This window comes from Physeter macrocephalus, chromosome 19, assembly GCF_002837175.3.
Source record: "Physeter macrocephalus isolate SW-GA chromosome 19, ASM283717v5, whole genome shotgun sequence".
Classification (NCBI taxonomy): Eukaryota; Metazoa; Chordata; class Mammalia; order Artiodactyla; family Physeteridae; genus Physeter; species Physeter macrocephalus.
In genome coordinates this window covers 65,440,041-65,496,209 of record NC_041232.1, presented here as the reverse complement: position 1 = coordinate 65,496,209, position 56,169 = coordinate 65,440,041, and the positions used below count along the sequence as shown (strand labels likewise).

The window sequence follows — 56,169 nt, the reverse complement described above, 5'->3', positions numbered from 1 at the left end:
AGAAGCACATGAAAAGCTGTTCAACATCACTAATTATTAGAGAAATGCAAATCAAAACTACAATGAGGTATCACCTCACACCAGTTAGAATGGGCATCATCAGAAAATCTACAAACAACAAATGCTGGGGAGTGTGTGGAGAAAAGGGAACCCTCTTGCACTGTTGGTGGGAATGTAAATTGATACAGCCACTATGGAGAACAGTATGCAGGTTCCTTAAAAAACTAAAAGTAGAAATACCATAGTTCCCAGCAATCTCAGTACTGGGCATATACCCTGAGAAAACCATAATTCAAAAAGAGTCATGTACCACAATGTTCATTGCAGCTGTATTTACAATAGCCAGGACATGGAAGCAACCTATGTGTCCATCGACAGATGAACGGATGTTCTGAAGAACCTAGGGGCAGGACAGGAATAAAGACTCAGATGTAGAGAATGGACTTGAGGACACAGGGAGGGGAACGGTAAGCTGGAATGAAGTGAGATAGTGGCATGGACATATACACACTACCAAATGTAAAATAGATAGCTAGTGGGAAGCAGCCACATAGAACAGGGAGATCAACTCAGTGCTTTGTGACCACCTAGAGGGGTGGGAAAGGTAGGATGGGAGTGAGACGCAAGAGGGAGGAGATATGGGGATATATGTATATGTATAGCTGATTGACTTTGTTATAAAGCAGAAACTAACACACCATTGTAAAACAATTTTACTCCAGTAAAGATGTTAAAAGAAAAAAAACTTATGAGTTGAACACTATTGGATAAATCTGGCTTTATCTTATTTAAATGGTTCTGAAGAACCTAGGGGCAGGACAAGAATAAAGACTGACACCAGGGAATCCCTACTTCCTTTTTTTTTTTGGTTTTGGATGGTTTGTTTTTTGTTATGGGGTGGGAGGGTTGCTTTTTGGGTTTTTTTGCATTTCTTTACTATACCTCTGCTCACCTCTTATTTTCAACTTTACTGAATTAATTCATTTTTGTATGTTTCCTATACACCATACAGTTTGTTTTTTTCTGATCCAGTTTAAAATTCTTTTGGTAAGTGATTTAAGCCCATTTACATTAATATGAGAACTATGTTTTACCTTAGATCTGCCATTTTATTTTGTGTTGTCTCTCTCTCTCTCTCTCTCTCTCTCTCTCTCTCTCTCTCTCTCTCTCTCTGTCTGTCTCTTTAACTATGTGATATATTTTCTTTGCTTGGATTTTTGGTCTTATTTATTCTGATATATAAAAATTTTATTTATAATTGTGTATAATCCCCATAGTCCTTGTTTCTTTACAGTACATGTTAATTCCTTATTCTGAGAAATGATAAAATTAGCACATTTCCTCTTCCCTGACCATGTAATTTTAGTTAATAATGTTATCTTTCTTACCTTTGTTTACCTTTGTACACTTAATTATGCCAATTTTCTAATAGGCAGCTTTAATAATAACTGTTGACTATTATTTAGTAAGACAATCAGCAAAACTATTCCACTGCCCACCTTCTTTCAAACTTCCTCTAAATATTGTTAGTTGTAACACTTCTATGTTGCCAGAACACGAGACTCACGTTATGATTCATTGGGCTAGTCTCCAAATGTGTACTAGTGTTAATTCTACAGTGAAATATATTCAATGTGTCCTGCCTTTTGTTGTAATTTTCCTAGTTATCTCTTAACTAAGGTAAGTTTATCTTATAGAAGTTTCTTCAAAAAGGGCTCATAATTATTATGCTCCCTTAGTTTTTGCATATTTATAATTTTGTACACAACCTTATACTTCAAGGACAGTTTGGCTGCATAGAAAATTCTTGACTTATACTTTCTTCCTTTGAGGTTTTTTTAAGTGTTGCATCATTATACTTTGACATGGCATTTTGCTATAGTCGAATTTGAGACCTGCCTAAATTTTATTCCCTTTTATTGCTTTGATCTTTTTGCCTGGATGCTCAGAGAATGTTTTGAAATCTTTACATCTAACAAATGTATTGACCCTGTCTCAATATTGACCATTCTAGGTCAATGGTTCTTACTGCATGCTGTAAACTTTTGACTTAGGTGTTTGTCTTTTTTTATTTAAATAAAATTTTATTAAATTACGCGCTTTAAATAATTTTTCCATTTTTTACCTTCATCTCAGAGACTGCAATTATGCAAATGTTGACTCCCTTTTGCCATTCCTCTCTATTTATAATGCTGTGCCTAAACCCGCATCTATTTTTTCGAGTTGCATTCATTTTTGTGATTTTTCTCCTTTCTTCCTCTGTGTCCATTATCACGTTCTCCATGGGGCATGTTCTTCATCATGCTTCTTACAATGTTGTCTTCATTTCTGTGATGGCTGTTTGTTTCCTACTTCTCTCCTGGGATCTGACCCCTCATGTTTTGTCTTCTCTTACTATGTGGTCATTTCTCTCCCAAGTTCTCACACTTCTGTTGAATTTTTGTTTGTAGAGGTGATTGCTTTGTGTGGCTTCCTTTTCGTTTTTTCAGTTGTAGTAAAATATTTGGTTACAATTTTCTTCTACTTTGTGGAAATATTTTTCTGGTAAATGTTTGTCATTTGTTAGTAAGTTTTGATGCTCTTTTGTTTTTTTTATTCTTACAGTACCTTTGTATTGATCTAGTATTTGCTCATCTTTTCCTTAGTCATCAGTGAATCCCTGGACCAGCTATTTGTAGGAAGTGCCTTTACTGGAGGGAAGAATGCCCTTTATGGTAATGGGGAGGGCTAGTGGGTATTCACAATGCAATCTATGACACCACAGAGAAGACACATCCTACAAATATGACTGTTGGTTCAGTCTTTTTGTTTTTGTTTTTTTATGGCCGTGCCATGTGGCATGCGGGATCCCAGGTCCCCTGCAGCGGAAGCACAGAGTCCTAAGCACTGGACCGCCAGGGAATTCCCGGTTCAGTTCTTTATGAAGCTCCCATCCTCTGATCCTCTCCACCAAATCCTTTTTGTGAGAGCCTCTGCTCACATCTCTGATTTACCCAGTTCCCACAGCCACTGTAGTAAACAAAGGATATAATTTCTGTGCTCAGGATGTATCCGTTCCCCCTGAGGTGTTGGCGTTTTCTGACATAGCTGTCATCTCACCCTTCCCCATGCCTTGTCTCTTCATTTCATGCATCATTTCTCTCTGTTCTCAGCTACTTTGGTGACCCTTAACACATATTTTGGGATCTGTAAATCATACATGCCTCCAAATTTTACCAAAAATAATCTCCAGGGCTTTGTTTCTTTAATTTTGCTTTTGTCATACTGATAATTTCCAGAATGATAAGAGTAAATGCCACCTTATGAAGTCATATTCCTTCCATAGCTGAGAAGCCTTTCATTTCTCTCCTCTCCCCTGGCTAGTTCATCTCATATGTTGGTGTCAGGTGCTAATCTTTTGAAACACAGGCCTTTTTAAAGATCAATTTATCCATCTTCTCAAAAATATACAGTAACTTCCTGCTGAGTTCATATTCTTTAACCTGCCATGCAAGGCTGGCTGGTGCAGGGCCCTATCCTCTATGTGTGTCTCCATTTAGTTCTTTCTTTCCAACCTCTTTATTTTGTGCATGTCACTTCCTTCATGAAAATTACCCTTCCCCTTCTCTCATCTTTACATGAACTTCTCCCACCACTGAACCCACAGCTGAAAATCATTTTGATTTTATTCTTAACTCCTACAACATTTTTCTATACTTACCTTTGAGACTTTGTCTTTCTGACATTATAGTTATTATATACACATTTCTTGTCTTACCTCCTAGCAGGAAGGCTCCAGAGAAAACAATCCTGCCTGTTATATCTTGGTTTCCCACAAAACATCCCGCACAATAAAAATACTCCACAAATACGTGTTGAATGAATGAGATCACCCTCAATACTTAATAAGAATAGGAATAAATGCTGCTTTAAAGACGAATAATTTTGCTAGTTTGGGGACGCCATCATTCCATGTGGTAAGGAATTGGGAATTTACTGTGTTTTGGTCTTTTCATAAAATAGAATTTTTAAAGGAACCATTTATCATTGAAGGTGCCAACTAATTGAGATCTAGCTCTCTGTGGCTTTACAGGTCTACATCTGAGCATCTCTGCAAGATTCTTCCTGTTTCCCAGGTAATGCCCTCTCCCGCCTCCTCTATCACCTTAACCCTATCAAGGCCCACCTAGGCTGATCCTTCCCTGAAACTTCCCCAACCTCCCAGGACTCAGGGATGGGCTTTATGAATTCTTACAGCAAATTTGTTGACACGAAGCTCTTAGCAGAGATTATCTTACTCCAATAATACTATTGAAATGGCTACATTTCTTATCTCCCTAGGTAGACTGGATCCTTTGAGGACAGGGACAATATCTTACATCTTTTGTCCTAAACTCTAATAACTGAATCTTGCCCAATAATATTAATAGAGGCTTCCAAGAAACTTAGCGCAGTCCTAGAGACTGCTTCACCAGAGAGAATGGCCGGATGAAATCCAGTCATATCATTCAGACACATACAATTCTAATGTCCTTTCTCAAAGACAAGTCTACCATCATCTTTTTCTCTCTGACCTTTGATCTTTAAGACTCAGGGGTGAGCATTTATTGGAGGCTTTGTATCCAAGCCTTAACCACCATGAAATGGACAAGAATATTGAAAAGGTAATCTTGTGCGGGGTTCTGTAAACCAAAGTGTGCAGCTGGTCACACCATTCTGACCGTGGTGAGGAATGGGGAGGGGCAGAGGGGCAGGAGATAAGGAAAACTGGAAAAGAAAAAAACATGGCAGGATTTATCCCTAGAGCAGTTGTGGGGTGTGTGTATGTGTATGTGTGTGTGTGTGTGTGTGTGTGTGTGTGCGTGTGTGTGTGTGTGTGTGTGATGATGAAATGACCCTTCCCACTCAGGTTATAATAGCTACCCCCTTACAGTGACCTTTGCCAAGGTCCCAGAGGGAATGAATAAATTATAATTGTACAGAAAACAAAACATGACAATACATGAAATCAGTACATGAATTGTGAAGCGTAAGTCATGTGCCCCTCCACATTAGGGCAACGTTTTCCAGGGATAGAAACAAAAATAAAGCTAAACACTGAGTGCCACCTGGTGGAGAGATCTGCCACCGCACTAGGATCCTCCAAGGTGAGAGGCCAGGTGGAATGCAGACTGGATGTGACCATCTGCTCCTGTCCCCACCCCCATCTCATGGAGATCTCATGCCACTTCCCTAGCACATGGGGAACTGGGGGAAGTTGCCCCAGGCCCCACTCTCTGAGGATTCTTGTTATGAGTAAGGCAGTGACACGAGGTAAAGGGTTCTTGAGAGGGATGGGGTGATGCCTTTAGCTGGCACAGTATAAACATCCGTACATACGCACATACGATCCTAAATGACACCTTTCACCATCGCCTGCAAAAGGGAAGACTTTACACTCTCCCTTCTTATGACTTCATTGCCTTCAGGATTTCCCCTTGTCCTTGCAGTTCATTGTAAATGAAGTTTGTAAATACTGGGGTGGGTGCCTGTACCACTAAGGCAGGGGGAATCCAGTGTGTTCAGTCCTGGCAACTTTCTAAGGATCTCCCTGGAAAAGGTGTATGAGTCATGCATTTTACTTTCTATCCTAGCCTGTGACAGGGACTTAAATTTGCCGTGCGAGTTTGCCTTGCTCGGCAAGACTGCCAGAAAGGCTGGCACTGGACTCCTGGGTTCAATCTTCAAAGTGTTTCCATCTAGCAGCTGCCGTTTTGGACAAGCTCCTTGCTGAGGGAATCAGGAAGGCAGCATTGCTTTTCCTGACAGAACGGCCCCCTAAGAGGTTGTTTGTTTTTGAGCTGAGCAAGATAGGACTTAGAGCCTGGCCCTGCCTCAGTGACTTTGCAAAGGGACAGTTTCCTCACCATACTGACCAAACTGAGGCCACTGATGGGTCAGGAGCATTGGGGTTTCCAGGTCCCAGGGCCAGACAGAGGTCTCAGCAGAGGCCAGACTTGACAAAGCTGCTCCTGTGAGCTGCTGCCCTCAGCTGCCCTCCATCTGTACAGCTAGACGAGCAGGTGTTTATGTCAAGTGCAGCATCCAAGTCAGACAGACCCGGGTGGGATCCTGGCTCAGCCACTAACCAGCCCTATTTTCTTTGTTCACTTAACCTCTCTGGGTCTCATCGTTTTCATCTATCACATGGGGATAATACTGCTTTCCTCATGGGATTATTATAAGAACTCACGAATGTCAGTGCCTAGTACAGGTAAATATATTTTTGCCATTGGTATATTCCTCATTTTCTACAAAGCAGGCTTTTGTCCCCCCTTAGTAATAGAAACATTTATTAAGCAGTTAAATGTGTTTTAGTGGTCTGTTTTTCATGTATTTTCTAAATTTAGTTTCCACATATGAACAGAATTCACTGCTTACGGATCCACCATCACAGTCAATACGGAACAGATCCATCAACCCCCAAAATTCCTTCCTGCTGTCCCTTTGTTGTAATGCCTTCCTCACTCTCACTCTTTGGCAACCACTGGTCTATTCTCCACCCCTTTAATTGTGCCTTTTCCAGAATATTGTATTAATAGAATCATATATTACGAATCCTTTGGGGGGTGGCTTCTTTCACTTAACTGCTGCGCTCCATCCATGCTATTACATGCATTAATACTTCACTCCTCTTCACTGCCAAGTAGTCATAAGAACTATTTTAAGGGACATACCTGTCAGTTCTCCTGCACCTTCTCTCCTAGCTTCAGAGAGTAATGCAAACTGTCTAACAGAATCCTAAAGACATTTATTTACAGGCACGCCATGCTGAGGATCTTCAGGAGATAGAAACAAAAGAAAACGGTCCTCAGGGAAGTTATTATCCCATTCAGTGACTAGCATCAAACCAGCTATGTCACACTCAAATAAGAATGCCAGGCTGTTTGTCATGAGTGAAGCAATGGACGCAATAGTCAAAAAGTAACATCGGGGTTTGGAAGAAAAGGAAGATCACTGGAGTGTCAAGGGCTTGTTCATGGAGGAAGTGAGCTTGGAGTGAGCTTTGACGTAAGGAAGAGTTGGGCAAGTGAAAAGGACTCAGGAGTGAACAGGGCAGGAACTCATGCTTGGGGCAATATGGGATTTGGAATCTAAGGAAAGAAGGTAGTTAGCGTGGCTAGAACACAATTAGTAAGGGGGGACTGGTACTAAATGAAAGGAGGAAAGTGACCAGAGACCAGATTAAGAGGGACACCAGGCCACTGCAAGGACATTAGATTTACTGTGAGCGTGGTGGAAACTGCAGGAGAGGATCAGAAGACTGACTCAGTCACACTTAGATATTAATAGGATTATCGTGGCTCCTCGGCAGTGAACATTCTGTCGAGTCAGGCGTGGAAGCAGAGGACCAAGCAGGAGGCTTTTATTAACAATCCAGGTGATAAATGATAATGACTTCTGCCAAAATGGTAGGGTAGAGGTGGTGACAGGTAGTCAGGAGCTGGACATAGTTTGAAGGTAGAGCTAACAGATTTGTCGAAATAAGCCACCAGAAGGATGGCATTGTCATTCCTTGAGATGGGAAGTTTGCAGGAAGAGCAAGTTTGGGGTACAAAGAGCAGTAGTTTGGTTTTGGATGTGTTAGGGTGATGATGCCTCTTAGATGGCCCTTGTGGTGATGTTGATCTAACGCCAGAGCACTAAACGTATGAGTCAATGGGGAGGTTGAAGGCTGGGAAGGTTAGGGTGTCTTTCATGCATAGGTGAGCAAACAGGGGTACACATAAGATGGGTCTAAGTGGACAGGGAGTGATGGGGGCAAGGCCTCGAGGAAGCCCCACCGTGATCCAGGCAAACAATGATGGAGATCTGGGAGTGGAATTGAAGGAAGAGAGACCCTTAGAGACTGTTTAAAGGATGACTGTCTGGCTTTGGGCATGAAGACAAGACTGGTATTACCTTACTAGAAATAATGCTTAATGGACCTTGTTTACGTTTTATTGAAGAAAATGATACGCTTTATATCATCAAAAAGGAATGAGTTCAGTTTTTCTGGCCTCAGTAGAAAGAACTCCAAACTTTTGTTTTGTGACATTTTATCAGCAAATGGTGGTGTCCACTCAACTCCAGTGCTTAAAAAGCTCCAATTCCTCCTGCTTTCCTTGGAAACATCTTATCTTGAACAGTGCAAATCTGTAAACAGTCTCAAAGTCGGCAGCATGCAGAGTTGGAATAGATTCCAATACCTGAGTTCACTCTCCTGCTTTAAGGAAAGTAATTGAATCTTTCAGCTTTGATAATGACTCACAAGCTTTAAGGTCATCACCCTAAATATCACTGGTCTTTGCGCCCCGGGGAGAGAGACAATGTCTAAAATGCGCTACCCCACTGAGCCTAGAATTTGTACTCACCGTTGTGGGCTGACTGTTCATATCTTTAAAAATTTTCTTTTCTTAATACAAGCTAATTCTGTTTTTTAATAGTTCCCTGAGGAATGTATATTCTTTCCCCTAAAGGAAGACCTTCCTCAAGTTCCTCATCTCAGGGATGGTCCACTAACCATCCAGTCACCACATCTGAAGCCTGAGAACCATCCTGTCTCCACCCAATATCTCAATCATCCCCCAGTTTTCCCTCCTCAGTGACCCTCTGGTTCATCCCTTCCTTTCCACCCCCCTTTGTCACCATTTTTGCTGAGCCTTTCCCACTTGGACGGCTGTCACCGCATCAAAACCAGTCCCCTATTCCAGCCTCCACTACTGTCACGGTGGTTTTACAAACCCATACGGTCTGGCTTCAGATCTGCAGCAATTTCCCATCACTTTAAGAACAAGGTCGCCACTCCTCAATATGGCATGTCTGGAACCTCCTGGTGTCATCCAGTTTTCTTCTCTAACCTTTTCTCCTGCCAGAATCCCTGTATGCTTCAGACCTCCCAGCCGCAGAACCCATCCCAGTTTCCATAAGCAGGCTCGTTCCCTCTTGCTTCTGTGCCTTTTTACAAATGCTTCTTCTGCTTTGACCACTCTCTTTCATCTCCCTACAGAGATCTTCATCATCCTTCAAGATCCTTTGGCTCAGGAGTGAACAGGCATCAGTTCCTTTGGCTCGTCTCCCCAGCCGTGCCCCTCCAGCATGGAGCTGGGTGCTTTCATTCTCCTCACCCCATAACACTCTCACCTTCCTTGCATCCTAGTCGTCCTCCCACTGAGCCATAACTGTTGGACTAATGCCCTCTTAACACGTGTGTGCATTTGTGTCTGGTGGGGGAGGAGTATACAAACACTTACACACAGGTTGCTTCATCCCTGCGCCTAGAACAGTGTTGGCACCGAGTAAACATTCACACTTTTTTATTCCATGAATGAATGAATGAACCAAAAGTTTTAGGTTTAGTGGGCTCTGACAATTTTGAGATGTTCCCTTGAGGAGCTAAATGCATACAAAAATATATTTCGTCTTTAAATCTTTAAAGGAATCATTCATTTCCCCCCGCTACTAAAGCCCTTCAGTTAAAACTTTCCACATAAGAATAAAGCCAGAACCCATGGCAAAGGTGGCTGAACTCTGCCCATCACCAATCAGTGGCATAAGCAGCTGCTCTTATGATGTCACTTAGGTCTCTAGGAATAAATCAACCTCAGTAGTCTTTAGAATCTAACCTGCTCATAAGTAGTTTGTCTAGTATATACCTGTACAGAAGTCTCACAGAGTGTTTTCCAAAAGCCCTAATTTACCCCTGTGGACTATTGACGCACATGGGCTACTAGTGCAGAAAAAATGGAATCACAGGGTCTAGTTCACTTTGGCACGGAGCCTGTTATACCTGGAGCAGGGGTTGCCTTCTCAAAGCTTAGAAGGGATCCAAATCATATATGCAATAGGATTTGGAGAGACTCTAGGAAAGCCATCTTACCCCCCAAATGTCTTCCCATCTGAGAGCCAAAACCCTTGATCTCCATCAACAGAAATATCCCAATTGGATACATTAGCCAAGGATTCCTAGGACAGGCAGTACAGTCAACTTCTACAACCCATGGCATGGATCACTTTCTCCAGGACAAGAGGACCTTGGAGCATGAAGGGAGCTTTCCACAGAGAGGACAGACTCAGAAAGGGAAGCAGGGCATCAAAGTTATACTTGTCTTCCCTTCGCAACCATGCCTGTCCCTTTTGCTATTCGTGGGTATCCTCACATCAAGTATATTCTCTACAATAGCCTTTCCATGTCCTGCTAAGCAAAATGATGGAAGATTTTTTTTGATAGCCACAAATCTCCCGTGACTTCTGAAAGGTCCTGGCCCAAGTCTGGGTCTGAATAATTTTCAAAACCATGAGTCAAACCTGGCTGAGGACTTCACCAGCCTGGTTGAAATACATGCATCAAATGGCAAATAAAATGGCCACATGATCTCTTTCAAAAGTATGATTGTTCTTGGCAGTTGCATGAAACTTTTTCCCCCCACAAGGCAGAGCAAGCCTGCTTTTCAGGAAATGATACTGTGCAATGTATAAGTAACCAGGATTCTGCTGCAGTCTCTGGGGTTCCCAATAAAGCTGATTTTCACACTGATCTCCAGTAATGCCCATGAATAACGCACATTTCAAACATGCCCTGAATAACAATTTAAATAGAAAGAGATGGTGTTATGTCATGTCTTCCAAGGGAAGGGTTCAAAGTGCACAGAAAACAAATTAAACAGATGAAGAAAGCAGGGCGGGGGGATCCCATCAAAGAAACGGGGCTTTAATAAAGGGATGTGCTCAGTGGGAACAGACTCAAGGTAGCTGAGGCAGTGGTTTTGTGAAAGGTTTTGACAAGAATAAGGTACTAAATGCATCAGTGTGAGGACTGATAAAGCCCACAATTGAAAACAGGCAGTTCTAGACAAGGCAGGATCTGGGGGAGAGGGGAGACAGGGGGGAGAGTGGAAGGCATCTGCTATATCAGAAAAGATAATAGATGACCCCGAGGTGACTTTTGAATCCTATGAAAAACCTGCCAACAGCCTAGCACTGTGGGATTTCTACCGACTGCTTGTAGAAGAAATGAAGCCTGCTGGGTAGCTTGGATTATCAAAATTGGTCCATTTGCTCTCTCTGGATGCACAATCCCTGCTTCTGGTGCAAGAAAAGTATGTCGAATCATCAGAATCACTAATGCCGAGTACCGTTCCTTAAGTACAGGCATTTGCCCTGTCAGTCATTGCCGTGGCTTCCCGCAAGCCCACCTCCAGCCCCCACGAGGGTTCAGCTACCTCTGCCTCAGCACTGACTTTCTTAAATGCCCCCCAGATGCTGTGTAAGAAGAGCAAAAAGAATAGGCAAAAGAAAAAAGTAATTTAAAAAATAGTAAAGCAGAGACCCAAGTAGATGACGTCACTTTCCCTTTGGTTTTCTATATTGGAGGGTCTAGTGTTAAATAGTCACATGCGATCAGACAAAGGAGACAGGGCTGGGGGTCGAGTAGACACTAAGGGTCTACATGTAAGCAAGCAGCCTCAGCCAGGTGTGGGGATAGACGAGGATCTGGGGATGATCCTCACATGATCCAGCCAGGTCTCGTTCCCAGGAGTCCAGCAAAACTGAAAGGGAGGAGAACATGAACAAGTACAAGGGTCAGATGTTTATTTCAAGCAAGGAATAGCAGATGGTAGTAGATGCTAACATAAGCCTCCTAGGAGTCACATTCCCCCAAACCCCTAACGAAGCAGTGGGACTCCCTGCCATATACCAGAGTTTTGACACAGACCCCAAGAGAAGGCTGACGGCTCTCCTCCCTACTTGAGCTCCCTGCTTGAGGTGTTTGGGGACTCCCGGACAAAGGCAGACCCACCAGGGCTCAGAGGTGGCGACCAGGGCCAGGCAGAGAAGCCATCCTCTGGAGAGCTCACGCTGAACCAGGTAGCAAGGGTTTCTGCCACGTGCTGTGGGCCAGCACTCTGCTCAGGGCTGGGGACAAAGCACTGTCCCCTAAGCCTTAAAAGTAAGTGAAGGAGACACCAAAAAATGACACCGAGGGTGGCATTGTCTTAGCTGGGCTACTTGTATGAGCACCTCGGTTAGCCAGTCAAGACACAAGAGTTTTATTGCACATCTACCAGCAAGAGCTGCAGTACTCACTAGACCCCCCTGAATGTGGGTCCTGAGAAAGCGTTGCCGTGATAATGGGTATTTGGACATCTCGAAGGATGGTTGGCTCCCACACTGTGCCAGCCCTTATTTGCAAATGCGAGTGGGTTGGCTTCTTATGTTCTGGTCGGGAGAGAGAGTGAGGAAGTGATTGATTCGTGACCATTATTCTTCTCCTGTTCAGCTCCTTGTGACGGTGCTGACCAACTGAAAAATATTATTTTCACTACCTCCCAATGATGTCACCCGCATTTTATGTCACTGAATTTTTACAGCCCACTTATCTTGTTATGGCTGAGGTTTTAGTCAATTCTGCCTGAGGAGGTATCTCGCTACTCGTAAGACAAGAATAAGAGAAATTTAATAACATTCCAATAACATATATTAAATGTGGACATTGTTGGGCACAGCGCTAGGTATAGTCAGTCATGAGCAAGACAGGTAATTGCTGACTGCTTGGAATTCACAGTCCAGAGGGCAAGGCAAGCATGAAACAAGTCATATGAGTACAAGTGCTATGAAAGGGAAGCACAAGATGTATAGGCAGCATTTTGAATGATAAATAATATTAATCTATCTTTTGTCACTTTTTTACCAGAAGAAAAAGAATAAAAGAAGGGAGTTGAAAGGAAGGGAAGGAGGGAAGCAGGGAGGGAGGAAGGAAGAAAGGAAGAAGGAAAGAAAGAAAAAAGAAAGGAAGGAAGAAAGGAAAGAAGGAGAAAATAGAAATAAGCATGAGGGTAAGTGGCAGCTGGGACCTGGCCTTAGGAACAGGGAGGCAATAGGGAGTAGTGAGGACTGCAGTAAACTAGAGCTCACCCAGATCTACAGGCGATTGCCCAGATCTCCAGCTAACTGCTCCCAAGTGTAATTGCAAGGCCATTGTTTCCAAAACTTCCACTTGTTAAAGTAAAGCAACAATTCTGATTTTTTTTAGGGGAACTGTCCTGATTTTTAAATGTTGACTCATATAAAAAACTAATAAATTCCAAACCGGCCAAACCAAACACCTCGGCAGGTGGGATTCAACTCTTGAGGAGCCAGTTTGCAGCCTCGGCCTTAAATGGTATCATGGAAGGTTATAGATCTCAGAGCGCAGGGCCAGACAGATCCCATTATACCAGACCCTGGGCTTCTTCTACAGCATGGCAAATGCCTCACAGCAATTTCACATTCCTTATATGTTTCTGCCTTATAAACTGACATAACATTTTTACCGTTTTTGCTAAGCTGAAGAGCTATCTTTTGAGAAGGACTTTGGACTAGGTGACTTCAAAGGTCGCTTCTGAATCTAATTGACAGCCCCCATCTTGAAATTATGAGACTAATAACAGCATGACAATGATGAAGGCAATGATGCATTAAATACTTCATTTTCTGTGAGTTCATCTGCGTTATCTGGTTTAAATTACTCAAAGTATTCAATCATCTCATTTAGGTAGGAAAAGTTATCGCTGAATTACACACTATGGGTAACATATAAGCCTCATCTGCTTATCTTTCCATCCATTTTTTTGGATGCTTGTGCTGGAGATTATAGACATGCCTAATAACTAGTGGCATTTTGCTTTACTGGCCATAAATGTTACCTTCAGGGCGAGCAGGTGCAGAATGAGACAGGCTGTATGAAAAGATCACCATTTCTACTCTGTTTCACCAGATTAACTCAGGGTGGCTCTGAAGTGAGCATAGTTTCTCTAGAAACTGACAGTCCAGACAGAGAGAGAAAGGATCTTTGCACATTAGCGGTAAAGCAAGAGCTAATTTAGGGACAAATTCACAGGAAAAGAGATGAGAGGTGCCAGGGAGTTCGACTCTTTTTCATAGCAGAGATGGATGGAGTCGGGCCCCTGGTGAGGTGAGTCATATTAGAAAATGCGGGCAGGAGGACAGAGGGTGAAAGTTCAATTCCCGTCTTCGGGTTCCCAGGTTTTACCTCCATTTGGCAGCCTGGGACGTGTGTGGGGAAGACCATGAGGGGGCTGGGAGGGTAACCAGGACAACCCGGGTCTCTGACTTGTCTTCTGTCCCCACGTGGCTCTGGCACATTCTGCTTCCGGCCCAAACCACCATGGCCAGTGTGCCAACCGCACAGTATCAGGCTGGCACATGGCAGCGCTCGGCACACAGCACTAAGGGCCTCTGCTCTTTGTGTTGGTTTCTGCCGGATCCCATTTCTCAAGGAACAGCAGGTCGAGAGCAGGGCTTTGAAGACTCCCGCTCAGGGCACTGTCTGCAAGCCAGCCTGCTGGGCGCACTTGGCCTTAGGCAGGTCCAGGAGAGGAGGGGGAATAGGCTGGGGGACCAGAGGAGGCCTGGAAGCCCCCTCTTCCCATGTGCTTGAAGATCTGAAACTCTCCTTTTTCTAAACCAGTTCAGGCAAAACAATTCAAGTTGCCTGCAGGCAAGGAGGCGCTGTGGGGAGCTGAGAGTCCTGATGGGGAGGCAGGTGGGGTGGGAAGGAAGGGAGAGAGGGCGGGAGGGAGACCCCATTTGGAAAGAAGGAGAAGGCTTTGAACTTGCAGATCTCTCCAGCTGAGCCAAAATCCACACTAAAGCAGCCCCAGCTGGGTGCCCAGGGGTCCATGAATAAGTGTTAGGGGGTGAGTGAGATGACAGCTCCCCGACCTTAATGCGTTCACCCCAAGATTCTGGCGGGCATCTGCTCCATAATTAACTCTAGGCTCTCCCCTCTATGCCTCCTCCTTCCCCTGTGGTTGCTGAGACATTTGCCATAATTACTCCCCGCGTCTCTAGGAAGGAGTGTGCCCTTGGCTCGTTTGCTTCCTCCATCACTCCCGTTCTGGGCTGGGGGACAGCCGTCCCTGGACAGCTGGGGGTTGGGAGCACCCCATTTCCAGGGGCCACTGTAGTATCCCATCCTCCTCACCGCGGTTCATCCACACAACATCTGTTCTCCCACCAGGAGACTCACTGGGGCATCAAGGATGGAGGAGCATCACAGGGTACCTGAAGGGACATTTTCCACCAACAGATCAACAATCTATATCATGTCTAATGGCATGATCTGATGTGCCCATGGGTTGAAAATCACTGCAGTAATGAAAACTGACGAGGCTACGTGGCACACAGAAAAGGTTGAGAACGTCTCTCCAACAATTATATCAATATTATTAATATTAATAATAGCAATAATAATATCATTTATTCTAGATGAAAGAACAAGGGAAGGTGTCCATCTGGCTTCTTATTGATTCTCAGAATCTGTCCCCATGTGTTGCACCTACCAGGCAGACAATATATATTTTTTGAAGGGACAGATCACTGCTTTGTCACATACTTTACAAAAGTTGTCTCCAAATATCACAGCACTCATCAGACGTAAGTACTATCGTCTCTATTTTAAGGTGAAGAAAATTGAGGCACAGAGAGGTTGAGCAACTTGCCTAATGCCACACAGCAAGTAAGATACACAGTCAGGATTTGAATACAGACCTATGACACCAAGACTGTGGTCCTTCTGTTTTGCCATGTTGCCGAGTCACTTCCCTGCATGAAACACTTTAGTTGGTCCCTGAAAGTGAGTTTCTTGTTCTTTCTGTTTATAATGTCTTATTTGACTCTCACTCATTGCTTGAGCTTAAAGACTCAGTGACAATGCCCATTAATTTCTGAATCTTTTATTAGCGTGAATCATATTTTAACTCTGTATCACTACTGCATTTCACAAATACCTAGCACAAGGTAGATATTAAATAAATATTTGTTGAATTTCTATTTTACAAAGAACAATCCTGAGATTCAGAGATGGAACTCTCTCACGAGAGGCTAAATAGCCAGGAAATATAAGAACCACAATTTGAATTAGAGCTCTACTGTGAGTTCAGGGACCTTTCCACTAACCCATGTACCACTGAGCTCCATGGACATCATTTCATATTATACAACAACTGAAGTTCTATAATTGTGGTTGTTTCCATTTTTTCTGACAGCACCTTAATATATACCACCAACTAATAATCCTAAACTTGAGTTATTTCAGTTTTTATTATAATGAGAGTAAAGCAAGCTTATTATGGAATATTAGAAGAAAACAGAGAAAAGAAATTAAATCAATAATCCCAAAACATTTGAAATGAATATTTTCTTCCAATATGTTTACGCCTTTTTACATAATTTAGATTACAGTCTTTACATAACTTGGGATTCTAATTTTTTTTAGCTTAATATTGTAATATAAACATTTCCCTGCTTACTTCAGTAATTTCAATAATTTCCCTATTTACCATTTAAGTGACTTAAAATTATCATTTAATATGCTCAATAATCATTTTTAATGACTAAAAAAAATCCATTGTATGAAGTACAGACTATCAATTAAACATTCTGCCCAATCCTAGATAGTTTTTCACTATTAAAAATAAGAGTACAGTGAAGATCTTTTTTTTATTCTTTCTGAATTTCAGAACACTTTTTAGAGTAATTTTCTAGGAGGCAAATTATCGAGTCCGTGGGTATGAACATTTTCAAGGCTCTTGACATAGATTGCAAACTGCTTTCCAAATGAGTTGTGCTAATTTTTTTTTCCCACTAACAGTGATTTGGATTTTACCATCCTTTTAAATTTGACAGTTTCTTGAAAATATGCACATACAGCCATCATGTTTTGAATTGTAATAGGAAAATAATGTTAGAGATGGGAGGCCCCCTTCTCCCTCTTATACATTAGGAAACTGAGGTCTGGCCAGTTCCAATGGCCTGCCCAAGGTCACGGCCATCTGGGGAGAATGAGCTGGGCTAGAGCCAGGTCCGCTGACCTCCACTTCCCCACCGTGTCTCCCAGGGATCTAAAAACAATTTTACAATCTATTTATCTGTTCAACGGCAGTGTTGCACAGTTGCCATCACTTGACATCTTAATTTTTATTATGCCTTCGAGGGAAGCAGCTTTTGAAATATCTGGACCTGGCAAGTAACAAATTCCCTTCTATGGTGAGAAAAGGGTATTTCCTGATAACAGTCTTCTACCTGCCAGCGTTCTGCAGGGAACCTTGTATCTACTTATCACTTCCTTCTCTTGGCTCAGGCTTCTGGAACTCTGTGAGTCCTGCTTGACACGCAGCTTGGCAACTTTCACTACATCCTTCCCGTGGGCCTCTGCTTTCCTGTCCCTGCTCAGCACAAAGGCAGCCTCTACCTCATTTTCAACCTGAGGCCAAGCACAGCGTTGCTCCTGCCCATCTGCCACATTGGCCAAATTTCCCTGATTGCTAAGTGATTCCAGGCTCTTCCCAGCAGGGCTGGGTGAGCTGCAAGTTAAGCCTCCCCTCCAAGGCTCTGCCTTGTTCGCAGACACTATAGGATCTGCAGTGGAGTCTTCAGACGCACTCTCTCCACCAGGGCCTGGACGGCACAACACTGGGCCCGTTGCTCACTCAGTGGGTGGCCTGTACTCTGCCGTAGGGCAGAAAGTACCTCCCCAACAAAGTCTCCCAGGTGACATTTCAACACCCAGCCTCTTCCCTCCAGTTCATGTTGCACACCATGGCAATGCAAAGTGGTCTACAATACACCTCAACTTACCTCTCTGCTTAGAAACCTTCCTATGACCACAGGCTGAAAGCGGTTGGCTTGGCTTTCAAGCCCCTCCCTATATTATAACACCTGCCTTCCCCCAGTTACTCAGGTTCATTGTATACCAGCCTAGCTAGGAGAGGCTTACAAAGGAAGGGGAGATAGTAAGGGGCTTGTACTGTCTACTCTACTGGAATGTTCTTTCCTATTTGCTCCCTGATAGACCACTCATCCTTCATAAGCCACCTTTGAAGTTTTCCATAACCTGCCTTGCCTCTAAACTTTAATCTCTTTTCTCACTACCCCTGAGACACTTGGTCCACACCCCTGCAATGCCATTTTTCACACTGAACTGACATATTTCTTAAAATGTCTGACTCCCCACAACTAAGTGTCCATGCTATTTTTTCAAAGGGCCTGTGTCTGTTCGTCTTTTTTATCTTCATTATCTAATACTTCTCGTGTACTTAGTGCGTGAGCAAAATCAGGCAAGACTGAATACAATGTGTAAGACAGAATTAAAGCTGGATAGAATGAACACAGGAATGAATGAATCATGAACACGTAAGTGGAAAAGAGTTAAGTGTCATACCCTAGATGGCACACATACACGTTCGTAATACAAACTGGCACCTTTAACATAAGGACGTGGACATGAAGTCATCTGATTGATCGGGAGTTTTGCAGGACACTGAACACGGGAAATTATCAACAAATATTGATCAATAAATGAGCTTGATAGTTTTTCACAGAAGAGCCCCAGGACTAAAACTGTAAAGAGTAAGCTCTGCAGTCAGAATAATCCATGTACCCTTGGCCAGCCAGAAGCAATTCTACTCTTTTTTCCATAACAAAGCATACATCATGAGCCATAGTGGTCACTGCTAGGCACCTATCACATCCCCCTAACCGGTCTCATATCTATTAAGCAGAGGAAGGCTTGGGTGCACAGCTAATCCATTTAGTAGCCAAGAGGAAATTCGAAGCCTAAGATTCCACACATCTCTTGATCACCAAATAATACGTCAGCACTAAAAATATCCATGGAAGAATTATGTCTGGTTGGGCATTTGAAGAAGACTTTGTGCTCTCTAATTTGAGGATACTGGGGGAAATGTGACCATGTCATTTACCTGCAGTTCTTAAATAGGTGGAACATTCTTGCCAAGTAGCCTAACAGCTGCTGGTGGAACATGTCACTTTTTCTTTCCCCTCCTCTTCTTCTACATGCATGTCTGTCCTTTGTAATTGAATCTAAATATGGCATTGGGGTATTTTTAAAATCTAGAGACTGTAAATACTTATTGGAAGAGGCTGGTTTAGGGGTTGGGGGCTTGGCACTGGCAGCAGCTGAGGGGCTTGGAGACAATGGCAGGAGGAAGGCTGCCCAGAAGCAGAGAGAGTGTGGAAAAGGCCAGGTTTGGCTTAAGAGCCTTAGCATCAGCTGCTGTAACCTGGCAAATGGATAAGTAATTTTTTCACAGCCAACAGTAAAATGAAACTTATGGAAACAATAATGTCAATGTTCTGCCTAGCCAGTGAGTTAACTTAGAGAAGGGGAGATGTTTCCAACCAGGCCTGAAAATCAGTGCACTTTGGTGGTCTAAGGATAGCCAGGAAGTTAATGGCATTTCAAGTTTTGAGTCAATGATGTACATCAGAGGTCAGCAAACTATGGCCCACGGCCCAAATCCAGCCCATTGCCTGTTTTTTAGGCTCACCAGAGAAGAATGGGCTTTACGTTTTTAAATGGATGGGGAGAAAAATAATCGAAAGAAGACTATGTCATGACACATGAAAATCATATGAAATGTGAATCAGTACCCGTAAGTAAAGTTTTATTGGAACATAGCCACAAGTATTCATTGACACAGTGTCTATGGCTGCTTTCTTGCTACAGTGACAGAACTGAGTAATTGCAAAAGAGACCACATAGCCTGCAAAGCCCCAAATATTTATTTGCTATCTATCACTTGCCAGAAATTTGTCGACCTCTAATATACATGGTCAGAGAAGATGAGTTCAGGGTCCATCCCTTATGCAGTAAAGGCAACATGTAACACAGTGCAAGGCACAAGCTTGAAGTTCAAAGAGAATTAGGAAGACTCCTGGTCCAGCTTCCCACTCTGTAGAAAGTCCTGCAGAAGCTACCCAAGAGTGAGGATTCACAACTTCCAAAAAGCCTAACCCTTCATCAAACACTTCAACTCTACCCACTATGATTCTGATATTGACCTAAAGCCATCCTCACCCCCACCCATCTTATATAGATAAGTTATAAGCTTTCTTATCTATAAACTATTTCTACACTGAGAGAGCATTAACAAAAATCCTTTTTGATCAAAGAGGGGACTCCTACCACCTTCCACGGGTTAGCACTTTGTTCGTATTAAGGGGCTTTCACATACAATGTCCCATTTTGCCTTCATAACATCTCGCAGGGAATAGGCCCTCATGATTATTCCTGTTACAGGCGAGGAATCCAAGGGTTAAGGTTACGGACTGAATTGTGCCACCCCCCACTCCCCGCCAAAAGCATATGTTGAAGCCCTAACCCTCAGTGCGATTGTTTTTGGAGACAGGGCCTTTAGGGAGGTAATGAAGGTCAAATGAGGTCATAAGGGTGGGGTCCTAACCCAAAAGGACTGGTATCCTTATAAGAGGAGAAAAAGACACCAGTGATCTCTCTCTATATATATATACACACAAAGAAAAGGCCATATGAGGACACAGCAAGAAGGTGGTCATCTGCATGCCAGGAAGAGAGCCCTCATCAGAAACCAACCCTGATTGCACCTTGATCTTAGACATCCAGCCTCCAGAACTGTGAGAAAATAAATGTCTGTTGTTTAAGCCCCCCAGCCAGTAGTACTTTGTTATGGCAGCCCAAGGAGACTAGTTAATATGGTTAAATGACATGGTCAAAATGAGGCAGCTCACCAGGCTCAGAGCAGGGACCCATCACTCATTGTGCAAATATTTATTTTTTAAACACCTACTAAGTGTAAGGAGTCTTATGGAGGAGACAGGTTTTAGGCAAAAAGTCACACCAAAACAAATAAAACTATGACTATAATAAGTGCCACCACAGACAGATTACGTACTATGAGATGTAAATAAGATGAGCTAACTTACTCAAGGTGGTCAAAGGAGGCTACCTGGAGACACAATTGGACTGACAGCTAAAAGGCAAAGGAGAAGTGAAGGAGGAGAGGGAACATCCAGAGAGACGGCATGTACAAAGGCCCTGTGGTAACAGGAAGCATGTGATGATCAAGGAAATCAGAGAAGGCCAATCTGTCTGGACCAGAAAGACAGGGGAAGTAACATGAGAGGAGGCTGCAGAGGCAAGAATTGGTCAGATTTCTCATGACCTTGTCAGCCATTTTAAGTAAGTGTGGCTTTATTTTAAGAGAATTTAAGAGCATTGACATGCTTTCAACATGAGAATGACTTTTAAAGGTTTCTAATTAGAAAGGATTACTCTGGCTGCAGGGTGCTAAACACTGGAGAAAAGTCAAGGGAGCTGCAGGAAGCCTAGCTGAGAGATTGTTGCAGAAGACAAAATGAGAGCAGCTTGTTCTGATGCCCACAGAGGGTGCTTTGAAAACGTAGAGAAGGAACTGGTTAAGAGAGCTGTTGATGAGGTAAAATCATCAGGTTTTGTGATTGATGCAGTATGAGGTTGAGAAGGGGATGTCAAGTACGTCTTCTTGATTCCTGTATATTTAATAGAATGAAGGAGACGAGGATGACATTGACTGAGATGCGAAATACTACAAGAGGATGTGGATTCTCTCCAGCCCCCAGAAACATACCTGCAATTGAACAAAGTTGGGTGTGCTAACTAACAAGGGAGAATGCGCGACAGGGAATTGCAGAGCGCCTCACTGAGAGGGTGTTAGAAGGGACATATTATAGAATTTGGGCTTCTCTTAGGTCATTTGGGGATTATACAAGGAAATGGGGCTTTGCTCTGCTTTGGGTGCTGTTGGGAAGCGGGGGTGATTCTATGATTGTGTAACTTCATAATTCTTACCTAGAAGGCCATCAGGATGGAGTGATTGATAAAGCTGTGATTGATAAAGACAAATCAGGCTTATATTATCCGGGGTAAGCGATGTTTGGTCATTTTTGTGGTAGGGACATTGTTTATCTTTTTGTCTGTGTTCAGACATGATTATGGAATGATCTTGCTTGTGTCTTGTCTGAGTGGCCTTGCCTGATGCTGGTGTTCTTTGAACTTGTTTATGTCAAGCAGGAGAACACCACCGCTTAGCTATAAAGGACAGGACGCTCCCAGCAACGCCACAGCCTCCCTGATGGTGCCAGGCGAGTTCCTGCTGTCGGAGCTGCTTTCTTTTCTCAGTCACCCCTTTTGGTCAAGGACAGATAAAGTCGGGCTGCAGGACATTCATCTAGGATATTCCCATTGTCACCACTGCTGAGCTTTTGCTGATTAGGAGGTTGAAGGGGATGTAGTCTGTAGTGGGACTAGGGTTTGTCACTGCATTTCCCTTTGTGGCAGGACAAGTTGCTTAACATCTGACAAGACAATGGCTGCGCAGTAGCATTTATAACTCTGGACAGGATACATCAGCCAACTGCAACACAGACAATTACCAGAAAGAGAAACAAAAACGGTACTTAGTTCACACAATAGACCCTGAAGACAGGGACCTAGATTACCAAACCCAGGCAATGAAAACATGTCCCAAGTTCCAAATAGTGTTCTCTTGAGATCCAAATGGAGCCTAATTATAGATTTCTATTTAGGTGCAACAGAAAGTGTTTGCTGCAACATAAATTTGGCCAGCTAAGAAGAAATTAAGGGTGATGTGATTAGCCAAGAAAATGTAGCCAATGAATTTAAATTTAAACTGGTTTGTTGGGTTTCCAGAGCAGAATTTGTATTATTTATGATATCTGATAGGGTCAGAGATAAGTTTCAGACCACCTTTTTCACCTGTATTATCCCTAATCTGATTGCAGCTTGCATAGCTATGCAAGAAGAGGCAGTCAATTCTTCCTCTTGGGAGTTCTCCCAAGTAGCCTGTATTTGCCTCTTTGGGGAGGTGTCTGGGTATTCTTTTCAGGGAATCGCATAAATCCATTGCCTAGAACCACATTTCCTCTGGCTGAGAAGAACAGAGTGAGTGCAAGAAGGCAATTATCGGTGCCAAGAAGAACAGTGACCCTCTTGCTGAAGAAGGTCTGACTGAAGTTGTTTCAGTTTGGGGTGAATTTTGTTAAAATTACCTCCTTTGAAATTATATATTCGAGTTTAATGTTTCAAACCCCTGATTGATTGCTCAAGTTAGAGCTGTGATAACAGTGGTTGGTGTTCTTCAAGAGGCTGAAAATGCCAGCTCTTGAGAAAATGACAGTTCTTTGAGAAATAATCAGGTTCACTGCACATCTGTCTTCAACGGAAAGGTTATCACTGAGTGCACAAAACTAACTATCATGGTCTTTCCCCCCAGCACTGAAGGTCCTTTATTACTAACTAAAGATCCTATGAAAAAAGAGGAGACATTTCATTTTAACTTCCTGTTGATGGCCATTTTCCTTTCACTAGACATCTCATCACACACACAAAATATTTTGCTCGAAAATAAAGTCCTTCTGTACGGTTTGAACATTTCTTTTCTGAAAAGCAGAGGATGGAGTAGATGACATCCCTGTGTCCCCTGGCATCATTGGAATTCTATGATTCCAGGATTCCTAGACTGGACATAGTGAAAAGTATATGATGTGATACAATTTCTGCCATATAGGAAATTAATCAATATCGATGATTAATAACCATACAGCAGGACTTCCCTGGTGGCGCAGTGGTTAAGAATCCTCCTGTCAATGCAGGGGACACAGGTTCAAGCCCTGGCCCGGGAAGATCCCACATGCCGCGGAGCAACTAAGCCCGTGCGCCACAACTACTGAGTCTGCGCTCTAGAGCCCGCGAGCGACAACTACTGACCCTGTGCCACAACTACTGAAGTCTGCGCGCCTAGAGCCCGTGCTCCACAACAAGAGAAGCCACCGCAATGAGAAGCCCGCGCACTGCAATGAAGAGTAGCCCCTGCTCGCTGCAACTAGAGAAAGCCCACATGCAGCAATGAAGACCCAACGCAGCCAATAATTAATTAATTAATTAATTAAAAAAAAATAACCATACAGCAGGATGGTGATGGTGATCATGAGGACACAGTTGCTGCTTACAGTGATTGTGAAGACTTCTACTTTGGTTGGGGGTGGGTAGAGGGTATAAGAATCATCTGAGTTCAATTTCCAAAGAATTTGATGAACTTTCCTCTTATTGGAAGTTGGAAATGAAACTCACAGATTCACAGAGGGATGGAGCAGAGATGGCTTAACATAAAGGTGTTGGGTTTCAGTAGTTGTAAAATAAGGATTAGACCCAGAACCTCTAGGCCTAAGATAAGGATAATGTATTTGAAATCAATGAAAGGATTGATAATTTTCGGACCCCCCAAAGGTTCACCTTATCCTTAAGAGAATGATTTGCAGGAGCCTAAAAGCTCAGAAACATACCATTTTCCCTAGGAGAAGGTGAGCATTCACTTCCCCCCAATACAAAGGCTACATCCACGTAACTAAGTTGACAATTACACGTGGGACCATCTGGCTATATTTATAACTGGTATAATGAACAGCTCCTTGTTTCAGATATTAAAAGCAAGATGATTTAGCACATGCTAAGTGAACATGAAGATAGACCCTATCTAGTCCAATGATGGAAATGAATTTAATAATAAAAACCCACCAGGAGAAGCAACTGCTCGTGTGAATTTCAAGGAAACTCTTCCTGCCATCTGCTGCTAGCATTTTTTTTTTTTTTTTTTTTTTTTTTTTTTATGCGTTACGAGGGCCTCTCACTGTTGTGGCCTCTCCCGTTGCGGAGCACAGGCTCCGGACGCGCAGGCTCAGCGGCCATGGCTCACGGACCCAGCCGCTCCGCGGCATGTGGGATCTTCCCGAACCCGGGTACGAACCCGTATCCCTGCATCGGCAGGCGGGCTCTCAACAACTGCGCCACCAGGGAAGCCCCGCTAGCATTTTATATCACCGTATTTACCTGCTCTCTTCCAGAGCCCAGTGCTGCTAAGCTCTTTGTACAGAATAAGTTACTAGGCAGGAGAACAGAGTGACTGAAGGGATAGGAGTGAATACAAAAGGCCCTTCACCATCTCCAGACTCAGTGTGCTATTTTTACCAGCCAGGTAGACACTAGCCGTATAGGAATCAATGCTGGACTTCTCCAGGAAAGCTTTCATAATGAAGGACAAAAAGGGACTAAAGAAGTGGTGACTTGGGTGGGCTCAGAGATCACCAGGGCCATCAGGGAGAGCTTCCTGGCCACACCAGTATCCGATTGCCCCCCTCCATGTCCCTCCTCCCCAGTACCCTGCAACATGAAACCCAGATGTAATCAGGTCTGAAGACTGGAACAAAGATCTGCCGAGAGGAAGAACATATGCCTGCAGGCATTGCCAGCAAATACCCTGGAGCCATTTATAGATGTCCCAAAGCCTGGGATAGTGTAGTAGGTCAGTAGAAGGGAAACAGGACTCTCATAAATGGAGAATCAGGCACTGGTGGTGGTGGTGGAGGGGTGATTTTGATATTTCTCTCTCAGGAGAAGAGCTTAGGAGACAAGGTACTTAAATAATCATGGGTCCAGGTTGGTCCCACCTCACAAGCTTACAGCAGACAAAGCAGAATTTAGGGGGCTTTGAGTACAGGCAGTAAGCAAGCTCTCCAACCATCCCCCAGGGATCTGACTTGTTTGAACTGTGTTCCCTGGTAAAGAGAAAGGGAAATCTTACCTTGATTTAAGCCCAGTGCCCGAGGGAGCTGCACTGTGGCCAGATTCCCCAGAGAGAGAATAACCATGACAACAGGGGGGCTCAGCCCTTCCCCAGGGTAGATGGTTTAGACTCCTGTGGAGATACTTTATGCATTTCTGGTGAAAAACAGAACTCCTGACAGTGGACCTTGGCAAACAACTTTCAACCCAGAGAAGACCTGATAGACCGCCATCTTTGGGCACCTTGTAGGGCCCATACAGAAACCGTAGCAGGGTTTCTCCGAGACCTGTGCTCAGCAGGGGCACAAACTGATTGGAGAACAGCTGAAGAGAAGCCAGATAAGCCACATCTGCATGCTCTGCTCCTGTCTATGGCATGCAGCTGAACCTGGCGAGGAAGAACCACCTGTTGGCAATAAAAGCCAATTAGATTCTGGGGTGAGATCAGTCCCTGAGGGGATAACTAGTTGTTGACACAGCTCTATCAGGTTGGTTATTGGAGAAAGACCCTGAAGACTGGAGTGGAAAACAGCCTGGAGCTTGGAGATATAGTTCTTAAGTTTTCTGTTTTATTTTGGTTTGGTTTTGGCTGGAGGGGGCACTGGGAGAAAGGGGTCAAGAACGTAAGTTAGGGCTTCCCTGGTGGCGCAGTGGTTGAGGGTCCGCCTGCCGATGCGGGGGACGCGGGTTCTTCCCCCGGTCCGGGAAGATCCCACATGCCGCGGAGCGGCTGGGCCCGTGAGCCATGGCCGCTGAGCCTGCGCGTCCGGAGCCTGTGCTCCGCAACCGGAGAGGCCACAGCAGTGAGAGGCCCGCGTACCACACAAAAAAATACATATGTAAAATGAAAGCTGTAGGTCAAATTTCTCCCCCAAAGAAATGCATATACACATGACTTGCCTTCAAATTCAGGGAGCCCACAGGGTCGCTGAAGCCCAAGTATGCACCCAAGGTTAAGAACCCCTGCTTAGGAGGCATTTTTGAACAGAACAGGTGTGGAGTTTATTTATAAGATATAATAACCTCACTGGCAATTTCTCAAAGTATGTTTCCGGCAGCACTTACATCACAGTCACCTGGTGCCATCACCTAGTTCTTGCTGAAAATGCAGATTCCTGAGCCCTTTCTCAGAATTAAATAATCAGGATTGTTCACAATAGGGTTTTGGAGTTTGCATTTTTTAAAGCACTCAGGTAGTATTTATACATTATAAAGATTAAGAACTCCTGAGAGTTAAGACTGACCCTAAAAAAGGTCTTCGGGGTCCAACCAAAACCCAAGGCTGATACAATGAGATATCAGAAACTGATCACTAATTGACTGTCAATTGATTAAGGACCAAGAGGGTGGGTGGAGCTCAGGTCGTCTGACTGATAGAGAGGAGGGGGTCCACCAATACTGATTATGAGCCAACATTTGTCTAGCATCTGCTTTAGTCCAGGCACTTGAGCATGTGGTTTATGCCATTTAATTCCTCTCAATCATTCTCATATTATAGATGAAATCAAGGTTCAGAGAGTTGAAAAAAATTACATTGGGTCATGGAGCAGAATAAAGAGAGGAGCCGGGCCTTAACACAGGCAACCTGACTCAATGCTTGTGCATTTTAAAAAATTACACCAAACAGTCTGCCTTTTACGTGCCAGATTTGGAGGACACAAGAGAAAAATACTGAGCATACCGTGATTCCAGTGATCAGGCAATACACTTCAGAGCAAAAGATTTATTCAGGTAAAACAGGAGAGAGAAATACAAAATCTGATGTAAATCCATTGGCAACAGATGAAGTTTGGGCCACACGTGCAGTGGGCAACAAGAAATGGGACTCACCCTACAATTCAGAGTCACTGGAGGGGCTGCTAGAGAAATAGTGTTTTGAATCAGCTCTAAAGAGTACATATAATTTTGAATGCATTCCACCTTATGTAGAGCCTGAGTTTAAACAGACCAGAATCTCCCCAAAATCCACCTCATATATTACTTTAGATAAACAAGAAGATTTATGGGAGACAGAGAGAGGAATTCCTGAACAAAGATAAGTTTCTCGGTTCGTAATCCCCAATTCCCCGATAGACCTCAAAGGATAAAGCGAACTTTGCTGAGTGCTTACTGTGTGCCAGTCATGGTATTAACTCATTTAATCCTTATCCAAATATTTTAGGTGAGGTAATATTATTACTGTGCCCAGTTTTAAAATGACATAAGCTTGGCCAAGATGTAACAGGTAGGAAATAGTAGAGACAGGATTTAGACCCTGACAGTCCAGTGACAGCAAGCTGTCCCTAACCATCAGCTACACTGATCAGCTAGCCTAGGTGGAGATTTAGGGAATTTGTTGAGTCCATTACATTGGAAGAGAAAAGTTAGAAAGACCATATGTGACAAAAGACTTGGTATTCATTTGGGTGCATACATGACCATGTTTTGAAAGTAAAGGGCATTAGGTTATCAGTTATCAGGAGTCAACCTCCTGAGTAACTATGAGATTGAGGGAAGATGGACAACTGTTTATCTGTTTCCCTCTGTCTGGCAAACAACCCCATTCCCTGAGGAGAGTTTCTCAAACTTGAAAACATGTTTAGGGCTTCCCTGGTGGCGCAGTGGTTGAGAGTCCGCCTGCCGATGCGGGGGACGCGGGTTCGTGCCCCGGTCCGGGAGGATCCCACGTGCCGCGGAGCGGCTGGGCCCGTGAGCCATGGCCGCTGAGCCTGTGCGTCCGGAGCCTGTGCTCCGCAACGGGAGAGGCCACAACGGTGAGAGGCCCGCATACCGCAAAAAAAAACCCGCAAAACATGTTTATTCCAACTCTGAGCAATGTTTGGTTCCCTTAGAGTCTAGGCAATAGTCCTGAAGGTCACTGACCTTGTTTTAAGTGCCTCTGCTCTTTGCAACTCTCCCTGATTTTAATCTCACAATTTGAGGACCCATATTTTAAAAGCTGGATGGACTGACTGCCAAAAAACAAAAAGGGAGAGAAGGATTTATAGAGATGTATAACTGCCCACCCATGTGTCCACTGACAACCCATCATGGAGAATGATGCACACCTCTAGTTTCCTAAGAGGGCAGGGGGCACCTGTAGAGCCCACTAAGATGAGGGCTCTAGTGATTCAGCAAGATACATCCCCAAATTAATGGTCAAGGTTCAGCTGCCCTTACAAGCTAATCTCTGACAGCCTCATGACTCAGAAGACATTTCCTGCAAAAGTGTCCATATGTTTGCCAATGGAATGACACCAATCTCAGCTTTTTGTCAACATTTTTCAGTAACTTCCTTGTGTTCTGTTCATTTCTGTAAACTTGTTGATCTCTAAGGGTTTCTCAGTTTTGCTTCAGATACTCCGGTTGACACAGGAATGCTGGTGCTTCTGGCTCTGTGTTCATCCAATGCCATCCTCAGCATGAGAATAATAAGAGCTAAACATCATTAAGTGCTGGCTATGTGCCAGGTGATGTTCTAAGCAATTACATCTATTTACTCATTTAAATCTTTTTTAGTAAGTGCATGAATTAGAGCTGTTTTGTAGATAAAGAAATGAGAACACAGAGTGTTCCAGCCACTTGCTCAAGACCACAAAGCTAATATGTGGCACAGCAGGACTCTGAGTCAGTTTGGCTTCAGAACTTGGGTGCTCAACCAGTATGCTATTTGTCACCAATATGTCTATACCTCAACCCTAATGTTACCTATTATAATTTTAACTTATTCACACCACACTACGAACTCACACGCATATATTAGCACATGTGCTGGAGCAAGAAAGATTACCAGAAGATCAAAAACATTATTCAGGCAGTAATAACAATGGCTAATGGCATTGTGCATTCTTTATGATTTTAAAAGCATCCTTGCAAAGCTGTATAATTGACCCAGTTTTTTAACCCTCTGAATCAGACAAGTCAGGTAGATTGTTCAAGATCATCAGCAGGTCTCTGGACTTTTGAACGCAGATCTACCAAATTCAGAGGTCCCTGCCCTTTCAACTACGACATACAGCCTTCTTACTAACCGCTAGGCACAACCAGCCTAGTATAGTGAAATGAACACTTGGATAAAGTGTCTGTCATCATGGTAGAACTATTAACAGCCAAAGAAGGACGGAAGCATTGTCCATAATTAGACATAAATTCTAGGCTTTAGGAAAAAAATCGTTTGTAAAAGTTCAGAGAAAAGGTAGGTATGACTCCTTGGTGACACTATAAAAGTTAAAATGGCTAAAAGAGGAAAGGTTCACATAAAAGAATTCTATCAGAAGAATCACTAATGTCTTAGTTTGTTTGAGCTGCTATAACAAAGTACCATAGACTGGGTGGCTTATAAATGACAGAAACTTATTTCTCACAGTTCTGGAAGTCAGAGGTCTGGAAGTCATGGTCGGGTTCTGGTGAGAACACTCATCTGAGCTGCTGACTGCCAACTTCTCATTGTATCCTCAAATGGCACAAAGAAGGTCATCTAGCTCCCTGACCTCTTCCTATAAGGGCACGAATTCCATTCATGAGGGCTCCACCTTCGGGACTTAGTCACCCCTTAAGGGCTCCATCTCCTAATACCAACACATTAAGAATTAGATTTCAGTATATGAGTTTTAGGGGACATAAATATTCAGTCCATAACAAAAAATGACATTGATCAAGAAGAAAAAAGAGAAGTGTCTTTAAAAAAAGCAAACAAACAAAAACTATGCAGAGAGCTCTTGATCGCAGATTTTAAAAGAAATGCCTGAAGTATGAAAAGAAGCACTTATAACCAAGGAATACTAGCCAGTCTTAACGATAGCCAGGAAAAACAGAGTTGAAATTGCCCTGAGTCTTAAAAAGACAGTGTCAGGGCACTGAAAGGGGGCTTTGAGCTGAGTTCAGAGCAGGAAGAAGAATGAGGAGTGGAAGGGCCCCATGCTCAGGGGCAGATGGTGTCACGTTGAAAGCTAACAGAGGAAAACAGGACAATTTGGCTTCTATCTTGCTTTCTCTATCGAGGAAAGTGATCTTCAAACTGGGAAGGCTTGAACAAATATGGTTTATAGGAAATTGAAACCTGAGGTAGGCAAGGAGACAATAAGAAAACACCAAGCCCCTCACATGAGTTCAAGTCCACAGGCCCAGCTGCAGTGAGTGCTGGAGAGTTTGGGAGGATTTAGAGAACAGATACATGCTCCAATTTTTAAAAACAAGCAACGGATGGATTACAGAAAGATGAAAAGTATCAAGACCTGGAAATATTTTTTACGGATATATAGACTTTTATTAGGGCAAGCATTTCCACAAGCATAAAGATCTCTTTAAGACAAATAGATGGCCCAAGTATCTTTGTTAAGTAGTGATCAAAAATGAAGTAAAATTTAGCAAAATTAATTCTAAATAAACACATTCAGCATATAAACCAAGTCTTTTGAAGTTCTTTTTTTTTTTTTTTTTTGCGGGCCTCTCACTGTTGTGGCCTCTCCCGTTGCGGAGCACAGGCTCCGCGGCCATGGGTCACGGGCCCAGCCGCTCCGCGGCATTTGGAATCTTCCCGGACCGGGGCACGAACCCGTGTCTCCTGCATCGGCAGGTGGATTCTCAACCACTGCGCCACCAGGGAAGGGAAGCCCCTGAAGTTCTTTAACACCGAGACCTAATCACATTGTTTTCCAAGTTAGAGTGACTAAAAATTAATGTGAAAACCATAATTAATAATATGACACATATGATACTGTGCTTTTCCAAAGTAAAGAAATATATTTGATGTAATATTTTTATGAATCACATTTGATATCACAAAATAAACTTTACTGGACAAAAATATTGTTAAAAAATCTCAGAAAAAAACAGACATAATGAAAAGATAGACATAGTGTACAAGTACTGTTAAAATGTTGTCACAGGTATGGAAATGTATCATTTGAATATAAAAAATGTTATAAAGCAAAAGGTTGTCAAAATACAGGAGAGTTATTTTGAAACACATGCAAAACCAAGATCATGAAGTAGTGGCAACTATTTCTAATGTATAACAGATATTGAAATGCCGTGGGGGAAATGAACAGAAGTATCTCCTGAAGTGGTAGTGACAAAGGACAGAGGTGGTTTTCAGAAGTTCAAGGGACATAGCTAATTAACTTACCACCTCCTTCAAATAAAAGTGAGACTCTCTTGGGAGAATTTAAGCCCATTAGCAGACACATCTTAGAGCAGTTAATGAAATGCTTCATATTTCAGCAGAAAAAGATTTCAACAGTAAAAATGACATAGGAAACAGAAGCATACTTTGCTGTGACACTTGGTAGGTGACATTTTCCCAGTGACCACAAGTGTGAGATCCTCATGAGACTGACGTTCCCCAGCTGCATGAATATCTGCACTCTCATTTCACCAAAGAACATGAACTCTGCTGGGTGCTCTGTATTCTGGGTGGAGAACTCCAACCAATTCTGTGTAGCCTAAATCAACATGGGCATCAACCACCGTTTTAAACTCATCACCCCACAGAGCTGGCCCAGCAGGCTTCAACTGGAAAATAACTGGCTCATAGACTCCTTGGGGTATTTTTTTTTCTATTTTGCACTATGGTACCCCATAAATAATCTCAAACTCTTGCTTGTCAATGGGAGCCAAATTTGGAATAAGAAATTGTTCTTGGCATTCCTTATTCTTGGCCGAGCCTTTCTGAACTTCAGCTCAAGGAGCAAAACTATCATACTTCCAAACGTGAAACACTTTATCCATTACGCCTCCAAATTCCGCACTCCAGAATCCAACCAAATCAGAGTGAGCTGTCTAAAGATGAATGGTTTTCCTAATATTTTCCAGAAACTCATTTATCTTTGAGGGTTTAAGGCAATAACTATGAAATTCATAGAACGTTCCATCATATTGTCGGGGGGCCCCCATAGCAAAAGATGAATGGATCTGAGGGGCAGGTGACCACGTGGCCAGAGCCCTAGTCAGGCCACCTTGGAGGACAAGCGTGGCAGAGCTTTGGGTGCTGAGAAGGGCAGCCAGTCAGTGGTCCTCCTGGGACTCCTCCTTTTACAGCTTTCCTAATGGAAATCAAGACCAGGCCAATTTTTAAAAGAGTAAATATCTTTTAATACTTAAAAGATCATAATTAAACATAATTACGTGTGCCAATATCATTCTTATAAGGCAAGCTTTACGAAAGGAATCTTGTTTCTGTGTTGAGAGGTTACGAAGGTAAGTCAACACTTTCCTGGGTCAAGATTTCAAGACGCCATTGTCAAACTATCCCTATGGACAATATAGATAAACTTGGACTGAATGCCGGTTAAGTAAGGAAATTTCCTAACTAGCTGAATGACTGAATGTATACGCTGTTGATGAACTCAGTTCTCTCTGAACAAACGTACTGTGTGGTAAGGGGGGCTGGGGTATGCTTTTTTGCATAAACTATATATTTGGCACATTTTTAATGACTCATAGATATACAGAAATCAGCTACATATTTTGATGCAACTGTTTTGAAGATATTTTGACAGCCCAGTGAAACAATTTAATTTTAAAGAATTTTTCTCAAGTGCCAATTAACATAATTACATACACACTCACTTCCTGATCTTCATCCCACTTCTGAGTGAATTTTAGAGGGGCAATAAGGTCAGATTCAGGGGTGAGATGAGGCTTTGCGACATTCATTATTCACGTTGCCAGGGCATGAAAAAAGATGTGTTTATATTTTGATGCACCCATTTCGATATGACCAAATCAAAGTAGTCACATCAAAATCCTTTTCCAGATCGGATTTCCATACATTTATCTGCATCACAGATTTTGGAACTCTATAGCACTAAGGATCTATCTCTTCAATACCCCATGAGACATTTACTTTCCAGGTTGGCAATAATTCATTATGCTTCTAATATATTTGAGGACAGAAAGATGGAGGCTGGTTTTAGAGTCAATATTTGCTAGATCTCCACCAAGTCAGATGTCATCTTCTTGCTTTTGGGAATACAGGTAAAGATGGCATATCATTCCAGGTTCTTTGTAAGTAATAGAAATAGACCCCGGCTGACAAAGCCAGAAAGGACTTTATAGGAAGGCTACTGGGTAGGGCTTTCAGTAACAGAAAAGTCAAACAACCAGGTCTTGGGAAGGCCCACAGTCAGAGTAGCTCCAGGGAGCTCAGCAGAGAACCCAGACACAGCTTCTGTAGGAAGTACCATCAATAGCTTCAGTTCCACTGGCCATCTGTCCCTCTGTGTCTCTGCCCAAGTTTCAAATCTTGTCTCATTGCCCCCTGTCCTGTGATCGGAACTATTGGGGTCATGTGGATGGAGGAGAGCAATTTCCCCAAGGGAAAAGGAAGGGCACAGTTATCAGAAGAAAGGGGCAGTGTGCAGGAAAAGAAAGAAAAAAATAGACCCACTAAAGACCTAAACTTCAGTCAAACACTCATTTTCAAAAATACAGGTTTGGCCTCACCTGCTTTATGTAAATAAGGGGTTTAGTTGGCTGCAAGCACGATAAGAGTGCTAACACAGCCTTGGTGGTCCCAGCATCAGTAAGACGGCACCCCTTCAGAGGTTCCAGCACAGCCATGGGACCTTCACCATGGCCCCCTGGGTGGCCCTCCTCTGTGATTCTGGTCTCCGGGACACATCCTCTCATTCATTCTCCACCTCTAGGAATGGTAGCTGCTTCCCGTAATTACGAATGCCTGGGTTATCTCACATTTGCCTTTTTGCCCTCTTTGTCCTTCTGTAGCTATGTAAAAAGCTCCTATGTTAATTTCCCTCTACTGGAAATGTTGAGAGTATTGCTATCTTCCTTTCTGGAGTCTGACTGATGCAAATGCTGAAAACCCAGATGATGTCCACAGTAGGATGTTTGGTGAGGGAGGCTGATACCATGTGGTACTTGGAATGCATGTCTTGTTCAAAGGAAGACTTAGGGAATGTGATCACCAGCTTCAACTATCTGAAGAGCTTTCATCTGAAAAAGGGATTATATTTATCCCCTGTAGTTCCGGAGGGCAGAACTAGGATTAGTGAGCAGAATTTTCAAGAAGCAGGTTTCAGCTCAAAATAAGGAACTGTCCTCTAAGCCCTTGAACTGCCCCCAGTGGAATGCACTGGGCAACTTTTACTGGAGGTTAGTCAAGCAGAGGGTTGGTTTTCATCCCTCTGAGACACTGAAGAGGTGCCCACCAGAGTGACATGCTGGGCCAGATCAACTCTTGAGGCCCCCAAATCCTGCTGCAGAATCTGTAGGCTTTAATTAAAGATTTAGTCATTTTCTATTGGAGCTCGAGGACAAAGCTGGGGTGCTTGGTGACCTGCAGAAAACAGTATCAATTATCCTCTAAGATTTATCTTGGCTCCAGAGTACTTTAAAACAATCACTCTTACTCCAAGACTGAAAAATTCAACTTCTCACCATTGTACACCCAGCTGAAAGCAGACACCCATTAGTAGGAAGATTCCCCTCTCTGCTTCTACTGGGTTCACTCTGTGTCCCTGTGATTTATGCCCAGAGGTCCTTTGGAGGAGACAAAGGTGACTACAGCCCACAACTAACTAATGGAATCAAAGGATTCGAGTGTTCTGGAAAGATTTGCTCACCCTTGTGAATCTCCTTTGATGGATCCAAATCCCTGAGGCTGAGGCTTCCCGTATCAGTCCTGGATTCACAAGGATCGGCAGACACTTATGAGGGAACCAGACAAGTCTTCAAAACCTTTATGAGATTATCTTCCTGCCAGCTTGAAAATCCCACCACCTTTCCAATTCTTGCTACAGCTGTCATAGCTTGTGCACATCTGTACAGCCCGCCCTTACTGCTCTTCGGGGCACACGAGTCTCAAAATAGCTCTTCTCCATACACCAGTTTTACTTTTGTGGAGCAAAACACCCTTCATTCGCATTGTGGCAGTTTGGGGGGTAGGTGGGGGGAAGGCCATTCCCCTTTGAGCCCTGCTAAACCAAATGTAGAAACGTAACATTCTAACCTCTAACATGTTCAGAGAATGGTAACTTCTAGCACACTAAAAGAAGTGTTCTCTTACATTTTCCAGTGGGAACACTGGAGGAGAGAGGAAACACAATGAGTAACCCATGGTCAAACCCCCAGATATAGGGCTTCCCTGGTGGCGCAGTGGTTGAGAGTCCGCCTGCCGATGCAGGGGACGCGGGTTCGTGCCCCGGTCCGGGAGGATCCCACGTGCCGCGGAGCGGCTGGGCCCGTGAGCCGTGGCCGCTGAGCCTGCGCGTCCGGAGCCTGTGCTCCGCAACGGGAGAGGCCACAGCAGTGAGAGGCCCGCGTACCGCAAAAGAAAAAAACCAAAAACCAAAAAAAACCCCAGATATAACAGTACCAGAAATTAAACATCATTTTGACCTAGTCCAGGGAGGCTCCCCTCACTCACACAATCTTATTGCTTCAAACAATCCTACATTACAAGAGAGAAATCCATAGCGTTAAGAGTTTTGGTGGCTCAGCCCAGCTTTCCAGCGAGCACGGGTTCAAACTGACAGCGGGCCATCGGTGACCGGGAGGTTGCCCCTTTTGCCAACACAACCCTTCGTGGATCATTTTACTTTCCATCTGCTTCCCCTAGATTGGTCCCAATATTTTTGTCAGTTTGACATTTGTCACACGTCGTACTCTAAGGGTGTGAGTGCCCAGAAAACAGAGGGAAAATGCCTAAGAAGTGATCAGCAGAGCCCGGCTTGCAAGTCAGCAGCTGCCCAACTCTCCGGACTCCTGCCATGGTTTAGGGAGCCCAGGGTGCAAAATATCTTAAAGCGCAGACACACCTGTAGGCCTACAAGTCCAACACGAGCAAAGAAAAATTTTGAGTTTAACAATATCCTCTTCCCACAGCCTGTCCCAAGAAGTAGGGCTGTAAGGCCATGTTCTCCTAGTGAAAAACCGTTGGTTAGAGCCTGGTGCTGAGGGCAGTAGAGGGCAGGAAGAGAGAATATCATGGTGTGGTGGGAGGTGAGATGGAGAATAGGGGGACAGGGGCTTCTCTCATGGATGGGCCCCCCTATGGGACCAGCTCTCTTGCTGCAAGTCAGGTCGGCTTGTCTTCCCAGCTCGAGAGATCTGATTTGCGATGCTCATCTAATGCTCTCTGTTTCTTCTCCCTCCGACCCCTCTCTGACCGCCCCTCATATTGTCCCCCTCCATGTCCCTTTATGTTCCTTGGCCCTCTCTCTGCCCACCCCCTCCAGTCTGAGGCAGCCACCTGGGGACCCTGCTATCCAATCATTAGCCAGGGCAGCTGCTCTACCAAGCAAGCTCCAGAGACCTGCAGCTGGGAGAACGGAGTCCTGCGTGGAGGAGGGGAGCCGGGGAAGGCCCACCGAACCTTCTCAGGTGGCCAGATGATGCCTAATTAGGCCCCCTGCTCTGGAGGCCTCACCAGATGGGCAAACGCCTGGCAGCCTTAGGGAGCCAGCAAGACGCTGTGGGAAGTCCCAGCGCACGGTTTTCTTTCCAGCCGCGCCTGGGGCTGTGCGGAAGGAGGGTTAAAATGGTAATTGGCGCCTGGGGTCGAGGGGCCTCGCTTTTCCCTGCCAGGAGGGGAGACGCTCTGCTTCTCGGTGATGCAAGCCCCGCCACCCCCCCCACCCCGAGGATCCCCTCCACCAGCCTGGAGTCTGAGTTGCTGATGCCGTTGATTGAAACTGATTTCTTTTTGTTTTGGACGCGCACCAGACGAGCTGGCGCTGGGAACGTTTTTCTAACCCTAAACAATGCACACTATGAATTCACGAAAGGTAGAATTAAACTAGAAGGGAAACATGAAGAAAATGCATGGGTTTCCTTCTTTCCGTCTCCCCAGCCTACAAATGTGAGCTACAAAGGGTGCGGCAAAGGGAGGGTGAGGCAGCTGAGGCCTTAATTTTGACAAATTGCTGTTTCTGGGCAAGGGAGAAGTTGGGAGCCAGTGAGGGAGGCGGGGTGTAGGGGTCCGCTCTGGAGGTGCAGATATTTTATATTTCAAGGCATGTCCCTGGCCTGCAGAAGAGAACTGCCCTGTGGTTCTCCTAACCGACCCGGCCACTGCGCCTCTCACTGCCCCTCAGCATGGCCATTTCTACAAGAAAAACATGTCATGGGGGGCAGGCAGGGAAGCAGAACCTTTGACACCCTCCTCCCCACCCAAATTCTTCTATTCAGATGGAGTTCACCGTTCGGTGGAAAGGCATCAATGGAAATAACGAAGTTTACAAACAGTAAAGGGAAAAATGCAGGAAACGGAGCTAAAAATGGGCCGAACAACTTCTTTGCCCTTCCGTCTTCCTGCCTTTCCCTAGCTCCTTGTGTGACGGAGAGCATTCTTTGCCTTTGAGGAAGAAGTGATAGCAGCAGTGCTTAAGTCCTTGACTCAGATGGCTTTTTTTTTTTTTTTTTTTTGCGGTATGTGGGCCTCTCGCTGTTGTGGCCTCTCCCGTTGCGGAGCACAGGCTCCGGACGCGCAGGCTCAGCGGCCATGGCTCACGGGCCCAGCCGCTCCGCGGCGTGTGGGATCTTCCCGGACCGGGGCACGAACCCGCGTCCCCTGCATCGGCAGGCGGATTCTCAATCACTGCGCCACCAGGGAAGCCCCAGATCGCCTTTTTATAGAAAAGGAAAAGTCAGGAAAATACAAGAAATCTTTTCTGCCTGCCATCACAGCCCTCGCGCCCCCATTTGGGATACCCTATAAGCGTCCATATGGATTCAGGGGAAAAACCCATGTATCTCATTTGGTGGTCTTCTTTTTTAAGCTGTTGGAAAGTGAACTCTCCTGCCCAGTGGCAATTGTTTTCTAGCTATTATATGCAGGGAAAATTTCCAAGATAAAATGTAATAAGGCGAAGAAAACAAGCATACAAATCATTTATTATAATATGCCTTATTTACCCTTGTTTTTAATGTCCCTTGTTTGTGGGACAAATTTGTGGACGGGACAGGCTGTGTATGATTACATTCTTGGCCAGCAGAGAACCAGGTTGGCAGCAGCACGTCTCTGAGCAATCTCAGCTCTCTGCAGTTTCTGGAGTATAACATATTTTCTGCGGGCTCAGGCTGATACAGTGGACATTAATTGTTAATTCACCAACAGCCATCTGCTAAAGCGTAGACTCCCTGGAAATCTGGGGAAACAGCGCCACCTAGCAGCCCTAGCGCTAAGTGCTTCAAAGCTGTGTTTGTTGTTGACTGGGCCGGTGGAAAAGGCTGACGGTTCTTTTGAGGTTGACCAAATTGGAAAGGTGGTCTCTCCAAATCCACCTCCGCTACCAATGAGCACAATGAGCCGGCGACAGCTTGGAGTCCATTTTGCTTCGGAAAAGCAGCTCAGCTTAACATTCTGGTTGGCTAAGCAAAGTTTCATAAAATTTCATTACCATAGGTCATTTCACCTGTAAGACACTTTGGAGCTACACATTTAAAAGATGAGAAGATGGAGGCCCAAGGAGAACAAGGTGCTTCTTCAAGGTCACACGGCTATTTTATGGTTGAGTCAGGCTCAAAAACTAGAACCAATCCTGCTATTCATAGAACGGGAGCCCTTTTTATAGGCTGGGCAGAGATGAAGGTAGAAATAAGACACAGAAGTGAGAGTATCCATCAGTAAGCCAAGGTCTGGGTCTCTCTCTGAATCTAGACATTGATAACAGGGATAAGGCAAGGTGTACAGTAAACGCAAGGACAGATTTTGGCCCGTGTCTAGGACACAGGCAAACACCAGGGACAGATCTTTGAGATGCCCTGCAAAATGTCACTGAAATGGCTGAAACAAACATTTGGGCCCAGACCTCTCCATGGTCTGGTCAGTCACATGTCTCTCTAAGAGGAAAACTGTTGCAGATTTTAATTTGGGAAATAGGGGTTTTCAGACTCTCCTCCTCTAAAGGCCCTTTGGGGCTTTGACTTCAAATGTGTCAGATGCTCTTTCTCTCTCTCAGGGAGGAACATTGCGGAGACTCAACCTGTCAGAGCGGAAAGGGACCTTGGGGGTGACTCATCCCATGGGGCTCATCCTGAGTGCACATTGGAATTGCCAGAGAAGATGTTAAAAATGTCAGTGCTAGGGTCCCACCCCAGACCAATTAAATAAAATTCTCTAGTGTGGGACCTAGGTACGGTAGTCCCCCCTTATCTGCGATTTCGCTTTCTGCGGTTTCAGTTACCCACAGTTAACTACAGTTCAAAAATATTAAATGGAAAATTCCAGAAACAAACTACTCATGGGCTTTAAACTGTGTGCTGTTCTCAGTAGTGTGATGTAATCTCGCACCATACAGCACAGGGTCCCCAGCCATCGACATCATCATGGCTCAATCCAGGATCACCTGCTCCAGGTGACCTGCTTCTGACATGTGGTCTGAAGGTCCACAGCCTAATGTTATGTCACAATGCCTATGTCATTCACCTCACTTCATCTCATCACGGAGATATTTTATCATCTCACATCATCACAAGAAGAAGGCTGAGCTCAGTAGCACAATAAGGTATTTTGAGAGAGAGATAGAAAGACTATACTCCCAAACTGGTATTATAGTATATTATTATAATTGATCTATTTTATTATTAGTTATTGTGAATCTCTGACTGTGCCTAATTTATAAATTAAACTTTATCATAGGTATGTATGGGTGGGCCCAAAAGTGCCTTCAGTTTTTTAAGCAAAAATAAAAGACACATTTTTCATTTTGACCAAGAACTTTATTGAACAACATATTCAGCCTTTTGTTCCACTACCTTCCACCAGTTTTCAGGCAACCTCATAATTCCATCTTCCCAAAACTTTTTACCTTTTTGAGCAAAGAACAGTTCCAGGTGCCTTTTACAGTCTTCCAGGGAATTGAAATTTTTTCCATTAAGAGAATTTTGTAAAGACCGAAATAAACGGAAATCCGAAGGTGCAACGTCTGGTGACGGCGGATGAATCAGAACTTCCCAGCCAAGCTGTAACAGTTTTTGCCTGGTCATCAAAGAAACATACAGTCTCATATTATCCTGATGGAAGATTATGCGTTTTCTGTTGACTCATTCCGGATGCTTTTCATCGAGTGCCACCTTCAGTTGGTCTAATTGGGAGCAGTACTGTTGGAATTAATCGTTTGGTTTCCCGGAAGGAGCTCATAATAGAGGACTCCCTTCCAATCCCACCATATACACAACATCACCTTCTTTGGATGAAGACTGGCCTTTGGTGTGGTTAACGGTGGTTCATTTCGCTTGCCCCACGATCTCTTCCATTCTGCATTGTTGTACAGTGTCCACTTTTCATCAACCATCACAATTTGTTTTAAAAAAGGAACATTTTCATTACGTTTCAGTAGAGAATAGCATGTGGAAATATGGTCAAGAAGGTTTTTTTCGCTTAACTTATGTGGAACCCAAACATCAAAGCGATTCACATAACCAAGCCAGTGCAAATGATTTTCAACGCTCGATTTGGATATTTTGAGTATGTCGGCTATCTCCCGCGTGGTATAACGTTGATTGTTCTCAATTAATGTCTCGATTTGATCGCTATCACCTTCAACTGGTCTACCCGACCGTGGAGCAACGTCCAACGAGAAATCTCCAGCACAAAACTTTGCAAACCACTTTTGACACGTTCCATCAGTCACAGCACCTTCTCCATACACTGCACAAATCTTTTTTTGCATTTCAGTTGTGTTTTTACCTTTCTTGAAATAATAAAGCATAATAGGCCGAAAACGTTGCTTGCTTTTCTTCCATCTTCAATATAAAAATGGCTACACAAAAATTCACCAATTTCGATAACTCTTCTTTTAAATGCACGCTGATATGACAGCGGTCACATACAATCTAACAAAATTGTTTCGAATGAAGTTAAAGACAGTAAGTGCTACTAGAGCCATCTTACAGAAAAAACCGAATGAAACTTTTGGCCCACCCAATATGTATAGGAAAAAACATAGCATACCTAGGATTCAGGACTACCCCTGGTTTTAGGCACCCACTGGGGTTCTTAGAACATACCTTGCACAGATAATGAGGCACTATTGTATTAGTATGTATGAGGGATTCCAATATGCTACCAAGGTTAAGAATCGCTGGCTTCTAGCCCAAACTTTCCTCTTAAAGATGAGAAAACTGAGGTGCAGAAAGGCAAAGTGGTCTGTCCAGCATCACACAGGGAGCTAATGGCAGAACTGGGGCCAGTTTTCTCTTCCTTGTCCTTAGCAGCTTGCTACAGTCCGTGACATCATGCTCAGCTTCAACCAGCCAGATAGCCAGAGTGGTCACAGCCTGCAGACACAGCCCCGAGACAGCCATCTGTGAGTGGTTGTCTGTGCACAGGAAGTGCTCTGAGCACTGTGCAAACTCAGCACTTAGGAACCTTGAAAGAAGAGATGTTGAAGGATTCTAACCAATGTGAGGGCACTTGGTCATATTTTTTTTCAACTATGATTTTTGGAACTGGAGAAATACCGCAGAATGGGTCTAGGGCCCCCCCTGGGCCCATGGTGAGATGGACCAGAGCCAGACTGACTCCATTGATCACCTGAGGGGTGGTACTTTGGGTCTCCAGCGTCCACTCGTCCCCAACAGTCTGATAGCACCCCTTGCCCCCAGGCACAATCACCCTAGTACGCAGCCACAGGTCCCTTTAGTGAAGGTCAGAAAGAAGGTTCACAGTGTAAATTGTTGGCTGTGCAGCAGGATTTCCAAGGAGACTTGTCCTCCTCTTCATTCAAGAGGCTCTGTGTCTATAAAATGACTCAAGTCTGAGAATTAGATGAGGGATTTTTTACTTCCTATTGCGGTGATTCTATTCACCAGATCTAGAGCTTTCCCATTATGCAAATCAAGTAAGGCTTTAATAGCCTGCCGGTGTATTACTGCTCAAGGAACATAGTGATCAACTAGCCAATTCAATGGCTCTACAGGCCATTCTATTCTGATTACTACTTGGGTTCTGCAAACCCTTACAGTAAACACACCCGTCTTATCTTTAGCAATTAAATACCACCTCTTGGTGCTGGGTTTCATCATCTCCACTGAAGTCAGGGAGTCCTGTTCGATGGCAGCTGTCCACACCATCACTTCTGGCCCACAGAGAAGAGCCAGCACAGAGAACACGGGGGCTCCCTCACAAATGCATCTCCCCCAGCCTTGGTAAAGGGAGTGCCCTCTGGACCCTCTGAGGGGACGCAGTTAGGAGGTAGGTGAGCTGATCTCATATAATACATCTGCTCCAGCTTCCCCATCCCCCAAAGCTCTGTATACATTCTTCTGTCTCACTGCCCCATCCTGCCCCATATCTCTTGTCAGGAAGGTCTGGCCCAGGACCCATTACCTTACTGTCTTCATGACAATTCAAAACCCCAGAGATTCTAACTTCAGCATTATGCAACCAAACCACACCTCCCAGGCTGCTTCTCAAACTTTAAAAGAGCTCCAAAATCCCATTAAACAGAGTGCCCCAGGTTTTAAAGAAATTGCTGATCACGAGCTATGAAATGAAGAATTGCATCAATACCAAAAGTTTAGAAGAGAAGAATGATTCAGGCAATGTTAGCCTAAGATTCTCCAGGATGAGGCTGGCTGTGACCAGGAATCTGCGAGCAGGGCATCAGCATGAATGTTCCAGGCTGGGCTTCTCTGTCCCACTCCCAGTTCCACCTTTCAATCAGGGATGCAGAAAGGAGGGTGGAGGGGAGACAAATCTTGACCTTGTGAGGCCATGATGGCTCGAGGGCTCCTACCCTTTTGCCCTTGGCTTTGGCCTTTAGCACTGCTGAGAGGAAACACAGAAGCTTTATAGGATGGTAGGTACTGGCCACGTGGAGAGGGTTTTGCATGGGGCTCCCCACTATACCCAGGGATGATGCCCGCCTGCAAGCCCTCTATCTGAATTTGGATGTTTTAAACAAAATAACACAGGCTGTCAAAGAATTCATTTCAGGAGTCCTTTTATACTGTCAGCTTATCATGTGGCTCCACTGTGAAACCCTGGGCTGGCTTGGTGTTTCACTCAGAATAGAGCCCAAGGATCCTTCCACGGGGCCCAGGCGCTAAGTGATCGGCGCCCCCCTTCCTCTCCGGCTCATCCCCTATTCCACTCCCTTGCTCACTGTGGTCCAGATGCGCTGGCTTTCTTGCTTCTCTTCAAACATGCATAGAACTTCCCCTGGCCATTCCCTCTGCTTAGCACACCCCTCCACCAGCTCTGCCCCTGACCGTCTTTGATCTTTGTCCAAATGTCACCCAACAGCTTCCCTGACAATCTCCTTTTACAGTGCATCCTCCACCCTGCTCCTCTGCCTTTTTTCCATTACGGGTCACCTTCTGACATACCGTATACTTCATTTATTTTGATATTGTCTGTCTCCCGCACTAGAATGGCAGCTCCCTGTGGGCAGACATGCTTGTCACTTTTGTCACTGCTGAATCCCCAACCCCCAGAAAAATGCTCGGCATGTGGAAGGGGATCAGTGAATATTTTGTGAGTAAATGAATGAAACTACTATGTAATTGGCTCTGCGGTTGAGCCAATCACAGCTTAACAAATGGGATCCACTAACAGCCAGAGGCAGCCAGTTTGCCTGCCTTTCCTCTCTACCAAAGTGGAACAATCTCACAGCAATCAATCCAATCAGTAAGGAATTGCCCAGGTCTGATAAGACACACAGACACTGCAATTAACATTTCTACGGCATTTCCTTTTTAAGTTCTTTAATTAAAACTACACATGGATGGTTAAAGCAAAATGTTTTCACTCTACCTAAGCTTGCCATATGTCTGTGGTTTAAAAAGTGAATCTTGTCCCACTAATAATGTCCTTCATCATTTTGCTTAGAGGAGGAGGCTTCAAGAAAAAGGACAGTTATGATTGTGACTCCTTTTACACTAGACTAATAATAACTTTAGAAAAACAGCCCATGTTTAGCTCCACAGATGTGCCTTGAGGGGGACCCTGAAACACCCGAGGATAAAGAGCGTCCATTCACAAGAGGAGGCCAACCACACTTGTTGGGCCCATCTGAGTATTATTCCTTTCAGCCAAATGAAAGCTTCAGCCAATGAGTTGCTTAGTTATTATAGGTTATTCTGAATTCATACAGCTGTCTTGTGTCTGGAAATTGATTACAAAGTAGATGCATCTATCAACTGGGGAATTTCTGATATAAAATTCATTCTTTTATTTGTCAAACATTGACTTAGAACCTCATAGGTGTGTAGAATATACCAAGTAAAACACTTGCAGACACTATGTGGATAGTAAGGAGAAAGGGGCCTTACTTGATACTGGGAGAGAGGGGTGCCAGGAAGGCCTCAGGGATTACATTATTCGGGGCTTTGGACAAGCCCCGAATGAAGTGAGGAAGAAGCCATGCAGATTTAGGAGGGAGAGCATTCCAGGCAGATCAGGTGCAAAGGCCCTGAGGTGGAAATGAGCTCGACATGTCAGGACACAAGAGGCTCCTTTGACTTATCTCCTTTCTCTCCTTGGCTAGAATCCCAAAGCCTCATCCTATCCCAGAAGCCAGCCTCCTCCTCTCTGGTAGATCCAGGGCCTTCCCAGCCTGCAGTCTGAACTAGACACCGCAGAGTAACCCTGCCCCCAAAACTTTTGTTGCCAGGGCTCTAAGACTAGTTCTTCCAGGCAAACAAACTCCCTTTGTCCTGCAGACTCCTGGCCTTTTAACATGGGCTTTCCATTGCTGACAAACTCCATAATCGAGGGGAGGTGTTAGCAAAACTCCTTCTGTTCCTTAGCAGAACCCCTCCCATCCCACACCCCACCCTCCCACAAAGGAGCTTGAAATGTGAAGGGTGAGGGAGAGCTGAGCTGCGGGGAGGACAGGCTGGTGGGGTGCTCATTGGGCCCCCTTCTCATAGGCCTGATGAGCAAGCTGGACTCCCCACCCCCGCCGTCACCCTCCAGGGAGGGGGTGGGGCGTGCATGGTGGGGTGAGCAGTGAGGAAGAGGAGGAGGAGGAAGAGGAGGGACACCACCTCCCCCTGAGCCAGGCTGGGATTGCAGATTAGGGACCGCAGTCCAGGCCAGACCCGGCTCCTGTGGGCTCACTCACCCTGGAGGGAAGTCACAGTGGGGAGCAGGGAGAGAGGAACCTTGCCCTGGGGTTCTGCAGCCTCTCCAGCCTCACAGTGTTGGTCCTGTGAACAGTGTCCAGACCACAGTTTCTGCTGAAATGGGTCCCAGTTTATAAATGTATTCATGTTTTCACTACTGTTTTTCATTTGTCTCAGCTTCATTTCCCACAGTTCCCAGTTCCATGCTTGTCAACAAGACTGGCCACTTATTTGAACAGAAATGACATCAAGAGTGAATTTAAAGGCTGCTAGAAAGGCAAAGGGGGTCAAAATACTGCTGAGTCATCCATCACCTGCTCACTACAGTCTTTTCTACTCTGATGTTAAGTACCTTCTAGACATTATTTAACTGTTGTGTAAACAATATGAGGTGGGTCTCAGTGTTCCTGTGCTGTGGACAAAATAACTGAGGCTCAGAAAGATAGAGACACCTGCCCGAGCTCACACAGCTAGAAAAGAGCCAGAATTGGATACAGGTGTGCATGGTTCTAGAATCTTCTTGCCACTCAGTGCAAAGACACATAGAGGAGGAATAACTATATGCTGAACACCTGCAGACTGGTTAAATGTTCTACCTCACTCTCTTAGAATGAGAAACTGGTCATCAGGACCCCATTCAGTTACTGGTAGGAGGAGCAGAAATGGGGGAGGAAGGTGCAGAAAAGATGCCAACCCAGAAGAGAGCACTGCTGACTTCCTATGTTTGTTTGCCTGGGGCGGCTTTTCTTCTTTGTAGGATAAGGAGAGAGACGCCTACATTAGTCAGCACCTTCGCACAGCCCAGCTTCCTACCCTGCCTGGCAACAGGCTAGGCTGATGCATAAACAAAGGAAGGAGCTGCCCCAGAAGTGCGGGAAGGGAGCCATCATGCCAGCCCTTGAAATTCTCCCACCCGCTTCCAGCCTGAAATTTCCCCTCATTTCACAAATGCAAACACAGAGGAACAGAGAGTGGGCAAACCTGGCCCAGAAGGCATTGCCAGTCAGGGCAGAATCAGGACCGGAAAGAGATGAGCTCTTCACCCACAGTTCATTCATTCGTTCATTCATTTGGATTCATTAAAACGGCCAAGGATCTGTCCTCATGGAGCTGATGTTCAAGTGAGGAAGACAGATGATAAATGGATAGATACACAATACAGTGTAAAGAACAATATAAAGGAGTGTAGGGGAAGTCCTCTCTGGGGTGACTCGGAACAGAGACCGATTTCTCACCCGATTGAAGTGAGAAAATAAGGGCAAGGTTACTGAGAAGGGAATAACTTGCTGTGTGGGACAACAACAAGGAGACCAGAAAATTCTGATCAGATTGAATGAGGGTAGAACTTACATTCAGAGGTAACTGGTGTTAGATCATAAACCTCTATACGAGGAACAGGACTTTGGATTATTTTTTTAATAGTGATGCAAAGCCATGGAAGAGCTGAAAACAGGGAAACATCATGATCTCCTTCAGGTTTTTAAAAGTCACTCTTGCTACCATGTAGGAAAGAACCTGCAGAGAAGGAAAAGTGGAGATGATGATGGCTTTCCTTCGAGATGAGCTCGAAGGAAAGAAATAAGGAGCATAAGAAGGGGTTGGACCCAGGGGGTGGAGCAAAAGTGATTTGCTGATGTGTTACATATAGTATGTGTGATGGCTTTCAAGGAATACTACTTGGTTTTCATCCTGAGCATGTGATCGAACTGTGGCACCACTGTACAAATTGGAATCCTGTAGATGTCAGAATCTGGATGAAATTAAGTTTTGTATCTCTAGCCCCCAGAACAGTGGATCCCACATTGGAGTTTAATAAACTTAAATGATCAGATAAATGCAATGATTACTACATGTACATACACACAAACACAAATATTTAACTACCCTGCTTCCCTTTGTCTTTTGCTATAGTTTTTCCATTATTTTAATTTTTTTTCAAAAGAAATCTTAATTGGGCTTCCCTGGTGGCGCAGTGGTTGCGCGTCCGCCTGCCGATGCAGGGGAACCGGGTTCGCGCCCGGGTCTGGGAAGATCCCACGTGCCGCGGAGCGGCTGGGCCCGTGAGCCATGGCCGCTGGGCCTGCGCGTCTGGAGCCTGTGCTCCGCAACGGGAGAGGCCGCAGCAGAGGGAGGCCCGCATATCACAAAAAAAAAAAAAAAAAAAAAAAAAAAAAAGAAATCTTAATTGAAATACCAATATATAAAACAAACACATTGCAAACATTTATTCATGAACATTTATATTTGAGTTCAATTATGACATTTGCTTATGATAAAGTCAATCAGTGAGGCCAAACAGTTCTGATACATACAGATATTTGAAATCAGATGATATGGATGTTAACTGCAATTTTCTATATGTTCTAACTTCCATTTGTTTCTGTTTTGTCTGGTTGTACCTTATGAAGAAGTAGTTACAAATGGCATAAGTTTTAAATGTGTTGCGTGCCAGTTAGTAATGCCTTTGGCTACATGTAAGAAAAGAGTTAAATGTCAGAGGCTTAACCATAAGGAAGTTTACTTTTGATTAACAAAAGTCAGTAATATAAAGAAGTGTACAGTTAGAAATAGTGTCTTAAAAGACTTGAACAAGTAATCCAAACGTAGGCACTACAGAACTAATTCAATAGTTTAACAGTGTCATAAGGGCCCCGGTCTTTCCATCCTTCCATCCTGCCATTCCTAGGCTGTCATTTCAGCCCTGGGAAGTCACTTTATGGTCATGGGCCATCAAAAAACCATCAGAAAACTAGATCAAAGAGTGGCCAGGACAGAAAGAGACCTTTCTTCGTGACTACCCTCTCCCTATACCAGGGAAACATCTTGTCCAGAATCCTCCAACAGAGTTCTTTTGTATCTAATTTGCCAGACCACATGTTCACTCTTGGACCTTCACTAAGCTACGGTACTTTCTGCCTAATAGCTGAGCAAGACCAAGGAATAATTTCAAGAAACTTTTCGATAATTAACTTGGAAGCTTGAAAGACTAGTGGCAGAAACAGTTTGTATAATGACATAAGTGATCGTGACATAAGTGATCGTACATATATAGAACCGGGCCACTTCCTGCTGTTTTCAGTGGCCAAAGATAACTTTGATTGGATCTTTTCTGAAGATTTCAGAAAGTGGAAATAAATTGACACAAAGAAAAAAAATGCTAAAAATTATGCTTTCTTATTTATCTCTTCAGAGTCCCATTCAGCTGCTGTTTTCCCAGAATCTTTCTCTTTCCCTCAAACCCTCTTTAAGAACTTCATCCTCTCTAAACCCCTCCCTTCCCATCTTTCTTCATCCCCTCTCCCTGTAATCACTGGCCCAATCTCCTGATTTCTCCATTTGCACTACCTGGACATTACCCTGATGAGTGCAAAAAGTCATTCAGACAAACTTACTTCCCTGAAAGTAAAGAAGGGAAAAGGTCATAGTACCCCTGCTTCAGTATGTTTACCTTTGTCACATGATCATATTGAACAGCAGTTCCCATCTCCTTTCTCAGATATTGGAGTTAGATCAGAAGTGGCCCAAATTTACAATAAGGGCCAAAAAGCTACTTATCATTCAACATTATCAATATGCAGCATAAGATAATTTATCATTCTATTAATGACTCAGCAACATGATATGAACAGGCTCTGAGCATCTAATTCAGCATGACCTTCCAAAAATTTAGGGCGGAACACTTTTGTACAATATTCTGTGATTCATTAGATGCAGGCCTGAATTTTTTGTAAAGATGATAGTAATTTTTTTCAAGGTAAAAGACATGCTCATAGATGGTAGAAAAAGCTTTATCCTGAGGGCCATACTCTACACACACAACACACACACACACACACAGAGTAAGCCTGATGACACAAAGATAGTAATCTCCAGTGTTAAATTTAAAATGGAAAATATTTGGTGTGAGGTTTTTTTCTTTAGTCTATAGTTTTCAGATGAACTAAAGATACATTATTTAAAAAAAAAAACTCAATTCATCCCATAGCAGGGTAAACATGAGTTGTAAACAAATAGTTTTTCACATTATTTTTCCAGAGACCCCTGCAAATATATAAATGTATTAACCAAGAAAAGTATCATATTAACGTGTTAACAAGAAAGACAGGTCTCCCAATAAGCTCCCAACCCTGCCTGTGTACAGTGGTTAGAAGGAACCCAGGCAATTCAGTCTGTGGACTTTATGCTGCCATCTCCTCTATAACAGGGATGTTAACCCCTTCCCTTTGGAAGAATTTTTAAAATGTAGAAATTCAGCAAAAAAAAAAAAAAAAAAAAAAAAAGACACTGCTTGAAATGGAAGGAATCACAACTCGAGCCAGTGGAAGACCCTATTCCCCACCATGCACAGGGTATTTTGTAAAAGGTGTTTCCTGGGATTGTGTTTGTATACCTCGAGGGCAAGCACTGAGTCTCTCATTCTCCTCCAACATGGAAGAGTTAACTTACTAATAATAATCATGCCAATAAGGTAGCAATGGTTGAACTACATAAGAGTCTCCTTTTCAGTTCAATTTTCAGCATCAGAAATTCAAATTATGGAGCATCCCCTCCAATGAAATTGAAAACTGAAAGACTGATTTCACACCAACCAGAATTGAAATTCTCTGCCTTGAAAACTCTTCAGGAATTCTTTATGCACTTTTGACTTGAAATAATGACTTTCCTTCAAAATAAAGCAGCTATAGATCTTGAGGTTGGCTTGCTTTTTTAATAACTGTGGGTTTTCTCAACCCGAGGCTGGAAAACTAGTCTGGCATTAATCATTGAATCAAAGGAGGTAACCAAGGTCATAGCCACGATCCCACCCAATTCATTATATGGATAACCAATAGGAAAAGTTCTTTGCAATGGCAACTCCGTGTCCCAACCTGCTGCAGCCCTCAAGCCCCTCCTACACAAAAACTCAGGAGCTCTATGTCTGGTCTTGCCTTGCTCTCAGCCTTCTTAGCTGAACTAGAGGCCTTACTCAAGTCTCTGCTGTCCAGTGGTTCTTTAGGCAGGGGACATATGTGACTGTGAACTTCATCTCAAAATCTACAGTTGGTTTTGCTTCTCCTGCTCCCAACATTCTACTCAACTCATCTACAGTTACCTGAGTCATGAGTAGCCATATCCCAAAACATAGCAATGTCAAGTTCATCCAATTATTTTCATATTTTATAAAGGTAAGTGTTCCCCCCTTTTAGAATCATACATTCTGATGACTAAAATTCATTAATAAATTATGTCTTTGCTCATACTTTGGTTCTTAATCTAATGCCTCTTTCATTTAATTTTCCCAGTAGTTCTTAGCACATCAAAGAGCTGATAAAATCCAATGTGGTTTTAACAGATAGCATGCTTTAGGGAGCAAATGAAAGAAAACCTAACTCAAATGATTTGGACAATGAACAAAAAAAATTAAATCCCATAACTATAAGAATGGGGATAGATTAAGACATTATTTTTAGCTCCCTTATTTCTTTGGGGACTCAGATTTCTTCCTTCTTTCCACTTTGCTTAATTCAGCAAGTCAGCTTGTAGCTCTCCTCATGGTAACAAGATGGCTGCAACAGTTCCAGGTATCACCACCTGACATCACAACATCCAGCAACAACAGCAGCAGGAGAGAAACTGTTACCTTGTTCACAATCCCCAGTTCATTTTTAACAGCCAGAAAATCTTTCACAGGAGCTTCAGAGCTCATTCTCAAACCCCTTTCATTGCCTAGAATTGTACCACCTTCCCACATCTCAATTAATCACTAACAAAAGAGAAATGGGACCACCTAGTTATTTTAAGATCAACCTTTATTTTTCCTGGGCTGAGATTACAGCATACCCTCCTTTAAAAAAAAAAGCAAAAACAAACAAAAAACAGAAGAAAGTGAAGCATTAAACAACAACAACAAAGAGGAAAAGAGAAAAGGGGAATATTGGGGGCAACTAAGTCTTTTAAAATTGATTTTGGGGTCCAAAATAGAAATAAAAGTACATTTATCAATTACTATATCCCCAAACCACTATTTAATATGGTCAGATATACTAAAAGCCAACCTCACAGTAAGGGCAGAAATATCAACAGAGCCGTAAGAAATTCACTTACTACCCTTGATAAACAGGATAAAGAGTAGTATAATTTTTATTGAGTAGCATAGACACCTCTATGTTTTAAGGTACACTGCTTGAAAGGTTTTTGAAATCAGAGTGATTATTTGTCATCTGACATAAAATCAAGTTACCATATAGGACACTGGATGCAGCCTATCTCCATTGTAAAGAGGTCCATAAATGCACTGGTATTACCTAATGATAAAAATCAATACATAAATACTCATTCTATGATTTTAATACTTATTCTACAGCTACAGTAATTAAAACTGTGTGTTATGAGCATTAGGGTAAGTAGAGAGATCAATGGAACTGAACAGAAAGTCCTGAATAGATCTATACATATATGGCTCGTTGATTTTCAGCAGACAATGCAAAGTAATCAAAAGGAGAAAGAAAAGGTTTCTTTTCAACAAATGGGGCTTGAACAACTGGATAAAAATGAACCTTGATCCTCACCTCGCACTATACATAAAAATTAATTTGAGATAGATCATAGACACAAACATCAAGGAAAAAAAATAAAGCATCTAAAAGAAAACATAGGAAACTACTTTATGACCTGGGAAGAAGAAAAGATTTCTTAGGACACACATTTCAAGAAAAACTTGAACAAAAATGTTGATGGCAGTTTTATTCATCAGTAACTCCAAACTGGAAATAAGCCAAATATTCAACAACAGGGAAATGAAAAAATAATTTATAGTATATTAATAAAATAAAAAATTATCTACCAGTGCACTCACAATTTGGATGAATATCAAAAACATAATGCTAAGTGAAGAAGCCAGACACAAGAGTATATATGCTGCATTATTCTATTTAGAAGACGTTGAAGGACAAGCATAGCTAACCCAATGTGCTACAATTAAGAAAAGTTTGTACACACTACTACTGCATATAAAATAGATAAACAACAAGGACATGCTGTAATAACCTATAATGAAAGAAAATCTGAAAAAGAATATATATATGTGTATAACTGAATCAGTTTGCTGTACAACTGAAACACTATAAATCAACTGTATTTCAATAATTAAAAAAAAAAAAGAAGACTAGTTGGTTTTCTCTGGGGAGAGGAGGTGGGCTATTGCCTGGGAAGAAGCACAAGTGTTGATGGAAATGTTCTATATCTTCACTGGGCTTGTAATTACTTGAATGTATACATGTATCAAAACTCACTGAATTGTACACTTAATATCTGTGCGTGGTTTTTTTCTTTTTTTGGTAAAGTATTCCTCAATAAAAAAAAACAATGTACAAATGCATGAATACATGAGTACTGAATTATAAGTTGCATTTTTATTTTGTCTCTATTTTAGGATCTCTAAAATTGTGATATGTCTTTTAATTATGGCCTAAAGAAACTTTCCAGCCATCTGGCAGTGGATTTTTAAAAACTAATATCGATATCTATTTATTTAGCAAACTTTTTACTGAAGTATAAAATATATGCAGAGATCTTAAGTGTACAGCTTGATAATTTTTTATAAAATAGATACCCCTGTATAACTACCTCTGAAATCAAAATATCAAACATCACCAGCACCATGGAAGCTTCCCACCTCCCCCTCATTGCTGTATAGTGTTCCAATGTATGAATACACCACAGTTGATTCTGATACCAGCTTCTGGTGGTTTTAAATAAAGCTGCCAGGAACATCCTTGTACATTTTTGGTGCACATATGCATTTATTTATGGGTCATAAGGTAGGCATATATTCAGCTTTCCTAGGTACTATCTAATAGTTTTCCAAAATGGTGGTGCCAATTTGCATTTCACCAGCAGTGTATAAGAATGCCTGTTGTTCTACATCCTTGCCAAAGTTTGATATTGTCAGATTTGTGTTTCATTTTTTGATGGTTGGTTGTTTGGTTTTCGAGTGTGTGTTGAGGGCAGGGCAGGGGCGTGGGGAGGGGAAGCAGTGCTGGTTGTTTGGGTGGTGGGGTTTTTTTTAAACATTCTGTTGGTATCTTATTAACCTGCAGTTCAATGTTAACTTAAACTGGGATCATTAATTAATTATTGCTTTAATGTCTTCAAAAAGATTACATGATAAAGTAATTTTATATGTTAGAAAGCAAAGAAACAGAGTAGCAGGAAATGTGGAAATGTCACAATTCAGTGTTCTTCTTATAAAGCAACAACCTAACAACTGAGTGCCATAAATGACCTATGAAAGAGTCCATGAAGCTGCATTTGGCATTGAAACACACAAGGGGGAAAGATATTAGGGAAAGATTGCTAGGCACAGCTCCAGATGATGCAACTAAAAGCAGTAGGATTTGCCAAGTCTTCATGGTAACCACATGAAATAGACATCACTATCCCTATTTTATAGATGAGGAAACTGAGTAATTAGCAAAACTAGAATTCATACTCAGGTAGGTCACTCTTTCCATATAAGTAGATATAAAAGAAGCAAAGAAAAAAGCCATGACCCTTGCCCATATTAGTCGTCATAATCTGTAATTTTCAAACCCATTATCTTAGTAGAACGCCCCCCAGCCCAACATTCTGTGTATCCAAGCAAGGCAGAGATAAATCCCCACTTTACTGTGAGAAAACTGAGAGGCTGATGGGTCCCTGTGGTTACAGAACTGGTTTGAGAAGCAGAGCCAGGGACAAGATCAGAACCCCCTGCTTCCCAGGACAGATTACTATGCTTCATTGTCATAGGAGAAATTAGCCAAGCACACCTATCTTCCATCATCTGTCTCCCCTCATGCCTGAGCTACAGAGTGTGGGTGGGAGATGCAAGGATTTCTTGGTCTCGTCTCCATCCCTTACTACATACTGCGTTTTCTTTATCTCAAATGGCTAGCATCAAATGACTTGGAAGAGAACATTCACTCTCAGGATTTGGTGTTTTAATTGGTTCCTTCTCCCCTAAAGAGTCACCAAGGATATCAAATTCTACTTAATGAGGGACTGAAGAAATATTTTAGAAGTGATAGTCTTCTAGGGGTACATAAACCAACATGTTGGTTAGGTCTAGAGATTAAAATATCTAGCAACCCGGTAGGAACTACCTTGCACTGAAAGGGCATCTCCATTTAGAGCTGAGAGACGAACTACTCTTTGAACTACATCACTCATGATAAGGATAAAGACTTCCCAGTCCATTGACTAACAAAGATAAGTGTTTAAGTAGCCTAATTATGCCTGAAGTGGCAAATCACCTTTACAAGAAAACTAATGCTTTTCGCCAATGCATCAACGATCCAACTGTTCCTTTGTCTTCATAACGATTGGGTTGACAAGGCAGGAAACACCTTTAAAATGAAGTTTGTGTACATCTGGATTCATAGTAGCTGTCTGAAGTAGAAAACATTTTTTCAACCAAGGGGGGAAAGTCCCAGCAACTTGGACAGCTGGCAAAATAGAGTATATATTTCAGATTCATGATTTAAAAATGATACCCAAAGATTTGTTTCCAATGGGTGATGGTAATCTCTGCAAATAAACAAATGAGTCTCTAAGCCACAAGCAACACTGGGAAAATAAATGAGGTTATGGCTTGAGCCTGCCTGCCATTAAACAGTGGTCCCCAGCTGGTGAGAAAGCCCTCCTTGACCAGTAGGGCATCTTGGGGGTAGGCCACTGGCCCTGTGAGAGAGTAATGTGCCATTTCTAAGGCTAGATAGGCTAAATCAACCCTATTGGTGGGGTAAACAGAGGCATCTAAGAAAGTATTTTTAAAGGTTAAGAATACTTACAGGTAATAGACAGTGAACTTAGAGACAATTGTGAGAGAAATTGTGAGACCACTGAATTTCCTTCAGTGTCTCCAACTTTCTTTTTTTAAAAAAAGACTGGGAGGAATCATTTTGTAAAGTAAAGAATTCTCCTGTTATGTGACTAGCTCTCCTCTCACCTGTGATGCTTTATATGTTTGGATTTTCATATATTGATTATTTTTATATATTGATGTTTTTACATTATGTGGAGGTGGGAGAGTCAATAAAAGTCAAGGAAACATGCATCAAATTATTCAGAAGCACTCTCTTTGATAATTCCCTTTTTGATGGTTGATCAGAGACAATATTCTCTCCATTGAGAAGAGTAGAAGGTTCCTACTGGAAAACAGTGAAATACAGAATGGCTTCCCAGATAATGTGGATCTTCATTGGGTTTAACGGACATTCAACCCTTCTTCTAAAATGCTTCGTGCAATCTTCTACGATGGGATTTATAAAACTGAAAGAACTTTTGTGAACACTAATATCATAGGATGCTCCTCAAAAAATTATTTTCAAAATAAATTTGGTGAAAGCTTAATTTTAACTCCCTGTTAGAGAGTCAAAACATATCTGCATAGTAGAGACTAGGAGAAATTCTGTAGTAAAGAAACCTGTTAACATCATTTCATGCACCATTTCCCAAACATTTATCCATGGAACTCACTTTTCTTATAATACCTAACAACTCCTCAAGTGTAACACTCTGGAAAATATGGTTCTAGTTAGGAAAATGTTGAAATAGTCCAACTTCCTCATTTATTGATACTTGGTGGGTGGGAAAAAAACCACAGCGGAGAAAAGACACTCTTTTCAATAAGTGGTGCTGGGAAAACTCAACAGCTACATGTAAAAGAATGAAATTAGGGC

General features: G+C 43.2%; 1 pseudogene; it reads right to left on the bottom strand.

The window, feature by feature from the left end:
- Positions 1 to 11,462: 11,462 nt before the first annotated feature.
- Positions 11,463 to 35,321, bottom strand: LOC102987168 (protein NipSnap homolog 3A-like; annotated as a pseudogene).
- Between the last annotated feature and the right edge of the window lie 20,848 nt (positions 35,322 to 56,169).